Here is a 67,025-nt window from a genome sequence, read left to right on the forward strand (position 1 = left end):
AACTGCTGGGATTACAGGTGTGAACCACCATGCCCGGCCACAATCTGTTTTAACAAGCCAGGTGATTTTAAAGAATGCTCAAACGTGATAACCATTGCTCTAAGAAAAGGGAATAGTCCCAGACACAGTGATTAGAAACGTCTGGGACAAACAGGCTTCCCCTCCCCTCACACCCCCTTGGAAACCAGTTGAGAACGGCTTCTACCTTTGACAGCACATCAGAATCCCCCAGGGGGCTGTCTCATCCTTACAAGGAGCCCACCCTGAATCCTCTCTCAGGGTGCACTGTCTATTCTGTTATTTAAAAAATAAAAAGGCTAGGCATGGTGGCTCATGCCCATAATCCCAGCATTTTGAGAGGCTGAGGCGAGTGGATCACCTGAGGTCGGGAGTTCGAGACCAGCCTGGCCAACATGGCAAAGCCCCATCTCCACTAAAAATACAAAAAAATTAGCCGAGCATGGTGGTGCATGCCTGTAATCCCAGTTACTTGGGAGGCTGAGACAGAAGAATAACTTAAACTGAGGAGGCGGAGGTTGCATTGACCCGAGATAGCGCCACTGCACTCCAGCCTGGGCGACAGAGCCAGACTCCATCTCAAAAAAAAAAAATCCCCTGGGGAGTTTTTAGAACTTCTGATGCCCAAGCCACACCCAGACCGATGGCCCCAGAATCCCTGGAGGTGGAGCCCAACATCACTGTTTTGTAAAGCTCTCCAGACGGTTCCAAAGAGCAGCCATGGTTGAGAAGCAATGACTTAGACGAACAAGAAAAGAAAGGATAGGAAAGGTGATACACTCAAAAGCAGCACTTTGGGGTCAGAGTGCAGATTCTGGCTTTACTATTTTCTTTTAAGCCATGGAGCTTTTATTTTCCTTTATTGGAAATAAGGATTATAAAACCCACCCTGGCAATTATTTGGGAGAATTTACGCTCCAGAAAGCAGTCATCAGTTGCTAATAAAACTACTTTTAATAAAGCAGTACAGGGTTGCAAGACCTTATCTGCAATTTTGAAATCCAAAAAATTCTGAATACCAAGTTTTCTCATGACTCATTGGTCTTTGTATAGTGTTTATCTCTCTCTCTCTCTCTCGAGACGGAGTCTCACTCTGTCGCCCAGGCTGCTGTGCAGTGGTGCAATCTCGGCTCACTGCAAGCTCTGCTTCCCGAGGTCACACCATTCTCCTGCCTCAGCCTCCCAAGGAGCTGGGACTACAAGTGCCCGCCACTACACCCAGCTAATTTTTTTGTGTTTTTAGTAGAGATGAGGTTTCACTGTGTTAGCCAGGATGGTCTCGATCTCCTGACCTCATGATCCGCCCGTCTCGGCCTCCCGAAGAGCTGGGATTACAGGCATGAGCCACCACGCCCAGATGTGTTTATCTGTCTTATGCTCATCAAAATCCACTAAAATGACTTCAGAGACCATTCATAAGTCATAGCCATAGTTTTAAATACACTGCACAAGTCAAAAGATACAAAATAGCAGATATGTAGGCTGAACACGTTTAAAGATCTAATGCATAAGAGGACTCTTGTTAATAATAGAGTATTATATTCAGGATTTTTGCTAAATTTGTACATTATAGCTGCTCTTGCCATGGGGGTTGGGGGGCAGGAAATGGGTAACTACGTGAGATGATGAATATGTTAATTTGTTCAGGTTTGACATCTAGTAGAATCAAGGGTGATTTTGGAAATATTATAACCACTGTTGGCAGCAATCAAAAAGGAGACAAGGAAACAGCCACAGAGACAGACTGCTACATCCCAGCTGAATATCAGCACTTAGTGGAAAATACTAAATAAATGTGATTAATTTTTTAAATGAAGTTAGGTTGTTCATCCTTTCCACCATCTTGTACAGCACAGGAACTCCAAAACAAATAGAAAGGTGAGAATGCCATAAGAGATGTTCAAATATGGGGCTGTAGGTTATTCCATGGAAGCCAAAACCCATCCCAGGAAGATTAACCTCTAGGAAGGATTCCAGGAGGTGGGGAATATCACCTGGCTTTTGAAGCTCAGCTAGAATTTGGCCATGCAAAGATGAGAAGGAGAGCATTACACATGTGAACAAACATTTTGTGAGTGACAACACAGTTTGACAGAAGCACAGGATGTTTGCAGAAGATTAGAGGGAGGTAAGCTACAAAAAAAAAGTGAGGCTGGGAACATAGCAGACTTGAATGCCAGGACAAAGAGCTTAGGCTTCATCCTATAGGTAGTGTCTGCTCCCCAGCACCCAGCACAGCGATCACTCATTGCTGGTGCTCAGTAACTAGTGAGTGAATGGTGGCATGTCCTTAAATAAGGCAGGATCTGGTTTGTAAAGAAATAAATCCATATCCCACTCGCAGTCCTCTCGTCACAGTCATCAGCAGTGATGCTTGTTGAATGGAGCTGGTTGTAGAACGAAGTGCTTGGGCCCTTGACATCACAGTTGATTTCTGGCACCTTCAATCCATCTTCATGAATATTCATGGAATGCCATGTCCCCAGGCAACCCCTCCAATTCTCCCATCACCGGTCCTCAGCCCTCTCTTTCCATGCCACTGATGCCAGAGCTCAAGGTCTCATCTTACTTTTTGTTGAAGCTCCTTAATGGTCTCAAAGTGTGAGCAGTAATTGGAGCATATGTCAGGGCACTGCCGTTTGCTCCACTGCTGGCTCTCAGCACCGCCCCTCCCCCTCCAGTTCTCATTCTCCTGCTCCAGCTGCTGCACCTTCTGCAAGCAGTTGGCCAGGCACTCACTTAGGAACTGCATGATCCCCTTCCCACTGCTGCTGAGGATGTCTTCACTGAACCAGCCACAGGTGCCCATGCTAGCAGGGATGTTCCTGGTCCCTGGCAGAGGACAGGCAGAGCAACTGCTGGCAGGGCCAGGCTGGACTGACCGTGAGCCACAGGTTCTAAGGAGATGGCTACTAAGTTGGTGACTCTCTTACAGGTGGGCCCCAGTCTTAGTGCTGGGATCTACAGACATTGGGTACAGAGTTTCCAGAGTGGCTGCTGGCCACAGTCTGCCTAGAGCAAGGAGCCTTCAAAGAGTTCTTGCCAAAGCTTGGAGAGCAGGGATTTCTGCTTTAACTAGAAGCCATGGTCCTAGAAAGTTGAGTTGCAGATTTGTGACAAGGGCCAAGTGCTCAGGTGCGAGAGTTTCCTTGCCCAGAGCTTTTATTCACCTGTCATAGGAGCTTTCCCCCAGTGAATCCTCATTTTTTCTGCCATCAGAACAACCCATCAGCATTTATTCAGTCCTCAGAAGTAGCTCCCCACTTTATGAAAGAAAGGGCTGACTTTGGACTTCTTGTTTACTGCCTTCTGTTGTGAAAAGAAATGTTAAATGTTTTCTCTTTAGAGATGCCCCATTGAAAAGTTAGGCTTTGTTCCCTGAGTGACTATCTGGCATCTCTCTAGGAGTGGCATTGGCTCTAAGATGAATCGTCCTCTCCACTGACCTTCAATACCCAAAAACGCCAGGTTCAGTGGCTCACTCCTGTAATCCCAGCAGTTTGGAAGGCCAAGGCGGGTGGATCACCTGAGGTCAGGGGTTCGAGATCAGCCTGGCCAACATGGTGAAACCCCATTTCTACTAAAAATACGAAAATTAGCCAGGCATGGTGGCATGTGCCTGTGGTCCTAGCTACTCAGGAGGCTGAGGCACGAAAATCACATGAACCCGGGAGGCAGAGGTTGCAATGAGCAAAGATCACGCCACTGCACTCCAGCCTGGGCTACAGGACAAAACTCTCTCTCCAAAAAAAAATATATGAAATACAAAAAGAATATTATTTTATGATTAATGATTTTCCTGGTTATAGCCTGGAAGAGGCATATTCTTTTTTTGATCACACTCTAAAAGGTTACCTAATATAGTGGTGAGGAAAGATTCATTCAGTGCAACTCAGAGTCCACACACGGCCCCATCTCCCAGATGCCAAACCTGACTCCTAGATCTTTCAGGAAGCTGTCGCCCTCTGGCCAGTCTTCCCTGAATGGCAGTTCTGCCCATGGGCCCTCACTCCCACCCCCAGAAGAGGGTGCTTTCCACTAGGGCAGTGAGCAGCAGGGGTGAGGCCCAGACTCTTGAATAGCCTCGGGGAAAGTGGTGTCTTTGAAAAGCACACCTATTTTTTCCAGTCCCACTCAGAGAGGATCCCTGATATCTGTGAGGGTTTCTCCAAAACATCAAACATGACAGAGGTTTTATGACTTGACCAGGGTCCTGCCTACATTTCCCTATAAACTCTTCCCCTATAAAGAGTTAATTAGATGCAAACGCTTTGATATGAGGAGAAAGTTCCTCTGAGAATCTCCATGCGTGGTACACTGAGTCCAGTTCCCAGGAGATCCTGGTGCTGGTGGGGGATAAATATCTCCCAAAGTCTATGCCCACAGCTTCATCCACCAAATAAGATACAGGCTAGGCAGGAGGGTAGCTCGTGACACATCTGGCTTGAAGTACCATCCAGAGATAGAAGATGATGGGCATCACTTCCAGCAGAGGGGGTACTCCTGGCCCTGGACTGTGGGGCTTGGTTTCATATAAAAAGCTTTAACAGGCATCTGGGGAGTCAGACAGGTCTTGGCAAGTGGGAGGGACACACAGGTGTGGGAATGGGGACCCAGGTGGACTGGAACAATATGCACTGGGGAAACGGAGACTCTGGAAGTCCCCAGGGGCTCCAGGGTCCAGGACTTCAGGCCCACAACTCCGGTGCAATCACTGCTGCTGAGGCTCTGGGCCACAGCTCAAGGTCTTTGATCTTACTGAGCCCAGTGCTCAGAGAAGGAGATTCTGAGTTTGGCAGTTGCTAGTGATGCTTTTTAAGAGAACTGTATTCCCAGGAAGAAGTTTCAGCTTCTCAGAGAAAATGTCTCCCTTCTTTGGGAAATGGAAGAAAGGGAAAGGGGAAATGCGTATTAGCCTGAAATAATAATAAACCTAGGGTGCTTGGAGAAAGCATAAAGAGCTTGGAGAGACCTATGAGGCTTGGCGTCAAAACCCTTGACTTCAATTCCCACCTGTTGGTTGCATCTGTGAGCACATCTTTCCACCTCTCTGGGTCTGATATGACTCTTCTGTAAAACTGGGAAAGCAGGGCCAGATCATCCGGAAGGCTCCTTCTAGTTCTGACAGTCTAAGATAACTCTGTCCGGTAGAACTTTCTGCAGTTCATGACTGTGTTGTCCTATTTACTACCACTTAGCCACGTGTGACGAGTGCAACTCAGGTGAACGTTTCAGTGTATGCAGCCATATGTCGTTAGGAGCTACCATACTGGACAGAACAAGTCTAGGATTATAGAACCAAAGATTTGATCTGTTCAGTGTGTTGTTTATCAAGCTGAGCACTTTCCAGAAAAGTTTTGCACCGGGGTTGAAATTAAAGATTGTTGGTTTGCACGCAGTTATGAGAAAATCCAATGAGTCAGAAAATCCAATTAGCCCCTCTTTCTTGGTATTTCAGCTCCTTGAAATTTGACCCACCCTTCAACCAGGAACCACAGCTTGCTGAGCAGTATGTTCATGTCCCTGCTGTCAAGCTAATGACCTTGTCTGCCAGGGATGCCTGCAGGATCATGTCTGGAGAGCCTGCAGGCAGCTTCGGGATCCAATCCATTTTTCATCATTTCTTGGCAAGGCCAGAGGGAGGATACTTAATAGAAACATCATCTCAGCTCATTAAGGAAGAACTGTGTGTTTGGAGGGTGAGGTTCAGAAAGGTGTTCAAGATTCCTGTCCCCAGTTCTCTCCTCTTTACCTGCCATGGCCAATCCATTGCCAAGTCAGATCCATCACAGTGTCTCTTAGATTGATTCCTTATTTTTCCATGATCCCTGACATTATCTTACCTGAGACCCTGTTAGCTTCTTCCACAGCCTATCCCCTCCTCTCAGCCATCCTGTCTGTGTTACTTGGTGAAACTTTCTAAGATGCCACTCCAGTCTCTTTGGGCTCAAATCCTGCAGCAGCCCTCCCACTGCCTTCAGGAGAGAGTCCAGAGTCCAGGCTGTTTGTGGGGTACCCAAGGCCCCCCTACCGTCTGATGTCTTTCTACCATTTCAGCTTCATCCCCATCAGCCTCTCACAGGAACCCACTGCTCCAGCCAGCAAGACCCCTCAAGGCCTTCCAAGAGTGACCCCTGCTCTCTTGAAGATCCCCACGCACTTACTTGCCTATCTGGTGCCCTGTAGACCTTCTATTCAACCTCTACGACCCATTTCAAATGCCACCAGCTACAAGAAGCCTTTCAGATCCTCTCAACTTAAGACTCTCTCCCAATCTTGACTAGTGTTTACTCTTTCTAGGTAGGAATTTGGCAGTTAGAATGGTCAAAATAACACTGCTGTGCAGCTAGACTTGGGTTTAAGTCTTTGTTCTTGCATGTAACCTTCAACAACTGACGTGACCACTCTATGCCTCCACTTCCATGTCTAAAATGGATACTATGCGTACCTTACAAGGTGGTCATAAAAACCGCATAAGTTAATTTATGTAATATGCTCCACACAGTACTTGGTGCATTATAAGTGCTCAAGAAGTAGTAACCATTACCATTATTATTATTATTACTGTTACTATTATATGGCTCTTATGAAGAAAGGAGTGGGGTCTTTTGCACACGGGTCTTAGCTCCTCCTGTAATTACAAGTGTTTGAATGGTGGTCATCACGTGCATTTTTTATACCCCCTGCACTCAGCTGTAGTTTGCAAATAGTGAGGACTGTGAATATGAATCTCTAGAGCCCAAAGGCCTCGATTTCAGTCCTGGGTCCGCCACTTACAAGCTGTGTGACTTTGGGCGATTTTCTTAACTTCTCTGGGCCTCGGTTTCCTCATTTACAAAATGGATGAAATAATGGTCTCTTTCTCATGGATTGTTGCAAGGATTAAATGAGGCATTACTGACATTGTGTCTGGGAGCTCTCCCCTGGACTAGCCAGCCCCTAATGCAGAACCTGCACCCAGTAGCTGCTTATTGAAGATATTTTGAAAGAATGAATGATCCCATTGTACCAGCTGTAATGAGATTTAGGGGTGGGTTTAATTACGGTATGATTCTCAATTACAGTAATTTGGCCTAGGTTTCTGGCATGATTATCTCCCTCCTCTCTGTTCTTTTATTGCTTGGCTCTAGAGTAATTGATTAGTTTTAACTGGTTTACGGCATGAGGCCTTTTTAGTGTACACCTCTCAAGCCTCTATGGAAGCAGAAGGAGCATAAAAATAAATACAGAATTTGCCCCTTCCTCTTGAGCCCAATTGAGTAGGATTGGCCTGTGGATGCAGCAGCGTAAGTGATAAAGAAAGACAGACATGTTTGCAAAGCCATTGAGTGCAGCTCTATTTGCCAGTTAACTAACAACACATGCTCTTTGAGGCAGCACAAACAACCAGAAACATCACCAAAGAGGACAGTTCACCCATTGAAAAAAGAGGCAGTTTTGAAGTGATGAGGGCTTGAGCACCCGCTGGAGTATCAGAGCTTGTTGCAGGTGATCCACGGTCCTGCTCAGGGTCTTCCTTGCTGGCCGGGGCTGGCCCAGCTCTTTTGGTGGCCACTGAATACCAGGCTGCCCAGCCCCAGGCCCTCCAGGATCCACCAGCACAAAGGGGCTTCAGTAGCGGCCCTGGGGGCAGGGTGAGCAAGGCACGCCGATGATGCGTGGCACACAGACGGTGCGGGGCACACATGGGGAGGGCGCACACGGGGTGCAGGAAGGAGTGGAGCACGGGTTACAGGGCAGCCTGCAGGAGAAAGTCACAGAGGGACAGGATTAGTAGAGAAGGCCCACTCGGCCACAGGTCCTGCCAAGTCTCCCCTCGGATGCCTCTCAACCCCATCTACCATGCTTCCTCTGCTCAGCCTCCCTGGTCCCAACCTCCACCATCTTTGCCTGAGTCACCTCATGGCCTCCTAACTGATCTCCCCAAGCCAGCTTGGGCCCTGCCTAACCACTGTCCACTTAGTAGCCACAGCAATCTTCTATAGTCACAAATCCAGTTATGTCCCTCCCCTGCCTAAAACCTTCAGTGGCTTTCATTTAAGCTCAGGATGAAAAGCAGCTTCCTCTGGAAGCCATCATTCTCAGCAAACTAACACAGGAACAGAAAACCAAACACTGCATGTTCCCACTCATAAGTGGGAGTTGAACAATGAGAACACACGGACACAGGGAGGGGAACATCACACACTGGGGCCTGTCGAGGAGTGACGGGAGTAGGGAGGGAGAACATTAAATCAAGTATCTAATGCACGCAGGGCTTAAAACCTAGATGACTGGTTGATAGTTACAACAAACCACCATGGCACATGTATACCTATGTAACAAATCTGCAAGTTCTGCACATGTATCCCAGAACTTAAAGTAAAATAAAATAAAATAAAGAAAAGCAACTTCCTTAATAGGACCTGCATGATCTTGCTCCCACCTCTTGCCCCAGCCTCACCTCCTAGCTCCGTTGCTCTCGGAGCTGCAGTACTCTGACCTTCTTCCAGCTCCTTGCAGGGACTGTGCTGCTAAGGCCACAGGCCTTATGCCCTGTGCCATACATCTCTGGAACCCTCTTCCCTCTCCACTCACCTACATTTCTTCTCTTGTTTAAGAGCTCAACTCAACTGTCACGTCCTCCTTGAAGCCTCCCCTGCCTCTCTGAGACAAGCCCCCATGGTACATGTAACTCCTTTCATCGTGATTAGTAATCATTCTATTATGGTCTGTCTCCCCTGCCAAGCAGTGAGGCCAGCAGCCAGAGACACATGCCCACCCTGCATGCCTGGCATAGAACAGGCACCTAATAAGAATATTTGGATCAGACAAAATAATAAATGAATGAAGAATGAATATATGGTGAAAGGAAAAAGGATGATCTCAGAGACTGACAGGCATGCGCTCAAAACCAGGACCAACACACTGGATGCTGGATGGAAACCCAGTAGCTCACAGAACCAACGGGAGGCCTGAGGATCACGTGCAACCTGAAATGTGTTCCATTTGCCTGGCAGTATATATTTTCTTTAATTTGTTGAAAATACTTAAGAATCAAGAGATTTTGACATTTTTAAAAATCCAGATTCTCAGTTTCCCTGGAACTATCGGAAGATCAGCGATACTGGACCTGCTTCTCACACAGTAGAAGTGGCCCTGAGGGCATGCCACTGCCTGGATTGGACAAGGCAAGAGCTTTCTGCCTTTCCACCATCTCCATATGACCCATGTCATTCATGCATGGTAATGGCCTGGTCCTTGCAAATGTTTGACACAACACTTGCCCTGAAGTTATAGATTCTGAATAACAGAGAAGCAAAGCCAAATGCGGAATAAGAAATAGCTACAACAGTTGTCAGCCCACTGGGTGTCCATGGCCCAGAGGTACCCTGCATTCAGACAGCCAGCAAGTCCTGCTGATTCTACGTGCACAGTGTCTACAGCTGATGCCTCTGCTACCCTAACTCAGGCCCTCCCCATTGCTTACCTAGGCTGTGGCCAGGGCCTCCTGGACAGCTTCCCTGCCTGGTTCCCCTCCCTCTACTCAGTTCTTCCTGCTGCTATCAGGGCCATCTTTCTGAAGAACAGCTTTGAGCTTGAGAGACATTTACTGAGCATCTACTATGTGCCACGTACAAGGAATAAAAATGTATTATAATGTCTCTGCATTCTAGATGTCTACCATCTAGTGGAGAAGACATGCAGTAAATTCTCTCATTTCCTCCTCAAAACAATAGTAAGGCCTTCCACTCGCCTATAAAATAAAACCCTCCCTTCCCAGCATGACCTGTGTCGTTCTCCATAAATGGGCACCGGCTGATCTTGCCTGTCCTGCTCCCCAGCAGGGCTCAATTACACAAGGCTTCCTATTGTCCTCCCGATATGCCAAAATCTCCCTTCGGAGAGCAATGGAGCTATCAGGTGAGGCTAGGGTAAGAGGCAGGAGCAGGATCATGCAGGTCCTATTAACAAAGCTGCTTTTCATCCTAAGCTCCTGACATGCCATGACCTCCAGCCACCTGTCTCCCTATCTCCCTAAACATATGGAAATAATGGGAGGGCAGATGCCCTGTCTTCCTCTGTCTTGGTGCCCTCCATAGCACCTGCCCCATAGTGGGTACTTAATGAGACAGAGTAGTCTCCGAGGGGTCTGGTTCAGGATGGCAGCATGAACACAACTGCCTGACTTCCTTCAGAGCATACCAGCTTCTTAATGGCTCCATAGTCAGGACAGGGTTCGAAGCTGATGGTCCCTCAAGGGTAGATCCAGTTGCTTCCTATAACCTCCCAGAATCCCTGCCCACATATCTGTGAGCCTCAGCTGGGCCTGCGTACTTGCTGTCCTCGCTCTCCAGCAGGCTCCGGTACGTGTTGATCTCACTCTCCAGCCGGGCCCGAACGTCCAGCAGCACCTGGTACTCCTGGTTCTGCCGCTCCAGGTCAGCCCGGATCTCAGCCAGCTGGGCCTCCACGTTGGTGATCATGTACTGCATCTGAGCTAGCTGGGAGCTGTAGCGGGCCTCGCTCTCTGTCAGTGTGTTTTCCAGCGAGTCCCTCTAAGGCAACGGAAGACATAACTATGAGGAAGGGAGCTGTTTACCATGGCCTGCTTCAGAAAGAACCAAGAAGAGCCAAATCTCCCATGATACTGGGAATGAGCCCTCCCTACATCAGTCACTTTGGAAACGGAAGCCCAGAAAGGTCAAATAACTTGTTCAAGGGTAAACAGCTGGTACATGATGGAACCATAGTTTCTACTCGTAAATCTAATTCTAAATCCCTCCTTCCTTCTGCAACCTTTGTCTGGCTTCAGGCGTTAGATCTGAGATCTCCCAAGTACCTCCCTGCTGGCATCATTTAAAACAGTGTTTTCAAACCTGGCTGCACATTAGCACCACATGGAAGCCCTCAAAAAAATACCCATGACCAGCCAGGTGCAGTGGCTCACGCCTGTAATCCCAGCACTTTGGGAGGCCAGAGTGGGTGGATCACCTGAGGTCAGGAGACCAGCCTGGCCAACATGGTGAAACCCCATCTCTACTAAAAATACAAACATTAGCAGGGCATGGTGGTGCATGCCTGTAATCCCAGCTACTTGGGAGGCTGAGGCAGGAGAATCACTTGAACCCAGCTGGGGCAGAGGTTGCAGTGAGCTTAGATCATGCCACTGCACTCCAGCCTGGGTAACAGAGTGGAACTCCATCTCAAAAAAAAAAAAAAAAAAAAAAACCATGATCAGGCCCCACCTCCAGAGACTCTGGTTCAGTTGGTCCAGAGAAGAACCTGAGCATCAGGATGGGTGATATTGAGATCCATAGGTTTGGAAGGGCAGGCTAAGCACAGAATAAGCCTTCTTGTGAAGTTGAGTTTGACAGTGTCCACCTAACCCATGTCTGATTTGAAACATCCCTCTTTGATCTCTGAGCTGGATCTCGGGAGAAACCTCCCTCCAGGAAAAGTCAACAGGATGAGCATCCACGGTGGCCAAAATCTGGGCCTCCTCTTCCTCTTTCCTGGGGACCTGCATCTATGCTCAGTGCTGCCTGGGATCCAGAGGGAGGGTGCCCACCCAGCAGCTCTCACCAGGCTGTGCTGGGCCTGCAGCTCAATCTCCAGCGTGTTGACCGTGCGTCTCAGGTCAATGATGTCTGACTGGTAGTTCTGAAGCTGCTCAGAGCTTGTAGCCACCTGCTGGTTAAGCTCCTCCATCTGTAGTGGGGGGAAGGAGAAGGCTGGAGTCCCTTCCTGGGGACATGGAGGAGGCCACCCCCACTGTGAGAGGCTCACCTGCATATTGAACCATTCCTCGACATCCCTGCGGTTGGCCTCCACCATGGTCTCATACTGACACCGCATCTCCTCCAGCACCCTAGTCAGGTCCACCGGGGGTGCGGCATCCACCTCGATGTTAAGACGGTCCCCAAGCTGGCATCGAAGGGACCCGACTTCCTGAAAAGGCACAAGAGCTCCAGGCAAGTGCGACAATCCTATGATCCCAGCTTACCTCCCCAGGGAGACATGAAAAGATACAACAAAAGTTGCTAAAGATTGAAACATTAGATGGCCCCCAAGGACTGCCGTCCACTCGGCAGCATCCCAGTGCTCTTCAAACTCCAGCTGAATACCCCTGTGATGGGAACCTTACTGCAACACAACACTTCCTACCACTTTGGCAGAATCCAAGAGCAGCACCCGGGTTTGTTTGATGCATTTGGGCTAAAATGGGAAACCAGTCCCCCTAGTATTCCCAGTCACCCTCCGCGCCTGTGTTCATCCTGGGAGGAGGGTAGCAGGAGCCTGGCTTGACTAGTTAAAGGCCCGAGTTAGGGCAGCTGTCTCCCAGGCTTGGCTGCCAAAGAGGGAAAGTTGTCACTGAGGCTGCCAGGGTGTGTGATAACTTCTCATTAGTGGCTTCTTGGTGCCATTCCCAGTTCTCTGATTTGAGCGAGATGAGTCAGGCACCCGAGGGTGCTTGGTAAGTATGTGGTGACTGATTGTTACTTTACACTTAAGCCTGAGGAAACCCAGCCAAGATTCAGAGACACTTGTCCATTCAAATCCCAAGTCAAGAGGTTGAGAGTCAACCAGGGAGGAGGGAAAAAAACACCATGGCTCAGGTGGGCTTGGCAGCACACAGGTGCCCAAAGCAGAGGGCTTCCCCTCTAAGAAACTTCAGGAGATAGGAAAAATCAGAAAGTAAAGGGTTTGCCTATGGCTTCAGCTTGAGCATTTTATATACAAACAGAAGAGAAGACAAAATAAGGATGGAGGCAAAAGGAGGAGACCACTGCAGCTCTACTCCGTCTCAGAAAAGATAGGACTGCTTCTGAGAGTTTAGCCGGGCAGAGATGGACAGGCCATTCGACGTGAGATCTGGAACATAACTCACCCTGGCACCACTGCACCACTCTACCTCTGCTGTGTGGCTCTCGAGAGAAAACAAATTCAGTCGCCACTAGTGAGTGCTTGGCAGTCACACTAGCCCAGGAAATGCAGAAGGGAAGGGGGCTACATTTCTGAGCATTGACCAAGTGGCAGGTGTTTCATACCCATGCCTTGGGGATTTCCATGATGGATATCCTATCCGTTAAATCCTCACAATAACCCTGCCTGAGAGTGTTGTCCCTGTTTCACAGATGAGGAGGCTCAGGAAGATTCCATAAATTGGGCAAAGTCACTGAAACAACATGTGGCAGGCTTGGGAATTTCAACCCACGCCTATCCAACCCCATACCCCACGTTCTTCCCCCTCTGCTTCCTGGGGCCACTTCAGCGGGACTTCCAGCCTTACCTCCTCATGGTTCTTTTTGAGGCACATCAGCTCCTCCTTCAGGGACTCCACCTGGGCCTCCAGGTCAGCCTTGCACAGAGTGAGATCATCCAGGATCCTGCGCAGGCCATTGATGTCGGCCTCCACTAGCTGCCGCATGGCCAGCTCCGCCTCATACCTGCACAAGGACAGGGTCAGCAACCGAGGGTGGAACTGAATGCAGAACTCAGGAAGGCCTTAAACTGCCGGCACTTTCCAACCCTCCGTGAAACTAATGGAAAGCTGCCCCAGAGCCTATGAGGACAGTACCTCCCCCGCTCCAATCCCCTGGCCAAACTCACTTTGCCCTGAAGTCATCAGCAGCCAGTTTGGCATTATCAATGTTCACGACCATCCTGGCGTTCTCTGCCTTGGTACACAGAATCTGTAGGCCAAGGCACATGGAAAGGGTTAGTTCAGGATGAGAAGAAGGAAAAAGAACCCAAATGAAGAGAAGACAGCAGCAAAGGTAGGATCCAGCAGCCCTGCAGCCATCCCTGCAGAAGTTCCTCTTCCCTGGAACTCTGGGAGATATTTAGTGAATTGCTAGTCCTAGGAGAACTTGAGATGTATTTTTTAAGAAACTGGAGCTTCATAAATTCAAATTCCCCATTTTGGATGCTCCGAGCAATGTGGAAGGAAAGAATCTCATGTCTGAAGTCACTCATGTGACAGTTCAAAGGGTCTTTGACATTTACTGAAAACTCCCCGTGGACCAGGGGCTGTTCCAAGCAGTTGACCTGCATCATCTCATCGAATCCTTTTGACAACCCCATTAGATAACGACCATTATTATCCCTGTTTTACAGATGAGAAAACTGAGGCCTGTGGAAGGGATGGGACCTCCCAAAGTCATGCAATGAGGCAATAGTAGAACCAAGACTAGATCCCAGATCTCTCCATATGAAAGCCTCTGGCTGAGTGCCCAAATTATAAAATAACCCTATGCCCTAGGGAGGTCTCTTTGTCTTGAACATAGCTTAATAAGCTAACAAGATTCCAAGCTGGAATGCCGACTAGTCCAGATCCCTTCCCAGAGAGCCTGTTCACCTCACCGCTGCCCTTACCTTCTGCTGGAGCTCCTCAATGGTCCTGAAATGAGACTGGTAGTCAGGAGTCATGGTGAGCACCTGGGAGTGAGAGGCCTCTTGGATCCTGCTCTCCAGCTCCGCATTCTCCTGCTCCAGCTGCCGCACCCTCGTCAGGTAGCTGGCCAGGCGCTCGTTCAGGAACTGCAAGGTTTCCTTCTCATTGCCATTGAAGGCCCCTTCGCGGTACCAGCTGCCGGGGCCCGTGGAGCTGGAGATGCCACTGGCTGCCCAGCGGGAACTGGCTAGATAGGTTTTGGAGAGGCAGCTGGCTGGCCGGAAGGTGGTGGGCATGCAGACAGAAGGCAGGCATGCCGTGGGCTGGCAGACATAGCCCAGGCACAGCTCAGGCCGGCAGTTCACGCTGCTAGAACAGATCGAGGCAGGCCGGGGGCAGCTCTTGAGAGAGGCTTGCAAGTTGTTGGTGACACAGCAGGCGGATGTCATGTTGGGGAGGCCCTTTCTCCTCAGCCACAGCTGCCTGGATGTCTACAGATCCCCATGCCGCCCGGGCCATTTTATGCCCTTGCAGTGAGGGGGCTCATGATAGAAATTCATCATTGGGTGGTGTTGATGTTTACACCCAGCCCAAGAGGAAGCTGCTAATTAATTTGTAATTTGGTTTCCAATAAGGAGTTCCTTTCCTCATAAAAGAGGCCAAACTTATCATTTGGCTAACGCAGAAGTCTGGGTTCCTGTCATTGATCACCATGAGAGAGCTTCAGGACACATCTTCAAAGGGTCACCTGCATGCCTGGGCCCTCATTAATAGGGAGGGCCCCCCAGGAGACCGCCACAACCCAGCCTGTGCCTCCATTGGCTTTGCCCACTGCACCCCCGCCCGCTTTAGCCCTGAGAAGCCTGCAGGTCTGTGCAGCAGTGGCTGCCTCTTTTAATGAAAGCATTCCCCATGGGAAGAGGCCTGGTTATTTAACAAGGAGATTTGTGGGTGGTAGAAACTGCCCCGATACTGGCAGCAGCATAAATCCAGCAGAAAGGAACAGGAACCTCAGAGTCTTCCTAACAGGCATCATCTTCCTGCCAGGGGGAAGAAAATAATATCAGTAGGGAGAGAATGAACTCAAGACACAGGCAGCATCACTTCTCAGCCTTTTGGCTAAGATCAAGTGTGGTATCTGTTCTTATCAGTTTAATATCTGATACATCCTCTACCCGAGAACAGCATATTAAATGGATTTTTGGAGCAGGGAGATGGAATAGGAGCTTGCGCTCTTCACTCTACACGTTGACCTGGTATTGCAGTACCTCCAGGAATGCTGCACCCCTTCAAAAGCAAAAAAAAAAAAAATCCAAACAGAAGCCTAAGAATCAGGTACATCTTTCCAGTTAGACCCTTCCTCTTGGAAAAGTCCGTATCATGAACATCTCCAGGTGGCAGCTGCTCTGTCTTGACCCCCTCTGGACCATCCACTCAATTATCACTGCACCTTATACACAGTTGTCAAGTGCTCAATAATTGTTTGTTGAACAAACCGAGACAGAATAGTTACAACAGGTTCTACTTTTACTTTCTCTTGTGGCGGATGGGGAAGGCTCACTTCAGGATCTCAGACCTTGGAAGCAGTATGAATCTGCTCCCTTGGGAAAGCACGTTCTGTAGCCCTGGAATGAGGTAAGCCAGGAGACAGGGAGCAGATGTGCCCAACTGTAGAAGCCTTGGGCATTCACTTCAGAAGGCAACGTGCTATAGCAGTGGTTTTTCAGTCCTGGCTGCAAAACCTGTGAGCTTCACATTTAGTATGTGTGTGCTATGTAGCCACTTTTTTATTCAGTAATCTTCCTGATATAATTTCGGGGTATAAGTACTTGCCTTATGTTTCACATATTCCCAGAAATGTCAGTACAAGAACGGGAAAGGGAAAATGCCACCCAGCCCATTCATTACATAAGAAAAGGAGAGCATAGAGACGCTGCCTCTGACTTGTTATGTGGCCTTGGGAAAGTCATTTTGTCTCTTCAGACCTCAGTTTCCTCATGCCAATTGAAAGGTCAGATTGAATACTCTCACAATTTGATTCTCTGTGACAACTATAAATTCCAGTACCTTGTCTGGATTACCTGTTTAGAGAAGATTATAGCACGAGATGGAAGGAAGTGTGATTGCAATACCAACTACAAGGCATGAGACTCATCAGGCCACCCTTCAGAATCGTAGCCAGCACTTGTGGAATGTATACGAATACCAGGTATGGTGCTGAGTACTTGGCATTAATTTGCCCATTTAATCCTCTCACCCAAAAACTATAATTATTATAATAAGGTGTTATCAGTGGTTCTCAAACTGTAGTTCATAGACCAGCAGCATCAACCCGACTCAGGAACATGTTAGAAATGCAAGTTTTCACCCTAGAAGAAAGCTTAGGCAATACCATTCAAGACATAAGCATGGGCAAAGACTTCATGAATAAAACACCAAAAGCAATTGCAACAAAAACCGAAGTTGGCAAATGGGATCTAATTAAACTAAAGAGCTTCTACACTACAAAAGAAACTACTATCAGAGTCAGCAGGCAACCTACAGAATTGGAGAAAATTTTTGCAATCTACCCATCTGACAAAGGTCTAATATCCAGAATCTACAAGGAGCTTAAACAAATTTACAAGAAAAGAGCAAACAACCCCATCAAAAAGTGGGCAAAGGATATGAACAGGCACTTCTCAAAAGAAGACATTTATGTTACCAACAAACATATGAAAGAAAGCTCATCATAACTGGTCATTAGAGAAATGCAAATCAAAACCACAATGAGATACCATATCATGCCAGTTACAATGGTGATCATTAAGAAGTCTGGTAACAACAGATGCTGGCAAGGCTGTGGAGAAATAGGAAAACTTTTACACTGTTGGTGGGAGTGTAAATTAGTTCAACCGCTGTGGAAGACAGCATGGTGATTCCTCAGTAATCTAAAACCAGAAATACCATTTGACCCAGCAATCCAATTACTGGGTATATACCCAAAGGATTATAAATCTTTCTACTATAAAGACACATGCACACACATGTTTATTGCAGCACTATTCATAATAGCAAAGACTTGGAACCAACCCAAATGCCCATCAATGATAGACTGGATAAAGAAAATGTGGCACATATACACCATGAAATACTACGCAGCCATGAAAAAGAATGAGCTCATGTCCTTTGCAGGGACATGGATAAAGCTGGAAACCATCATTCTTAGCACACTAACACAGGAACAGAAAACCAAACACCACATGTTCTCATTCATAAGTGGGAGTTGAACAATGAGAACACATGGATACAGGGAGGGGAACATCACACATCAGGGCCTGTCAGGGGATAGGGTGCAAGGGGAGGGAAAGCACTAGGACAAATACCTAATGCATGCGGGGCTTGAAACCTAGATGATGGGTTGATGGGTGCAGCAAACCACCATGGCACATGTATACCTATGCAATAAACCTGCACATTCTGCAAATGTATCCCAGAACTTAAAGTAAAATTTAAAAAAAAAAGAAAAGAAATGCAGTTTCTCAGGCTTATCCCAGACAGGCTGAATCAGAAACTCTGAGGCTGGGGCTAAGGTGCAGCAATCTGTGTTTAGCATGTCCTCCTGGTGGTTTGGAGACCCACTGAGATAGAGGAAGATACAGGCATACCTCAGAGATAGTGCAGGTTCAGTTCTAGACCACCAGAATAAAGCAAATGTCACCATAAAGTGAGTCACACAAACTTTTTGGTTTTTCTGTGCATATAAATGTTATATTTACACTATACTGTAGTCTATTAAGGGTATAATAGCATTATGTCTAAAAACAATGTATATAACTTAATTTAAAAATACTTTATTGCTAAAAATGCAAATGATCATCTGAGCCTTCAGCAAGTTGTAATCTTTTTGCTGGTGAAAGGTCTTGCCTCAATGTTGATGGCTGAGGACTGATCAGGGTGGTGATTGCTGGAAGTTAGGATGGCTGTGGCAATTTCTTAAAATGAGACGTCAGTGAAGTTTGCTGCATCAATTGACTCTTCCTTTCACAAAAGATTTCCCTGTAGTATGTGATGCTGTTTGATAGCATTTTAACAGTAGAACTTCTTTCAAAACTGGGGTCAGTTCTCTCAAATCCTGCCACTACCTTATTAACTAAATTGATGTAGTATTCCAAATCCTTTATTGCCATTTCAGTGATGTTCACAGCATCTTCACCAGGAGTAGTTTCCATCTCAAGAAACCACTTTCTTTATTCATGAAAAAGAAGCAACTCCTCATCCGTTCGTTTTGCCATAACATGGCAGCAATTCAGTCACATCTTCAGGCTCCAATTCTAATTTCAATTCTCTTGCTGTTTCCAACACATCTATAGTCACTTCCTCTGCTGAAGCCCCTCAACATCATCCCTAAGGGTTGAAATCAACTTCTTCTAAACTCCTGTTAATGTCAGTATTTTGACCTCCTCCCTTGAATCACAAATATTGACATTTAGAATACTGAATCCTCTTCAGAAGGTTTTCAATTTACTTTGCCCAGATCCATCAGAAGAATCACTCTCTATGGCAACTATAGCCTTATGAAATATATTTCTTAGGTAATAAGACTTGAAAGTCAAAATTACTTTTTGATCCATGGGCTGTAGAATGGATGTTGTGTTGGCAAGCACAAAAACATTAATCTGCTTGGACAGCTCCATCAGGGCTCTTGGGTGATCAAATGCATTGTCAATGAGCAGTAATATTTTGAAAGGAATCTTTTATTCTAAGCAGTAGGTCTCAACAGTGGGCTTAAAGTACTCAAGAAACCATGTTATAAACAGATGCACTGTTATCCAGGCTTTGTCATTCCATTTGTAGTGAACAGGCAGAATAGATTTAGCATCATTCTTAAGTGCCCTAGGGTATTCGGAATGATGAATGAGCATTGACTTCCCACTTGAAGTCATCAACTGCATTAGCTCCTAGCAAAAGAGTCAGCCTATCCTTTGAAGGCAGACTCCTCCTGTCTAGCTATGAAAGCTGCCTCCCCACTAAACTTCATCATTTCTAGCTTTTTATTTAAAAGGAGAGACCTGCACCTTTTCCTTTCACTTGAACTCTTAGAAGCCATGATAGGGTTATCAACTGGCCTAATTTCAATATTGCTGTGTCTCAGAAAATAAGTAGACCCAAAATAGGGAGAGAGATGGGGGAATGGCCGGTTGGTGGAGCCATCGGAACACAGGCAACATTTATCTATTAAGTTCCCCATCTTATCTGGGCATGGTTTGGGGTTTCCCAGAACAATTACAATAGTAACATCAAAGATTACTCATCACAGATCACCATAACACATATGATAATGGAAAAAGTTTGGCCAGCCACGGAGGCTCACACCTGTATTCCCAGCACTTTGGGAGGCTGAGGCAGGTGGATCACTTGAAGTCAGGAGTTTGAGACCAGCCTGGCCAACATGATGAAACCCCATCTCTACTAAAATTACAAAAATTAGCCAGGCATCGTGTGCCTGTAATCCCAGCTACTTGGGAAGTTGAGGCACAAGAATCGCTTGAACCCGGGAGGCAGAGGTTGCAACGAGCCGAGATCGCGCCATTGCACTCCAGCCTGGGCAGAAAGAGCGAGACTGTGTCTCAAAAAAAAGAAAAAAGGAAAAGAAAAAAATTTGTATTGTAAGAATTACCAAAATGTGACACAGAGACATATAAGCACATGCTGTTGGAAAAATTAGCACCAATAGACTTGCTGGAATCAGGATTGCCACAAAACTTTAATTTGTTTAAAAAAACACAATATCTGGGAAGTACAATAAATTGAAACTCAATAAATCGAAGTGTGCCTGCATATATTTTAACAGCTGTCACCAGAATTCATCTTGCAGGAAAAAAATAGCTGTCTTTACTTAGAAAACTACATTAAGAAGATCTTGGGTTAAAAGGTGGGACCCCAATGCCTTGATTTGGCTGGTAAGACATCACAGGGAGAAAGGAGAGAAGGATTTGAAGTTCACAGGACAATCCTGGAAGGAGGGAATGAGGAGGAGAGAGATAGGAGCCAAGAGCAGGGGCTCCAGGATGATGATGAGAGGTTGTCACTGTGAGGTGAGGTCCCAAATGCCCGCATGAGCAGAGTTTTCCGTTGTGAAGGAAGGACCGGGTTTCATATAACAGCGGAATGATAAAGATAGTAGCAGCAGCATCCAAAGTCACAGAAGACCACAGTTCCAGGCAATATGCCAGATCTGGGGTGTGTCGTGCAGATGGAGAAGTAGGGTCTGGGAAAGTTAGCCACAGAGAAAGTGGGGCACTGTCAGTTCTCAGACCCAGGTCTGGCTGATTCGAAGACTTTCCACAGTACCCCAACCTCTCTGGGGCCGAGCAAACTATCAGGAAAACAGGTTTAGGAAGAGAAGAGAAAGGGATGCAAAGAATCCAGGAGGAAGGGCCTGTTTGAACAAAAGCAGATAGGATGCATGTCACAGCCTGGCCCAGCACCGTCTCCCTCCATTCATTCCCCCGCAGAAAACCAGAGGCTCCTTCTTTGGGGAAAAAAAAAAAAAAAAAAAAACTCCAGAGAAAAGACTTACAGAAACTGAACTGAGGTGGTTGTACCATGCAAAAAGCCAGTTTGCCAACCTGCCCATCCACATAGCACCTTCTATCAGCTTTTTAGTGTCTCGTCATAAAATATAAACAAAAGGATGACCAGATACTTGAAGGAAGTTTCCGATATTAAAGACAAAGTAAAACAAGCAAACAAACAAAACAGTAAAAAAGGAAATTGAAGAAAACAGAAACAATGCAGAATCCAAAACTATATATATATTTTTTTTTAAATAACCTCAGAGTGACAGAGATGTATATCCATATAGCAGTTATAGCCTTGAAACAAGAACTAAATGTTATAAAACAGGAACAAACAGAGAAGAAAAAAAATAACTTTTTGGGAAAAAAATATAACAAATTTAAAATTTAGTTCAAAAATTTGAAATTGAAAGAGAGATAAATGGCAGAACTGAGAAAGTCAAAAGCATAATAGGGACCAGACCTGGTGGTGCTAGGGTCTATGTCAGAGCTGCCCTGAGCCCCCTGCACTCCCAACTGTGTTGCCAAAAGGTCCTCCACCAGACAAATGACCTCTCAACCCTGGCTGCATGTTCAAATCGCCCAGAGAGCTTTCAAAAATCCCAGTACCAAGTCATATCCCAGACCAGGTAGAGCAGAATTTCTGGGGCTCAGAGCAGATATCGGTATTTTTTAAAGCCCTCCAGGTCATTCCAATGTACAGGCAAGGTTGAGAACTTGTGGTTGAATGGAAACAGCGTTATAATTAAAAGCACAAGCAAATGAAGTAAATAATAATTAGAAGTAGGATTACACATGATTTAGTTGGCTACATCTTGGAGGAAGCTAGGATGGGTTTGGAAAGGATGTGTGCCACAGAGAACGCCATAAAGAACAGCGTGGCCTATACACAGCAGAGTTAACTGGAGCCCATGTGCTCCAGACAGCATCCACGTGCTGCTGGCCGCAAGGCTCCCCACTGACTTTGCTTAGAGTTGGAATTAGATAATGAAGCATGTAACTGCATATTCACTGTAGCTGGCTTGGTTTACTGGGAAGGACACGTCAGAAATGAAACCCTGGCCAGGGAAATGTGGATGGCCGGCCTCGCAGCGATCCAGCCATCCAGCTGGAAGAGAGAGTCAGTAGTGATGACCCATCTTCAAATGCCCTGCATGTGCTGGGCAAAACATTCTCGGTCTCACTTCACAGCATCAGTGTCATGTTCTCTATTTTACTGAGGCTCAGAAAGGGACAATGACCTGCTAAAACTCCCACATGTAGTTAGTGGTGGGTGGGGATTTGAACCCAGGTCCATCTGAATCCACATTCGGAGCCCATGTTTATTGCACTAATGTCAAGGTCCCCTTCAGCCCGTCTCCTGACACCACTGAGATAGAAAAGAAAAAAAGTGGCAAGTGAGCATCATCCTGTCCCATCTCAAGGCCCCCTCCCACACAGACCAGTCCTCCCCTGGTAGCTAACACACCTCCTGGCACAGGGGGATGCTTTGTAAGGGTTCGTTGAATTAAGTGAATGATCCTCAGGTGACTACCCCTTTCAGGTGCCTAAGCCTCACCAAAATTAGCCAAGGAATTCCAAAAAGACCAACATGGATGTGGTACCAGATGCCAGGAGCAAGGTGTGGCTGGGAGCAACCAAAGGCCCAGGCCCTCTTTGCAGGGGGCTAGAAAGGAGAGGATTCTGTGTTCAAATCAGAATGAACTATATCAGATGTCCTTAAGGGACGAGGGTCTCCGGCTTGCCTTGGTCAGCATCTTCCAGCCACCTGCTCTCCCCTTGGACATGGCTACAGCTCTCTTAACATCACTGAAGCTCCTTAGCAGGTACTCTCAGCATCTTATGAGGAGCACATGCCAACTGGGAACGCACATCTTCGTTTTTAGTTTAGAAACTTTGGTCTTGGCCCTTCTCCCTTTCCCACTGGGATTAATGGAACTTGCTATTTGCCTTGCCTGTCTGGGGACGACATTCTGGACACAGATGAGAGCCTTTGGGTCAAGCTGCTGGGAGCTCTCACACCCGTCTGAGGAGGGCTCGTTGTACACCTCGCCAGACGCCAAGAGCACAGGAGCACATGCATGAGCCTCCTAAGGACAAGAGCCTTAGCATTCAGGATGGAAGCCCTGAAGGCGAGTGCACTCTCCATCTGCTTATGACGGGCTGTGGGTTGTTAAGGGGGTTGCTGAACTTGGAGGGCTGCATGAAAGGGCTGCAATGGAAGGGGGCTGATGTAAATGCACCCCTAAAAGTACCCTGGGAGGGAGACACCCTGTTACCGGTCTTACAGGGACCACAGACAAAAGGCTGATAAAGTGGCCTAAAACCCTCCCCATTATGCTGATCTCAGTTTCCATCTCAGTTCTGTCCATCCCACTCTGGGATCCCCAGGTGACCACGTATACTAAGAGGGATTACAGAGAGGTCTGGAAACACCTGGCACCACACTGGAATTGTGGAGAAAGGTCTTCATTGGGGAAGCCAAGCAAAAGCTCTCACTGTAGGCCTCTACCCACCCCAAACAGGTGCACAGTGACCCTGTCATCCAAAGGATCATACTTGGTCACACCTCTCCCATGAGTCTGCCCAACAGTCACCCCCTGAACACAGCAGAGACAAAAGCCAACACCACCAGAATGGTGCAAGTTAGGCATCAGGGGCCTTAGCAAATGCACTTTATTGTTCTGCCAACAAAAGCCCTCTACTGCATTTCAGAATCCACTGTAACAGCACCCAGAAGGAAAAGCTGACCCAGGAGGCAGCCTGAGAACAGAGACACCATTGAAATGATGAGGAGTTGAGACCTTTGGGATCAGCCAGCCTTTGTGACAGGCTCTGAGAAACTAAGGCACGTATTTGCAGTGAGCCTTTTCAGGGCCAGACCCTGGGCCTGGGCTCTGCATGAAGAGAGGGGATTGGGCTACAAGGGTTAAGGTTGGGTAGAGGCCAAGTTCAAGCCCTAGAGACGATGGCTATGCCCTTCTGGGTCACCCACTCTCAGAACCGGCCCCCTGGGCAGGGCACACAAATGGGGCGGGGGCTGCAGGTTAGGCGGGCTGCACTAGGACCGCAGGAGGCCGCAGGAAGACAGGGAAGGCATGACTTGGAGGGTGAGTAGTCAGGTGCACATGAGTTACAGGGGAGCCTAGAAAAAAGAAAACAGTCAGATTACTATGATTTTCCAGTTGCTGTTTGCAGTAACTCAACGTAGATCCTAGACTATGCAAACTGGGAAGCACCTTAAAAATCACCTGATCCTGCCCCCTTGTTTTACCAAAAGGGAAACAGGCCCTGAGAGGAAAGGGGGCTTGCTGGAGTCACGTGATGAGTTTGCAGCAAGACCAGAACTAAGAGACCAGGACTCCAGACTCCGGATGCCAGGCACTTTCTAGGCACCGCGCTGTCTTCCCAGAACTTGGTAGGTTGCAGTGAGAAGACTAGAGCACATGCAGTGATACTCACTTGCTGTCCTCACTCTCCAGCAGGCCCCGGTATGTGTTGATCTCACACTCTAGCCGGGCCCGGACGTCCAGCAGCACCTGGTACTCCTGGTTCTGCCGCTCCAGGTCAGCCCGGATCTCGGCCAGCTGGGTCTCCACGTTGGTAATCATGCACTGCATCTGGGCCAGTTGGGAGCTATAGCGGGCCTCCGTCTCTGCCAGGGTGGATTCCAAAGCATCTCTCTGTGAAGGCAAGGGTTGTATAGGGAGGAAAAAGGCTAGAGGTCAGAGAAGGAGCAAGGAGGATTCAACTGGGTCTCAGTGAGGCCTCAGAATCCAAGAACAGAGGCTCGGAGAATCAGGGTTTGAGCTAGGATGAACCACAATCAGACATCTCACTTGAGATGAGCTAATTAGCACCTGTGGCTTCTTTGATCTAGAGAGTATCTCCCTGTTAGTGTCATCTCTGAGTAACTGATAATTACTCAGAAGATGTATCTGCTTACACAAATATGGGACCTACTGCCTGGACATGTCAGTTGCTACAGGTCTCTTGTCTTTTACCACTAGGGGATTCATGATTGGGGCTGGTCCCTCATTCCGTCTTTTCTGCATGGAGAACCCCTGGTGCTCAAGAACATGGACCCCTGGAGCCTGCCTGTGTGGTCAAAGCATGGAAGCTGGGGAGCTTGTGTTCTCCCCGGCTTAGTCCAGAGGCAGCTCCACCCTGCCTTGGGACTCACCATGCTGTGCTGGGCCTGCAGCTCAATCTCTAGGGTGTTGACTGTCCGTCTCAGCTCGATGATCTCTGCCTGGCAGGACTGCACCTGCTCTGCGCTGGAAACCACCTGCTGGTTCAGCTCCTCAGTCTGAAACATACATACACAGGACCTGGTCAGCAACGCTGGGGACTTGGCTTCAGAGAGCTACCGAGGCCAGTTAGAATCATGAGCCAAGAAGGACCTTCCCAATCCCCTAGTCCCACTCATTTATTTTATACTGGAGGACATTGTTGCTCAGAGGACAGCAACCTGCCCAAGTGGCACAACAAGGTCAAAACAGAGATGAGACTCAAAGTTAGGTTTCTTGATTCAGAGCCCCAGGGTCACCTCCGTGTGAGCCACCATGTACTCCTGTTGCACGGACTGTTTTTACCTACCTGGGTGTCAAACCAGTCTTCGGCATCCCGGCGGTTATTCTCCACGAGGGTTTCGTACTGGCACCTCATCTCATCCAGAACTCGGTTCAGGTCAACAGGTGGGGCAGCGTCCACCTCAACATTGAGCCGGTCACCAAGCTGGCAGCGCAGTGAGTTCACTTCCTATGGCACAGACCAGGGTCAGTACTAATTCCCAGAGGGCTGCCTCCCAAGCTCACCTCCTCCTCATGTTCACCTCCTCCCCATGTTCACCTCTCCCCCATGCTCACCTCCTCCCCTATGTTTACCTCCTCCCCATGCTCACCTGTTCCCCACGTTCATCTCTCCCCCATGCTCACCTCTCCCCCATGCTCACCTCCTCCCCATGCTCACCTCCTCCCCATGNCCCATGCTCACCTCTCCCCCATGCTCACCTCCTCCCCATGCTCACCTCCTCCCCATGCTCACCTGCTTCCCCATGCTCACCCATTCCCCATTCTCACCTGCTCCCCATGTTCACCTCCTCTCCATGTTCACCTCTCCTCCATGCTTACCTCCTCAACATGCCCACCTGCTCCCCATGCTCACCTCCCCCTCCCCATGCTCACCTCTTCCTCCCCATGCACACCTGCACCCTCATGTTCACCTCCCCCCTTTCTCACCTCCCCCCATGCTCACCTCCTCCCCATGTTCACCTCCTCCCCATGTTCACCTCCTCCCCCAGGCTCACCTGCTCCACCATGCTTATCTCCTCCCACATGCTCACCTCCTCATGGTTCTTTTTCAGGCAGAGCAGCTCCTCCTTCAGGGACTCCACCTGGGCCTCCAGGTCAGACTTGCACAGGGTCAGGTCATCCAGGATCCTGCGCAGGCCATTGATGTCCGACTCCACCAGCTGCCGCAGGGACACCTCTGTCTCATACCTGCAGGCATAGAACAGGGCACCTGCATCCGCGTTTCCTTTTTGCATCTAAATCAGGCCTGCCCTCAGACTGGCCAGGTGCTGTGAGTCTTGCTTTTATGCCTCGGGGACAGAGTACAGCCAAAACCCTGAGCCCAGGCATCACCTGTGTCCAGTTCTAGCGGCCCCCAACCACAGGACAAGCAGGACAACTCACTTGGTCCTGAAGTCATCTGCGGCCAATTTGGCATTGTCAATCTCCACCACCAGCCTGGCATTCTCAGCCTTGCTGCACAGGGTCTGGGGATGTAAAGAAGTTATTTCATTGCAAGAAAGGACATTTCATTTGTTGGAGCTCCCTAAGGCTGACAAGGGCTGCCTCTGGAGAGAGGAAGTCACCCATCCTCGACCTCTGCTAGTCCATGGGTATTGGAGGGTTGTGGGCAGCCTCTAGGGATCAACTATGGAAAGTCCAGAGTTTCTTCCAATACAGTGTGTCTGTGACCTGTGACCCAGGTTAGATAGCTGCATGAAAATGCAACAGGAGCCGGGCGCGGTGGCTCAAGCCTGTAATCCCAGCACTTTGGGAGGCCGAGGCAGGCGGATCCCAAGGTCAGGAGATCGAGACCATCCTGGCTAACACGGTGAAACCCTGTCTCTACTAAAAAATACAAAAAACTAGCCGGGCGACGTGGCAGGCGCCTGTAGTCCCAGCTACTTGGGAGGCTGAGGCAGGAGAATGGCGTAAACTCGGGAGGTGGAGCTTGCAGTGAGCTGAGATCCAGCCACTGCACTCCAGCCTGGGTGGCAGAGCGAGACTCCGTCTCAAACAAAAAAGAAAAAGAAAAAGAAAATGCAACAGGAAAGGCCTGGCATGATGAAATGAAGCTTCTTTCTATCTCCCTGTCTCCCAGGCCTACTCAGGGCCCAGGGAAGTTCATTGCCAACAATGTATTCCAGGATTCTGTGGTCATAAATGGTCCCTCACAGGAGCCAGCTGTAACTCTGGGCCAGGCAAGAAGCAGATATGGGCCCTTGGCAAGAAGGAAATTTCTCTGGCAGGCATTTTCATCCCTGAGTTACTTATGGGAAGCCTGAACTGCACTAAATACATCAAACCCAATCTCCTGACTTTAAATAAAAGAGGAAATGAAGACTCAGAGGGGTGGGCAATAGTACCAAAGGTCACAAAGTTCATTCATAGACCCGATGTTCAAGCTCTGGCTCCAGTAACTGCCATCTGGGTCACTTACCCAGCCTGAACCTCAGTGTTCTCATCTGTATAATGGGCTAATGATACCTCCCTCAAAAGGTTATTGGGAGGAGCAAATGAGGCCACAGAGGTGAACATGCTTGGTGACTTCCAACATGTCCTGTGGGAACAGAACTATCAATGAATACTGGTGACACCAAGTTCCTGGGAATCTAAAGCCACTCTGAACCTCTTACCTTCTTCTGGAGTTCCTCAATGGTCCGGAAGTAGGACTGGTAGTCGGGGCACATGTAGGGGACCTGCTGCTCACACCACTCGCGGATGCGGCTCTCCAGGCTGGCATTGTCCTGCTCCAGCTGACGCACCTTCTCCAGGTAGCTGGCCAAACGGTCGTTCAGGGATTGCATGGTCTCCTTCTCATTGCCAGTGAGGATGCCCTCCCCAAACCAGCCCCCACCCACGCTGTAGCTGGTAGTGAAGCCTCCGGCGGGGAGGCAGAGAGTAGGGAGGCAACTGGTAGCCCTGTAGCTGTTTCTGCCCAGACCCGCTGAGCAGGCAGAGAAACTTCTGGCCCCACGGGACAGACTCGGGAGCTTGCAAGAGCTGCTGGAGTACATTGCAGACACACGAGTGGAGCCCCCACTGGCCCCTCCTGGGCTCTTGAGAGACCCAGAAGAGAAGCCCGCCTTGAGGCATTTGGAAGCCATGGCCCCTGCAACTCAGATGCAATTAATAGGTCTCTGAGACCAGACACCCCAAAGCAGAGAAGCAGCTCCTTACCCCAGATTTATATCTCTGCCCCAGTGGGCGTTGGTTGGCCTTTACAAAGTGTTTTCTCCCCATTAAAGTTAACACCACTTTCTTTTAAAACCCCTCATTAACCTGTTATTTAGTTTCCTGTGAAAATTTACCAGCCTCATAAAATGGGAGCCCCGTTGCTGTCAAGACTCACCTCCACCACCCCACATCACTGGCAAGACCAAGTCCCCATCAGTTCTTCAAAAGGACCTGTTATCTGAGCCCAGACCTCAGCCTCCGCATTAAGCAGGCGTGGGAGTTCAGCCACTGTCTTGACTTTCTCCGGCTTTGACTTCTTTTATGGGCCCGAGGGAGTAGAGGAGGTCTCCGGGTGCTCCCAGGAGATGGAAGAGTAAACTTGGTTGTTGCAGGAAGGCAGGGGTCTTGCGGCCAGGGAGACACAGAACACTCTTGAATTGGCCCAGAAAATATGACTAGGGTGACCAATTTTCTTGGTTTCCTCAGGCATTTTCTGGCTTTAGTTCTGAAAGTTCCATATGCCAGGGAACCCTCAGTCCTGGGCAAAATGGGGTAGCTCGTCACCTTAGATACTGCAGAGCCCTGATGGACACTTCCCTACTCTTTCCCTTGCCAGGAAGTCTGCCCAGGTTATAGAGCCTAACTTCCAGCCACAATGCCTAGAGGTCAGTTAATTGGACACCTGCCCATGATGATATCTAGGAGGGTGTGTCTTCCCCAGTCCTGGTTGAGAAATGGAGAAGCTCTTCCTTCTGGCTGCCTGAATTGGAGCTCTTTTCACACAGCCCTATCAATAACCCGGCTGATGGTAGCAACTATCATTCACTGAGCATTTAGTACCCACCAGCCCCCACGCTAATCTGTCTCTATGCATTCTCTTATTCAGTTCTCACACAACCTCGTGAGATTGGCATCACCAATAGCCCATTAAATAGAGGAGGCTTGGACTGTTGCAGGAGCCTGTCCCAGATCACAGCTGAACAAGCATCTGTACAACTGTTCAAGGCATGCTATCTTCTTTAAGATCCCACACACACTGTGCAACACAGTTGTGGATAGAAAGGTGCTGACTCCTGCAGAAGCAGCCAATGGTCAAAGTGGAAAATGGCTTAACCAAGGTCCACACAGGCTTCCCAGTGAGGCTAAAGCCCAGGGCTTCCAGCTCCAAACCACAGGCCCACCCCACTGCCTCTAAGGGCCCAGTCCTGGTCAGGCCTTCCCTCTGGAGCCTGGGCCCTGCTCCAGCCCTGCTGTGCCCTCCCAGCTCTGAATGCCCAAGGCCGTGACTGTCAGTGGATTTCCTGGCCTCCAATTAACTGACATCTGATTGTCTTGTGTTTCAGCCCTATTTTCCCAGGAAGACTGTAAGCATGGGGGCAAGGATTGACCTTGTACATTTTTTTGAAATCTCTGTAGTGTTAAGCACAGTGCTGGGCTTCTAGATGTCTATGAATGAATTAATTAATTAAGTGATTTTCCCATGGTGAATTGTGTTAAGAAAGGAAAGAAAGAATGGAAGGAAACAAAAGAGAGTAGGGAGCGGGGAAAGGAAAACACAGTCAGTCTTACCATTCCTACTTTTTTTTTTCTTGAGACGGAGTCTCACTCTGTTGCCCAGGCTGGAGTGCAGTGGCACGATCTCGGCTCACTGCAAGCTCCACCTCCTGGGTTGACGCCATTCTCCTGCCTCAGCCTCCCGAGTAGCTGGGACTATAGGCGCCCGCCACCTCGCCCAGATAATTTTTTTTTTTTTTTTTTGTATTTTTAGTAGAGACGGGGTTTCACCGTGTTAGCCAGGGTGGTCTCAGTCTCCTGACCTTGTGAACTGTCTGCCTCGGCCTCCCAAAGTGCTGGGATTACAGGCGTGAGCCAGCGCACCCGCCCTACTATTCCTACTTTTATAAATGAGGAAACTGAGACTCAGAGATGGAAGGGGATCAGGCATCTCTGTATAGGTGAGCAGCACCTGTCCAGACTAATCAGCCCCTTTGGCCAAGAACAAAGTGTTTTCTGGGCCAAGAGCCATTCCGCCCAAGGGAGATGGATCCCACAAGCCAATTTAGTGCTAAAGGTGTGGCTAAAAAATTTTTGATAAGATTTTTAGATAACTTTATAAAACATACATGTAATATTTTTCAAGCTGTTTTAAGGTATTTTGTAAATTGGTCTGGTCTATTTCTGTTCCTTTTTAGCATTCTTTTCTTAAATGAAATAATTATCTAGAACCCCTTATCAGCAAGAACTAACATTGTTTAGCACATTCCTAGTGACTTTCCTGACAGGATCTTTGCACTCTGCTCAAATGTGGTCCAGGTTGTCCCAGATCATTCCATGGATACACTAAATATAGCCCTAAAATACTTTTTGCCCTCCTTCCTCCTTTTTCTGCCCATCAAATCCAAATCTGCCCTAAAACCTTTCCTGATCATCCCAGCCCTCAATGATTTCTCATCTTCCCCAAAACCTGAAACCCTGCCCACACCTGCTCCTGCTATCCCAGTGCAGCTGCTGGGAATGTGGGGGCAAGGTGTGTCCACAGCTGGGCGTGAGCTCCTTGGGAACTGTGCCTGTTATCCAGTCTTTGTTCCAGCCGCTTCTGCCACCCCTGCTGCTTCCTAGAGAGGCCTGAGCCTTAAGATTGGATTGGCTGTGTATGCCATGTTCCACTGTTATCTCTTCATTGATTAATTGATGTATATGTGTAAATGAGAAAGACAGTCAGATAGCATATCTGGAAAGTACAAAAAAGATCCGAAAAACCAGACCACCTTGAAATAAAACATCATATTCACTCTGGGGAAATTTTATTGAATGTTTTCTACTATTTCTCTATTGATATCAATGAAATAGGAGCCCAAAGACCTGAGAAGGCTCCTAAGTCAGCCACATGCTGTGTGACTTTAGACCAGTCGCCATCTACCGCCACAACACTGTTGAATTCTGGTTTGCACATTGGTCAGTGATTTCAATTGCAACTCAGTTAAGGGTGTGTGTGAGGTTGAGATAGGAGGTGTTTTCTAACTGATACAGATGCTCTGGACAATGTAATTAAAAGCCAGGCAAGGATGCATAAATAAAGAGCTCACAGCCACACAGGGCTGACTGTGTGCATCAGATGAGGCTATGAGTGTGCCCTGTAAACTGCAGAGTGATCATAAAAAGGGAAAGCACTGTACAATGCAAGATGCTGATGATGTGATTACTTGTCAGGTCACGCCCTGTGTGGTCCATCCACAGTGACAAGGCAGCTCAGCGGTTTCCCGGAGACTCGGTCCATTCCTGGACTCCTGCCTGTTTCTGCACAGAGGACCCCTGTCTGTTTCCGCACAGACTCCAGCCTCAGGCCAGAGGCAGGGGTGCAGACCTTAGGCCCCAGAGCATGAGTGGAGCAGTGAGGGGCAAGGGGCAGGGCAGATGAGAGAACCATGCTGACTACCTCCCCTGCCCAAAGCCAGGTGCATCCTCTGAGGCTGAGGCTTTGGGTTCACCGTCCAACTCCAAGGACACTGCTGGCAGCAGAGCCCCCACTGTAGCATCCTGACAGATACAAAGCAAAGAGCTTGGCCCTCGCAGTGGGGGTTCCTGTTTGACACTCTGAGGCCAGGGACTCTGCATTTGTAGTAAGAGCAACACTGACAGCTACCACTTTTTGGAAGCTACACACACACTGTCTCATTGGAGCTTCCCGGCCACCCCATCTCACAGATGAACCTGCTGAGACCAGATAGGTCTCATGACATAACCGGGCATGTACCACAGAGCGGCAGAGTCGAGCTCAGTGCAGGATGCTCTGATGCTACCTGTGCATGTCTTCTCCCGGGGTCTGATATGTGTTTGCTGCACCTCTGGCTTGCTCAGCAAGTGACTGAAGAGTCCCGTTTAGCAGCAAATAGCAGATGACATGAGGCAGAGTCAGGTCGTGGAGGTCTTGACCATGACCCAGAGGAGAGCCCAGAGGAAAGTGAGTGCAATAGAGGGGGAGGGGGGAAGAGAGAGAGAGAGACAGAGAGAGAGACAGAGAGAGAGACAGAGAGAGAGAGAAACTGCTGAGAAGAGCTCCAGAGTCAGGGTCAGAATAGCCGGGTGATAGGCAGGTCTCTGCCACTCACTGCTCTGTGGCCTGGGACAAGTCACTGCCCTCTCTGGGCCTGTTTTCTCAAGGGAAGACTGGAGCAGGGAGCAAAGGAACCAACCGTAAGGCCCTCAGACCTCTCCCAGGCCATGCTTCTCTGATCAGAGGGATGTCCAGGTCTGGCAAAGTCAGGCCCCACCACAGACCTGCCTGACTCGGGTCTGCCAGTGGAATCCAGGGCTTTGACCTCTGCTCCACAGTGAAGTCCGGCTGTCCTCTCCCCGCACTCCATGTCTGAGCCCCCACCCCACCCCACTATCCCCGACACCCTTCAGTTCAGCCCTGTGTGCCTTGTTGGTACATGGATTCACCTGCCCTCCACCTTCACCTCCCTGCTCTCCCTGACTGCCTGCCCCGGCGTGGCTGACTCAGGCTGACTGCCTAGAGTTTGGCCCTCTCTGCTTGTTCCTGGGACCTCCTCTCCTGAACCATCCCCAGTATCAGGGAGCAGGATGACAGGAGCTGGACAAGAGAGGGGAAGCTGAAAGTAAAAGAGAGATAGCCACCGAATCCAGGTCGGGCTACGAAGGACTGGCTCGGGAGCCTTTGGGTCTTCTGGGGTAGGCACCATGAGTAGATGTCTATTCACTGGTAGGGCCAAGCTGAGAGCTATGGCCAGCACCTATCCAGACTAGGTCAGTGTCTGTTCTCATTGGCCAGGTCCTTAGGCTTCTTTGTTATTAAATACTTGAAATAACCCTGCCACCGCCTTCCACTCAGAGCCCGAGAAGATAGACCTAAATGCAAACCCCACAACTATAATGCAGCCCCTGATCAAACACCCCCATGAACCATACGAGCACATGAGCATCAACAGAGTCAGCCAGGGTTGAGTTTGCTATGCCAGGAGAACATACTTTATTGGGTAAATTTCCAGGAAACCTGGTTTTGCATGGCGTAAAAGCACAGTTAAGTCCAGAAACACAATACGGGGAGTATTTTTAGTAGAAAAACCTGCTAAGCGTAGGGGGACCCCTCTAGGGAAGGGCAGGGTCTTTAAGCAGCCAGAAGCCACAGGGGTGTCCTCCTTCCTGTGGTCGGGGCCCTGCCCTGGTGGACGAAGTGGACTGTCACAGCGGGCGGGACTGCACGTGCTCCCTGGAGGAGATGACTTTCCCATCTCTGATCTCCTCGGTGATCATGCGGATCTGAGTGCCAACCTGGGGAGCCGAGGTGCAGGGCACAGCAGGGGCACAGGGCACCGGGGGGACAGAAGGAACTCTAATAGCAGACTTGCATGCCATGGCACAAGGTGGGGAAGGAAGCCTGAGGAAACAAAATCATGCATGGTGCATTTGGCATCCGAGTACTGGGCTGAGATTCGTGTTAAACAGATCTAGAGGATCAAGCGAGACAGGTGGCCTCAGACCATCTCAGTGCCCTGAATTTCCCAAGGGTGAGAAGACCCAGCTGCAGGAATTAAGAGCAGAAACTGCCGATCAGAAAAGATGGTGGAAAACACGGGGCGTGTGTTGGATTGGAGTCTCCCACTGCGTATGACCAACGCCTGGGAGTAGATGGAGAATCTCAAGGGGCTTTGGTTTAGTCCCCTTCATCTGGGTGACAACCACTTCTGGGTTTGACGCCCTCCACATGACACTGAGGTTCAGTCAAGCCCTCCCCCAGCCCACTCACTTGCAGTCCTCTCCCTCCAGCAGGCGGCGGTAGGTAGCGATCTCGCCCTCCAGCCGGGCCTTGACGTCCAGTAGCACCTGGTACTCCTGGTTCTGCCGCTCCAGGTCGCAGCGGATCTCAGACAGCTGGGCCTCCACGTTGCTGATCAGGCACTGCATCTGGGCCAGCTGGGAGCTGTAGCGGGCCTCAGTTTCCGCCAGGGTGGATTCCAAGGAATTCCTCTGCAATGGGAAAGAGGAAGAGCTGCCCATGGGGAGGAATCCCGTACCCCTGAAACCCACAGTCCTGGGCATCTGCCTGTTGCCTGTGATCACACCCCAAGAGAGCCTGCAAGCTGAGGCTGATGCATCAGGGACCTGCAGCAGGCCGTGGCCAGCCACTCAGGCAGGGGCCACTCACCATGCTGTGCTGGGCCTGCAGCTCAATCTCCAGGGTGTTGACCGTGCGTCTCAGCTCGATGATCTCCGTCTGGCAGCACTGCAGCTGCTCCGAGCTGGACACCACCTGCTGGTTCAGCTCCTCGGTCTGAAACACATGCGAGGGCCCAGAGCATGGTCAAACCAAGCTACTTCCAAAGGTAACCCCAGCCCAGGAGCCTGTGGTCCCAGGGCACCCCGGCCCCACCTGGGTGTTGAACCAGGCCTCCACATCTCTGCGGTTATTCTCCACCAGTGCCTCGTACTGGCATCTCATATCCTCCAGGATCTTGTTGAGATCCACTGGGGGAGCAGCATCCACCTCCACATTTAGTCGATCCCCAAGTTGACAACGCAGCACACTGACTTCCTGCAGGGAGGAGGTAAGACAGCATGAGGTTGCGAAAAGGATGCTGGATTGCAGGTTTCACTGACCTAAATTCAAACCCTCTTCCCTCAGTCACCAGCCGTATAGCATTAGACAGGATACTTAAATCTCTCTGATCCGTGGTCTCCCTGTCCGTATTTACTTCCCTCCTTCTGTGGGATATTTGTGAGATGATACACACCCTAGGCAAATTAAATCGCTGTTATCAGGCACTAGAGCCCAAATAGAAATTTAGTACTATGGGCAAAAGTGTAGACCCTCTATGACCTTAGGCAAGCAACTTAACCTCTTTGTGCCTAAGTTTTCTCATCTGTAAACTGGAGCTTGTAACAGTTTATAATTCTTGGGATTATTGTAAGGATGAAATGAAATGAGAATGAAATGCAAGGGTTTTGTATAGTTCCTGCCACACAGTAAGCCCGAGGCCCAGCAGTGGCTCCCTAAGCTGGATGGGAAACAATGGGAGGTCACGTGGCACCAGCCTCACCTCCTCGTGGTTCTTCTTGAGGCACATCAGCTCCTCCTTCAGGGACTCCACCTGAGCCTCCAGGTCAGCCTTGCACAGCGTCAGCTCATCCAGGATCCTATGCAGGCCGTTGATGTCGGCCTCCACCAGCTGCCGCAGGGACAGCTGTGTCTCGTACCTGCACACACAGAACCCTGCCAAGTCTGTAGCAAAGGAAACCACACACCAGCAGGGCCCCCTGCCCTACTGTCCAGCTGCAGTGACTGACGGTTCAGGAGCATGATGGTCCTTTTCCCTGAGGTCCAGGGCTCATGCCGTATTTTCCCATCCAACCTTATTCTCGCTTCACTAGCTCCCAAAGGCAGGGGATAGAGGCAAGGAAGTGGCATGGCAAACCTTCCCTGATCTGGCCCACTCACTTGGTCCGGAAGTCGTCAGTGGCCAGCTTGGCATTATCAATCTGCAGGACCAGCCTGGCATTCTCAGACTTAGTCAGCAGGATCTGAGGAATGAGAGGTTTCCCATGAGCTACAGGAGGCCCAGCAGTGTGGGGGCAGGTAGGGGGATAGCTCAGCACACAGACACCACGCTACTATGTACCACCAGCACCTTCAGCATTTCCAGCCCTGAGCCACACCCCAGGTGTTAGGGGAGCATCCACCCCACAGGGGCATCCCAAGGATGTCAGTGGCCATCGGTCCTGGCACCTGTAGCCTTCAGAGTGGCACAGTGAGATACACCAGGGTGAGGCAGACCTGAGTTCAGATTCTGCATCTAACACTCAGGCTGTGTGATCTTGAGCAAGTTGCTGAACCCCTCAAAATTCAACTTCCACATCTGTTAGATGGGGTCCAGTAATACCAATCTCTCCAAGATGAAGAATAAATAAGTCAGGGAATAGGAAAGTATCAGGCACAGTGCTGTATCCAGTAGGGGCTTGGTACATCTTCCTTCCCTTCCTACAGCAAGGGAACAGGGGTGAGGAATGGCTGGCAACAAGGTACAAGCAAGAGACCAACAGAGAAGCCTGAGTCTCCCAGTAAACCAAAGCCCTAGAGAGAAAATTTGCCCTACCAGGAGAATTCCCTAAAAGCTACTGTCCCATCTGGAAAGGCCCTGGAATGAGACAGACACCTCCTAAGAGTTGGGCTGCTCAGCTGGAGACGGGCCAGGTCTCCCTCACCTTCTGCTGGAAATCTTCGATGGTCTTGAAGTAGGACTGGTAGTCTGGGCAGATGTATGGGATCTGAGACTCGAACCACTCCCGGATGCGGCTCTCCAGCTCCGCATTCTCCCGCTCCAGCTGACGCACCTTCTCCAGGTAGTTGGCCAGGCGGTCATTCAGGAACTGCATGGTCTCCTTCTCGCTGCCATTGAAGGAGCCTTCGCAGAACCAGCCCCCGCTCCCCACAAAGCCAGAGGAGTGGCACCCAGAAGACAGGTAGGAGCCAGGCAAGCAACTCCCAAGGCCAGAGAGGCCCGACCTAGCAGAAGAGATGTACCCCGCGGCACCGGCGAGACTGGGGACCCTGCAGGAGCCCACAGAGCGGATGGAGGACACCCGAGAGATGCCGCCTGCTGTGCCACAGAGGCCCTTGACAGACCCAGTGGAGAAGGTCGGGGTGCAGGTCTGGGTGGCCATGGTGCTAGCAGAGGAAGGTTGCAGCTTAGCAAGGAGCTCGGGTTCTGGACTCTCAAGGCCTCTGTGGAACATTTATATACACTCTCCATGGGGTGTTGGCATGGTACACATCTCTTGCTCTTGGGAAAGCCTATTCCTATCCCAGAAAGCTAATCTCATTAGAGTGTCATTTTTGCTACCCATCCAGAACGCCATGCCTTGTAAAAAAAAAAATCAAATTGTTGAATTTGATTTGCTAAGTCAGGACTCTCCACTGTTGTCATTTCCTAGCAGAATATGAGTTTTATTGCCTCTTCAAAGAGTCTCTGCACCAGATCCCATAAATTGGGAGTGGCTGCATGAATGACATTTGGTTCCTGCTCTCTCCATCTCCCTTCCCCTGGGGAGCCTCGTCTGTCCCTTGTCACCCCCATCCACTGCCGCCAGCCCTCATAGCTGCTCACCCCTGCCTGGGCTGCTGGGATGGTAAAAGGGAGCAAAGGAACTAAAATTCAGGGAGCACCTGTGATGTGCCAGGCTCATTGTTACTTCATTACACCTCGTAACAATCCTAAGAGGTGGCTGATTTTATCTTCATTTTTACCAATGTGGAAACTGGGGCTCTGAATGGTTTAATAGCTTGCTCAGGGTGAACAGGAAGTGACTGGCAGAGCGTGGGTCTGAAACCAGGTCTCTCTGACACCAAATCCTACTTCCTTGCCCCACTGCTTCCCCACACAACTGGGGTCAAGTCTGGGTACCCAGAATTTAGGGACAGGAGACCTAGTTCAAATCCTGGCTCTGCTACTAATTTGCCCTGTGCTACAGGGGACCACTTCCTCCCTGGGAACCTCAGTGTTTTCATCGGAACAGTAGAGATCGTCATTCTGTCCCACCTGCTTCACACAGATATAAGGAGGATCGAACAAGAAGTGAAAGTGTTTTGCAATCCACTGGGTCCTGCAGAAGTGTTGATTGGTTAGGTTAGGTTAGGTTAGGTTAGGTTAGGTTAGGTTAGGTTAGGTTGACAGTCTTTGATGATGGTTTATGGCTGTGACCAGCAAAGGTTCATAAGTGTGAGCACTCACATGGCACTGCTGAGAATGGTCTGTCTGCCCACCGGGCACAGCAGGGCAGCATGCCTCATAGCCAGTCCCTCAGTCAATGAACACATCATCACAGACTCCGGCATTATGGAATCTGCGTGCTTGGATCACTGGGCAGAGCTGGAGGGCAGTGTCCTCTGTGGCCATCAGCTTTTTGAACCTCATGGGTAAAATCAGTACTCTAGAACAACCTTCTCTGACCCTCCTGGTCCCTTAACAGGTCACAGAAATGGCCAATGGCAGATTCTTTGGCCAAAGGAGGAATACAAAGAAAAAAGCTAAATACTGCCAGATAGTTAAGCAAGCCAAGAGAGAAGAACCTGAGAATTAGGGACCAAAGATAAACCTGGGTCTTCCGCCTTGAAACGTGGACTTTCCCAAGGCTTGGGCAACCTGCTTACTCTGCCCCCACACACGCTTGGTTTGCAAAGCTGGCGTTTATGGAAGCATTTATGTGCTTCTAAGGTTGTAATTTGCCAGCCTCTTAAAATATTTTATAAGCTTCTCTCTGAAATTATCCAGGGAGGATTGGCTGTGGTGAACACGCCTCTCCCAGCAAGGTGGACACCTTGACAAGTTGTCCAGGAGCAGCTGGCAGTGGGCCCCTGTGCAGCCCCTCTGGGAGCAAGAGCAGAGCATCAGCCCTCCAGAGCGCCCGCTGCCCCAGCCATGGCTTCCCCACAGCCACCCAATCTCCCCAGTTCTCCTGGCAGGGCCTAGGACTGGATTGCCATGGGGTTTCCCTAACTCAGCCCTTTGCACCATGTCATTCTTTATTGTTTGGGGCTCTCCTGTGCATTGTAAAATGTTTGACAGTGTCCCTTGACTCTACCGCCAGATGCTGGTAGCCACCCCCGCCCCAGTGTTGACAACCAAAACTGTCTGCAGACATTGCCAAACGTCCCCCAGGTTGGGGGTCAGCGGACACCACCACCCCCAGATGAGAACCACTGGACTCTCAGGACCAAGACTGGGGCTCTGACCCAACCTCCCCTAAGCACCCCCCACTTCATTTTCTGGGACGACTAGTGTGGAGTCTGGCTGTCTCTGTTGGGCCCACTCAAGCAAGTCCTCAATACACCCATGCCTCTGTTTACCTTGTTTGTGACACAGTGTGCTTGTCCTGCAAAATGGGCCCGAGGGGAGCCCTCACCAAGCCCTTTGCACAGTTCTTCTCTGTTCGGGATCTCTGGCTGGTAGGCATCTGAAGTTAATATTCTCATTTTCTTTTTTGTTTTAACCCCTGTACTGTGTGATCCATATCTGAAGCTGATTCTAGGTTTCTCTCAGGACAACTGAATAAGCAAGGAGTCTACTGATCTGAATGTCCAGATGTCCCCATCATTCTCACCTGAGCATCAAGAGGGCCACTGTGGACCAGAGAGGTGCCTCTAGGGTTGTGGGGAGAGGAATGTACCTTCCCTGGAGCAGGGGACCAGCTCGTCAAAGGAGAAAGTCTTCCAGCTGCCCTCAGTGTCCTGCCTTTTTCCTTATTGTTGACTGCACAGCCAACCCCCTCCGCACACAAGAGAAGGGCCCTGAGCCTGGACTCAGTGAGAACTAAGTTCAAGCTGCTCCATCCCTCTAAGCCTCAGCTTTCACAATAGGTCTGTGGAGGTCATAACACCACAATCACGGGATTGTGAGAACTACATCCAAAGGGGCTTGATAAACAGGAAGTCATTTCACAGATTTAAGAGACTGAAACTGCTCTTAGTACCCATATAGTCAGAACCCCAGTCCAGTGCTGTTTCCGGGGCACAAACCACTTGCCCTGGTTTAATGGAATACTAATTCAGAGGCCTAACCCAGCTGTCTGAGAAAAGACAGCTGCTCAAAGAGCATGGTCTGGGATTGTGTCCAAAGCTGCAGCAGTCCCCTCAGCTAGGAGTCTCCATCTGGCCTCTGACCCTTACTCTAGAAGCTTCCAAAAACTCTCATCTTACCTGCAGGCTGCAGTGCTGACAGGACGCCCTGTCCACCATGATCCCAGCTTGGGGGCAGGGGAAGAAGGGGAATGCTGCCATAGGAATGGAAAGCGTCCTGGTCTTTCCCCAAGCCCATCTTGAAAGGCCACCAAGTTCAACATCAACCCCTGAGTTTCTGGCCCCTTCTTTGACAGAAAGAAGTCTGCACCCTGAAATGAACTTCAATCTGAAAACCAAGGTTCTCCATGGGCAAAGACCTGAAATATCAAGCCCAAGTCTCCTTCTGCCCAGCTCTGAACAGTCCCTTCTGTGCACAAGGCATTACTGTCACAGTGTGCCCAAGGAGGGAGTGAGTTCTTCAAGCAGAGTATCTCCTTTATGCTTCTCTGGGCTTTGGTCAGAACATGCTGGTCACCACCACCCAAAGGCCCCAAAGATAGTGAAGGAAACAAACCAGACAGCAGCCTCTGAGGTAGCCAGGCCAACCAGAAATGGGTACCGACAAGAATAAGATCTCTGCAGAAGGCCGATGGTTGTCTGTTAGAGCAGCCTGCTGGTTTCAGCTCCATCTTTCTGGTTTTCTCCTACTGCCTCTTCCACCCTTAAGGTCCATACACCAAGATCCTACAGAATTTCCCACCAGAAGAGGCACCTAAGAAGTGTTCATTCCATGTTTTAACCTCTTCAGATCCACCCAGCACCCAGTGGTCACCCAGGACCCTGGGAGACCCACAACTCATCCTCATTTCCTCCACACAACTGAATTTTCCTTGGAACAAAGAATACATTCAAGTGACAAAGCACCTGGGAGTCCTGTCCCCTCCCCTGAGATGCAGGGTTCTATATAATCTGTGTCAAATAACCCCATCAACAGCTCGTGCCAAATACACTGTCAGCTTAGGTTAGATTCTAGTGCCGACATGCAACAACAGGTACACAAAGTTGAAGAAAGCCTTACAGAAGGGGGAAACCCTACATTAAGACCTTTCTAGCCAGCAATGTAATTTTTCCAAAAACTCCAGGAAAAGTCTTGTTTATTCAGTTTTGATAGTAGAAAACTAAGGGCCGTTCACAGACCTGATAAAGAGAGCGTTGCCAGATTTAGCAAATTTTTTAAATGTGGTATTAGGAGCACACTTAGAGAGTTTGTGTGTGTGTGGTGTTGTTGTTGTTGTTGTTGTTGTTGTTTACCTTCAATTCTGATCTAACTGGGTATCCTGTGTCTGAAACCTTCAGTAAGGAAACATCGCTGGTTGAGAGGCTTGGCCAAACAAATGCAGCTGTTCCTTCCCTCCTTCCCTTGTGGTCTGTCACCATGGCTGGCTGTTTTCAGGGTCAGGCATAGAGGGCTTCCCTTGGAGAACCGTGCCTTCCTGTCCTGTCACACCCTGCTCTCAGTGGCTGTCATTCTTGCCCTCCCAAGTCCAAACAGTACTTGGAGGTGCGGAGGCTGAATTATCCTGCCTCCCATCCTGGCCACCTCAGTGACATTCCACCCTCATGGCAGCTGCCTTCAGCAGGATGACTCAGACCTTCCTGGACAAGATTTGGCAAGTCTCTCTCTACTCCATTTCCCACCCCAAAGCCTGTGCCCCAAATGTCTGCCTGCCCACTGCTATCACCCAGCCTCACCACGCTCAAGATGATCTGAACATGCACTCAGTGGTGAAGGAGGTCCCCTCCACTGCCTGGCTGCCCCTCCACAGCGTTGGTCCTGTTCCTGAGCGGTGGCTCCTCCTGAGACACTAGGGCCCTACAAGAAGCATGGGTCCAGCTTCCCAACCTACTGTTCCTGGCCTGGTCCTAAGCCCCCATCAGGCCTTGACCTTCATCAGGCCTTCAAAGTCCTACTTGACAAGGCCCAGAGTTACTCTAGAAATCTCTTCTCCCGCAAAATACAGAAGTATTTTCTCTCCCCCTGGGGTGTGGTTTTTGCACTTGCCCAGGATTTCAAGGTTCTGCTCCAAGCTGCTTTTGCCATGGTAGATACCCAGAGAGCCACCCTCACCCCAGCCTTAAGCCGTACCTCTCTGGTCCTCTTGTGGCCAAGCTCAGCCTTCCACATCTCAGGGCCCACCGCCTTCTCCCCTCGGGCCAGCTCTCCCTGCACAGCTGCGCTGGCTGCCAGCTCCCATCTGGAAGAGTCCACAGTCTCCTGCTCAGACCCACTGAGTCCCTAACTCCCCCACCCCACTTTTATGGTTGGAACATTTCGGAGCGTCCTTTCTCTCCCTGGTGTGCTTGGAGAAGCTGTGATTGTGGGAGATGCACGGCCAGGCCCACTGGGAGAAAAGAGCTGGTACCTCAGTGTCTAGCGTCCCCTTGATTCAAGTATCACTTAGCTGAACCATAAAGTGAATTTTCCAAACACCCTGTTTGATTGGACTTGTAGTCTGCATTTACAGGGACCAGCATGCAATTGATTTGACTCTCTTCCTAACAAAAGCGTGTCTACAAACCAGACTGTGGGCTCCGGACTGTAATTTACCATGCCTGACACTGTGGATTTTACTTGCAAACTGGTCTGAGATCCTTGGATGAAAGAAGCCACAGTCATTATGACTGTTCATAAAAAGGGATACCAGTTCTTGGCCAAGTCCCCCAAATACCCACCCCCAACAGGTACCTGTGCAAGTCTCAGCAACACCTGCCACCTGCTTATTTTCTCTCAAACTCTGCAAGAGGATGGAGGATGTGAAGTGTGTCCAGCTCTTTTGGAGCCCCCAGAGGAGCTGCTCAAAGGGACATAAACCACATATTCTGCTCCGCTCCAGCCACCAATAGTCCCAGGGGCACCATCCAAAAGAGGGCAGGTCCCTGGGCAGCCCCTCAGATGCCCTGACCCAGGCAGGGAGGAAGGAAGGGCCGGCCCCCACAGCTGACTAAGAAAAGCTGGAAGTGGCCAGGCACAGTGGCTCACGTCTGTAATCCCAGCAGTCTGAGAGGCTGAGGCAGGTGGATCACCTGAAGTCAGGAGTTTGAGACCAGTCTGGCCAACATGGTGAAACCCTGTCTCTAGTAAAAATACAAAAATTAGCTGAGCATGGTGGCGCACGTCTGTAATCCCAGCTACTTGGGAGGCTGAGGCAGGAGAATTGCTTGAATCCAGGAGGCAGAGGTTGCAGTGAGCAGAGATCATGCCACTGCACTCCAGCCTGGGTGACAGAGCAAAACTCCGTCAAAAAAAAAAAAAAAAAAAAACGCTGGAAAAGTCCATCACACCCATCGCCCTGTACCACCTGCTATGACTTCGCTTCCTAATCCTCCCCTAGGGCTTCCTTTGGCTGGGACTCAGGATCTACTATGGATCCTCAAAGCTATCACCCAACACAGAGGGGGAATAGGCACCAAGGGGGTCTCAGGCCTAGAACATGCCTGCAGCCACAGCCTGCTTGTCAAGGGCCTAGCTGGGGCCCCATGTTGAGACCAGGCCCGGCCAGGACTGGGTCTAGGGTCCAGCCCCTCCACCCTGTGTCCCAGCACATGGCCATCGAGGCACTGACCTGCTTTCTGGGGTGAGCCTGCCCCCTGCAGGGCCCGGGCAGGACAGCCACCGCATTGAGGAGGGCAGCAACCTGGCTCATTCCCCAGGGTGGAGCCTGGAAGAGAGGGAGGTGCCTGCTGCTCAGAGTGAGGAGGAAGTGGCTGAAATGCCAGGAGTCACAGAACAACGCCATATCTCTCCACCTGTGTGGGCCACCCTCTGCCCTCCTCCCTCCAGTGCCTGACCAGGCTCTGAGGCGCCAAGACACCCCAGGAATATCGCAGGCTTGATTCCTTCATCCCCTAGGCTTTGGGATCTGGGAGAGAGCCTCGCTTCTCCCCCCAGATTCCTGGAGCTGAATGCTTGACCCTTGGCAAAGGACTAGCCCCAGTCTTGGAAAGCACATTGGAACCACAGGTCCCAGCTCTCCCGCTGGGCAGGTCTTTGACCCTGTCCAGACCTCAGTCTTTCCATGTGTAAAATGGGCACAGCTGTGCCAATTCATGGGATTGCTGTAAAGATGAAATGAAAGAAAGGATGGGAATAAAGGATATGCTACTGTGTCCCCCTTTCCATTATCTCTTTCATTCCAGCATCTGTTGTGCTGACATGGCCTCATTCACAAACAATCACTGGCATGGAGATTAGTCAGGTGCCATTGCAAAGGGGCTGTTTCCTCATAGCCACAGCACTGGGAAGCATCAGTGTGAGACTGGCATGGGCGTGGCATGTAGGTCAACCCTGGGAAGGTCAACCCAGCAGGCCTGATAAATCTGCCCTCGTTTGAATGGCCGCCCCACACCTGATAAAGAGTTGAGTCCCAGGGAGAATGAAGTGGATTCACCACCCACCACCTCTCCCACCCTTCTGACCATAGAGCCAAGATGACCACCTTCTATTCCCAACTCGGGAAGGCTCCTGCGGTAGCTTTGGCAGAAACACCTGCTCTTGGCCTGCCCTCTGAGCTTCCCCGGGATTCCTGATGGGGCCACAGAGGTCCCCAGATGGGGCCCAGCTTCTCAGTGTCCTCCCTGGGGTCTGGGTGAAAGGCTCTCAGGCCAGAGTCCCCACTGGGCCTAGAGTGCAGCTCATGTCACTGCTCCCATGGGCAACTACCCTCACCCCCACCATGTTCTGCAAAACTAGCTCAGAGAATGAGAGGGCTGCCCCTAAATAGCCTTGCCCAGGGTCTGAGGAAGAGAGGCTGCTCCAGGCCCTGTAAGCCCTGGGATCTGGACCCCATGGTGCCTTGGAGCAGCCAGGGTAGTTCAGCATTGAGACCCCAGGCCCCTCTCTCAGTCTAGGGTAGGGGCTCCTGTGCCCTCTGTACAATGCTTACTAACAACTTTCATTTCCCATGGCTTGTATCTATTTATTCCCTCATTTCTCCATTCAGCCCTTATAACATTCTAGGTATGAGGATGAGACTGACAATGAAATCAGCCCTACCCAGAAGGAACGCATAGCTTAGAAAAGAGAACCAGAAAGATCATGACCAGAGGTATCTTGTTTACTGAGCACTTACTGTGCACTAGTGACTGTTCTGAGCACTTGGACTTTAATTAACCTATGAGGAACGAAGACTTAGCAGATGAGGAAGTGAGACCAGGAAGGTTGAGTAACTTGCCCAGGATTACAAATGCAAATCAGGTCCCTGTGGCTCTAGGCTCCATGAACATTGCACTCCAGTCATTGCTGACAGCACAGGGTCTTGCTGGGATCGGTGGGGAAGACCAGAGAAGACCTAGAGCAAACGATGAAACCTGAGCAGAGTTGTGAAGACTGTGACAGTTCATTGGTGTGGGTGTTTCCTCCCACCTTCCTGTTAACCCATGGACTCCTTGAAGACAGAGGCTTCCTTTCATCTGCCTCTCTTTCTCCGGGACCCCATACAGTGCCTGGTATACAGCTGTCACTCAATAGATAGCTGCTGACCAAATAGGTTACAAAAAACGTTAAAAGGTGCCGGGAGCAAGGGCACGTCCTATTTCTCTTTGACACCTTAGCTCCTGGCGCCGTTCCAGGCACGTGAACTTGAGCGGAGCCCCACCTTGGTCTGTCGTGCGAGTGGCAGGGTCTGGGGTGGGATTTGGAATGGTGGAGGGTGGACACGTTTCTGCTGGTTTAGCAAGCTGTGCCAGGCATGTCTGAGCAACCGCTGTGTGAATAAGACAACTGCGTGCAGCCCATACCCAGGCTTGAGGTGGGGGAAGAGAAGGAAGACAAGGAAGGGGGAGAATAAACCACACAGGGAGCAGCAGAGGGGAGGGGAGGGAATATGAGGACGGTGCCAGAGGAAGGGGGCAGATGGCCAGGGTGCCGGAGCTCCATCTACCCTCTGCCTTAAGCCCCATGACAAAAATCAAATGGCACTGGAGGGGCATTTCCCCAGTTTGTTCATTCATCTCTGCCTTTCATCAGCACTGACGGAGCCCACCTGCACTCTGTTGGATGACAGACCCCCCCCTTTGAGGAAGGCGCAGCCCTGCCCCTTAGAGCACACTGTCAGTGCTAGGACAGATGGGCGCACACATGTGAACACCCAACTGTGCCCCACCTCAGCCAGGTGCCGCAGAGGAGGGGGTGTCCCTCTCGTCTGAATTTTGAATAAAAGTTGGTAGTCTCCAATAAAACCAAGACAGGATTGTGGAGAGAAAGGAGAGAGGAAGGCTGGGTCAGATGGAGGTCTCTCGTTGAACAAAACCCCCAGGGTACCCAGCCACCTGCCTGCTTCCTCGAGGGCAGTTTGGGGTGGCAGGAATTTGAGGTGGGTAAGGGAGGCTAGTGTAGGAGCCAGAGCTGGGGAGAGGCCAGAAGAAGCTGCACCACCAGGACCGGGAGGCGGGCGAGGAGTCTAGGCTTTCCCCAGTGACCAGCAGGGAGCGGTTGGGGTGTCTCTAAGCTGAGAAGACGACTCAGTTTCCAGTAATCGCCCCCGCTGGAGTGTGGAGCATGGAGGCAAGGAGGCCAGCAAGGAGGCTGTGCCCACATACCCATAGTTAGGACGAGAAAGGACGTTATGACTAATACAGTGTCCGTGGGAAGCCTTGTGAAGGGGGTGAGGGAGAGAGACAAGGCCAGGATCCAGGCTCCTGGCTCAGCTTTTCAGGTTCTCCAGGATAAAGGGCAAGGAAGGACCAGATCTAGGAGGATGATGGGCGCTCTTTTGCATGGGTGGATTGAAGGAGGTGATGTCCGGCTCACAGTTGGCAATGGGAGTCTGAGACTGGGAGGGACCTCAGCGGAGATTCAAGTTTGGGCGTTATCAGAACATATGGGCAACTGTAACCATGGGCATGTCCTGGATGACCCACAGGGACAGTGAAGAGGAAAAAGAGAAGAACACCCACACCAGAATCCAGGGGGCGAGTCAACGTGTAAGGAGTGAGCAGAGCAAGAGGAGGCTGCAAATCAGAGCAGGGGCAACCAGAGGGTCAGGGGTAGATCGGGGAGTGCAGAGAGAAGGGGCCAGGTTAGTGCAGCGGCCGGCCAGGGAGCTGGTCCCAGGAGTGGCTGGGAGTAGCGGGACCTAGCGGTGGGCCAGGGAGGACATTAGGAGTGGATGCCTCAGGCCAACAGGGAGCCATTTGCCTGAGAAGAAACACGCTCTGCAGGAAGCAGGGAGGCAGCAGGTGGGGCCTGGGCCTCCTTCTCCCCAGATCACCCCTTCACTGGCCCCTTGCAGCCTGCCCCAGAGGCCTCTGTACTTGACGCCCACATTTCCCCCACCCTTGACTCCACTATCAGCGCATCGCTGCCGTTCTCACTGAACATCCTCATCTGCCAGGCTGTTGAACTGGCTCACGTGCCCCTGCGCTGCCTCTGGTGTGTTCCATCTGTCTATGTCTGCTGGACACCATCGTCTGTGAGCTGCCTGTGTCCTCTGTTTGCTGTTGTTGTGCCTGTGTGCTCTGTTTGCTGTTGTTGTGCCTGTGTCCTCTGTTTGCTGTTGTTGTGCCTGTGTGCTCAGGTGGCCTATGGGCCTGTGTCTGTCCTTCCTAGATAGAAAGCTCCCTAGGCCGGTCCTTGTCTGGATTAGCTGCTCCACCCAGCTGTGTCCCCCTCACCCCCTAAACCAGGGCCCTAGTAGGGGCCACCTCAGAAACCAGGCCAGAATCAAAAATACGTTTGCAGAAAGGCAGGAAACTTTATTGAATTATTGTTTCTTTGGGGTAGAGAAGTTGAGAAACCAAAGAGTATCCAGGTCACAGAGGAGAGAGATCCAATGGGAAGAGAAGGGCACAGAGGGCCCATCCTCAGGAGACAGTCGGGATGTGGGGTCCTGAAAGCAGAGGGATTGAGGCTTGGGTGCAGCAGCCCCTCCCCTCTCCTGCAGGGAACTGCCAGCTCTCTCCTCCTCTGGGTGCCGAAGACAGAGGGAGGGGACGCCAGGCAGATTTAAGGCCTACGGACGTCAGAAGTGCGGCGGCCAGAGGCATTAGAGGTGGTGGTAACAGAGACACTGGAAGTTGTGGTAACAGAGGTGCTTCGGGGGCTGACGCTTCCTGGGAAACGGGAGACAAAACACGCTCAGGCTGGAGGAGACCCACCTCAGGCCAGGGCAGGACCCCCCAGGAGGGCTCGCAAACTCCTCATTAGTCAGGTGGTTCATGGATGGGGACTCTATCGTCCCCAAAGATGGCTCTTGCCAAGACAGCCCAATAGCTCTATGGGGCAGAGCCATCAATTTCAAAAGGAAAATCAATGAGCAAATGACCACTTCCACCCCAGCTCTCCACTCCCCTACACTGGAGAGCCCAGCACTGGCTCCCTCCCTCCCCGCCAGCTCCCACCCCCATTGGGGCAGTGAACAGGAGCCTAACTCCGCCTCCCCCCACTCCATGGGGCTGTTCCCTTACCTGCTGAGGAAGGGACACCAGTCATCCTGGGAGAGAGGAGAGAGGTGGCCATGAGCAGAGGGTAACTGAGGGCAGGTGCCTATCTGTTCCTCTGGGGGAGTGCCTCGGCTTGTCACTTGGAGCCCCTGGGCTAGACTCTAGTGCCTCCTAGCTGTGCTCCCAGCTCAAGAGGCAGCAGCATCAGGTGCCTGTCTGTCTTGCCTGTCTATCTGTCTGTCCGAGAGGTCTCAAGGGGAGATATTATTAGCCACAAGATTCAGGGTGTTCGTCCTCCCTCTGAATCGCCCAAACCCACAACCCTCCACCTGAGCCCTGAGCCCACAAGGTGGCTTGATCTCTGCTAAGGGTCTAAAGGCTGCTAAAGCACCATAGTAATAGCTTTGTTCAGCTGAGCTGAATCCAAGCTCGTATTTTTCCATTATCAGATGTTCCCTCCACAGTCTCTATTCCCTCCAGTCGAACTCGGAGGCCAGAATTCGAAAGTTTAAAGGTGTTAACCTTGCAGCCTACCAAGGAAATGTCCCGTAAACTCAGTAAGGGGTCTCCTCTCTGACATGAGGGGGTGGATCTCTAAGGCGCTGCCTGCTCTGACACCCAAGGGTCCTGCAGTCACTATCCTAAGAAAGAGGCTGGAGAGGACCTACTTGGCGTCCTGGTCCTCGAGCAGGCTGCGGTAGGTGGCGATCTCCTGCTCCAGCCGCGTCTTGATGTCCAGCAGCATCTTGTACTCCTGGTTCTGGCACTCCATCTCGCTGCGGAGCTCGCTCAGCTGGGCCTCAATGCTGCTGATGAGCCCCTGGATCTGCTGCAGCTGCAGGGCGTAGCGGCACTCCGTCTCTGCCACCGTGTTCTCCAGCCCGGCTTTCTGGTGGAGCGACAGAGAAGAAGTTACAGGGGGAGCCAGGCCAGAGAGAAACCTAGAGGTGGTGGCCACTGGGCAGGAGGCCGCAGGCATACCATGCTCAGCTGGGACTGCAACTCAATCTCCAGGCCCTGGAGCGTGCGCCTGAGCTCCGTGATCTCTGTCTTGCTGGTCTGAATCATGGCAGTGTTGGTAGACACCTCCTTGTTCAGCTCTGCACTCTGAAATGCAAGCAGGAAGAAGGTGATAGGGAAGCTCAGCTCAAGCAGCCTGACCAAGAGGCTGTGTCCGCCCGGCTCCCCGGCTATATGGGATAAGGCTATGTGGGGTGGGAAGGCCGGGTACCTTGGCGTGGAACCATTCCTCAGCATCCCGGCGGTTCCTCTCTGCCATGGCCTCGTACTGCGCCCGCATCTCCGCCAGCACGCGGGTCAGGTCAATGCCCGGGGTGGCGTCCATCTCCACATTGACCTGGCCGACCACCTGGTTGCTGAATTCCTTCATCTCCTGTGGGGATGGGAAAGGAAGATGTGTGAGGCTCCACATCCTCCCTCTCCTTGGCTCTGAGTGCTGGCAGAGTGTTCTGGAAAGTGTTTCCAGGTCCTACAGTGGAGGACTGTGTCCAGCTGCAGGGGAGGGCTCCTCCTTCTGACTGGAGGTGGCTCAGCCCAGGGCAGCCTGCAATCCCCGCTCACCTCCTCGTGGTTCTTCTTCATGTAGGCCAGCTCCTCATTCAGGCTCTCGATCTGCATCTCCAGGTCAGTCTTAGACAGGGTGAGCTCATCCAGCACCCGGCGCAGGCCGTTGATGTCAGCCTCCACGCTCTGGCGCAGGGTCAGCTCGTTCTCATACCTAAAATAGTAAAAAAAAAAAAAAAAAAGATGTTTTTTGGAAAAGCACGACATAAATGATACGAGACACTCCCCCCACCCCTGCACTGGACTCCAATACTTCTAGACGTTCACTCCTGGGATGTTCCAATGTCATTGGTCAGATGGGCTTTTGTCTAAACTAAGAGACTCCTGGGAAAGGAGAAGGAGGGGAAAAAAAAACTCACTTGAGCCTGAAGTCATCCGCAGCCAGCCTGGCATTGTCAATCTCCAGGATGACCCGGTTGTTTTCAATAGTGGCGGTCAGGATCTACAAAATGCAGAAGAAAGTTACCTCTACGGCATGGGTGTCCAGTCTGTTGGCTTCCCTGGGCCACATTGGAAGAAGAAGAATTGTCTTGGGCCATACTTAAAATACGCTAACATTAACAATAGCTGATGGGCTAAAAAGAAATTGGCAGAAAAACCTCATAATGTTTTAAGAAAGCTTACAAATTTGTGTTAGGCCTCAGTCAAAGCCATCCTGGGCCACATGCAGCCCACCAGCCACAGGTTAGACAAGCTTACTCTGGGGGGGTCCATGTGCTTGAGGAGGTGGCCTGGGAAAACATGGGCAGGACCTGGTTCCCATGGGGCTCTGCCTCTAAACTGTCCTGTGAGCTGGGACAAAGCATCTCCTTCTGGGCCTCCATTGCTCTTCTGTAAAGTGAGGGGTGGGGCTGTATCCCCTTCAGTCGTTTCTATCACTTTAATATTCCATGTCTGAGCACCCTGGGGAAGACGCAGGGAGTGCATTTCTGAAGAATGACCTGCTGAGAACATCTTTGGTTCGTCATGTCTCAGCAGCCTCAGACTAGCACCCTCCCTAGGCCACTGTCTTGCGATCCCTCCCCTGAAAGTCAGGAGGGACTCGGTTTGGTGCCACATATCTCACAATCACTTTGCTGGAGCTGACCTCCCAGCTGAGTGGTGGGGAAATCCAGCAAATATTCCCATCCGTTTGAATTTCTTGTCTAAACGTTTATATTCCAAAGCACTGAAAGCCTACTCCCTATGGCCAGGACTTAGCCCAGGCTGGTCGATTTCTGCTCCAATAGGCTGATATCACAGCACAACAGACAGGGCTTGACAAAGGGCACCCAGGCTCAGCATAGACTGAGCCTCTGCCTCTCTCTCCCCCACCTTGGCCATCGCCAGTTGAGAATACCAGTTTGAATGGGACCCCTACAAAGTAAACAGTTATTCCCAGGGCAATGAATGAACATGTCTCTCTTTCTCTATTGATTTCCCGCATTCTTAGTGGCTTTTAAACCTGTCATGTTTCCAGATAACTCAGTAGGTTAGGATTATAGAGATCGACTCATGAATAACATAACTGTCTGGAAAGCAGTAGAAAAACTGACATGAGTAATAACAATCATGAAAATGAATAATGAGAGAAAACGCATTTGGGGAGTTGTGGCATGAGAAAGTCCATCAGAGTTAGAGACTCTCGGTAGTAAAAGAGTAGGCTTTTCCCCTGCAAGAAGGATGTGAATTCTATCCACACCTGGTCCCCCACAACACTGTGTTTCTTGGCCTTGGACGCTCTGCCCTGCATGGAGGACCCCTCCTCAGCTTCCAAGGGCTCACCTTGTCCCGCAGCTCTTCAATGGTCTTGTGGTAGGGGCTGTAGTCCCGCTCAGGGCTAGCTGGGCTCTGCTTCAGGTGCCAGTCACGGATCTTCACCTCCAGGTCGGCGTTGGCCTCCTCCAGGGCGCGCACCTTCTCCAGGTAGGAAGCCAGGCGGTCGTTGAGGTTCTGCATGGTGATCTTCTCATTGCCAGTGAGGAGGCCACCATCACAAGCACCAAAATCAACAAAGCCACCAGCAAAACCCCCACCAAAGCCACCTCCAAGGCCACCTCCGTAGCCACCTCCAAAGCCACTACCAGCCCCTCCACCAAAGCCACAGGTCACGCCACCTCCGTAGCCTCCAGCTGATCCCCCAGAGACAAACCGAGTTGAACAGCTAGAGACACCGCGGCCTCCTCCCAGCTGGCAAGAGCCACCCCCAAAACCGCCTCCATAGCTGGCGGAGGAGCTCTGCAGGCGGAGGCTCATGGTGAGAGCAGGATTGAGAGCAGGTGCAGACAGAAGCTTGCTTGGCCTGGGCTGAGGACTGTGGCTCTTCCCCGGAGTGGACACCTTTTATACACCTCCACGGGGGCTGGATATCGTCTCTCCTCCCTTCCCCACCCTCTGACTTGGTGCCAACCACACTTCTGTTTCCCACAAGCTTAGTTATCTCTGCTCTCTCCAGGGTGGGTTGTGCCTTTTGGGGATGGCTTTTTTTTAATCCTTAACAAAAGGAATGATTCAGAGGGGACAGCATTCTGCCTGAGACTGCCCTTTTGACAAGTGAATTCTGTTTCACCTCCACTTAAGGAGTTCACTCTGCAGGCTCTGAGCCCCACCCAGTATTAGAACGGGACCTGAGATGCAGAGGCCTGCCAGGAGCTTCTGCAAGGAAAGTGGTGGCTGCAGAGTGGCTCTGTGCTTTCCAAGATCACGGTAGCCCTCGACCTTCCTTTTTTCTATACCTAAAACTTCTGACTGGGATGTCCTGGGTTCTTCTTAGCACTTCATCTACTCCAGGGGCCCCAGCAACTCTGATGACAAACTTGGCTTGGTCCAATAGAATCAACTGCCTTCAAAGTATTTAGACTGATAAAGAAATACCTCCCAGGCCATCAGAAAAAGTCACAGTGACAGAGGGATCTTAGGGGCCATCAGACACAGCTGTGGAAACTCAGGCGGGGAAAGAGGAAGTGGCCCTGTGCATTATCATAGCGAATGTTCTCAGAGCCCTCACCATAGGCAGGAACCAGGTGAAGTTACTTTATACTCGTCATCTCATTTAACCTTCACAGCAGCCCCAGGAGGAGGGTCCTACTATTGCCCCCATTTACACATGAGGAAAATGAACCTTAAGGGCAGAATCAGGACTGAAATCCAAGTCTGGTTCTGTCTGACACTAAGGCACATTTTTTTTAGGTACATTTTTCATACAGTAAAATGTATAGATCACGTGTCCAGCTTGATGTCATGCATGGGTATGCACTACCTGTGTAAACACCACCCAGGACATTCCCAGCGTTCCATAAATGTCCTTGTGCCTTTTCCCAGTCAATTACCTGACTCCACACCCCTGATGTAACCACTCTTCCAGCTTCTGTCCCCATAGACAAGTTCAGAGGTCCTCAGCTAGAGGCTGCTTTGCTCCCCAGAGGACGTTTGACAATGTCTAGGAACATTTTGGTTGTCACAACTTGGGGGTACTACTGATAGCTAAAGACCAGGGATGCTGCTAAACATATTATAAGGTGCAAGACAGTCCCCACAGCAAAGAATTATCAGACCCAAAATATCAATAGTGTTGAGGTTGAGATGCCCTGGGTCGGTCTGGCCCTCGGGTTGAATCACTCCATGACACTAACTGCTTTAGGGCACAGCCATGTCCAGGAAGATGGCCCTGTAATAACGTGAGCAGGGTCCTTTCTAGTACTACGCCAGTCATATGAGGTCTGTCCCAACCTGTGAGTGTTTGATCAAGAGGCCACATAAGAGGATGTGACACAGGACCTGGGACCAGGGTCTCTGCTTAGGATCCTGAGATGTGGCTGAGAAACTCAGGGACGATGTAAGAATCCTGCCAGAGGCAGCTTCCCTGTTCAGGCTGGGAGGAAAGGACCTCAGATGGCATCTGCGAGGGCTAGAAGGCCCTCCATTCCAGGCTGACAGTGGAGGACTCTGAACTCAGACTCCCAGGCCCCACTCACCAAGGGGCCAGGGTTGCTGCAGATGGCATCTTGGGATCAGCTTTCTGGCCCACAGCAGCCACAACGGTCTGGATGATACCAGGCCAGGGGCTGGGTGGGGTGGCACAGGCATGAGGTTCTCCTGGAACCCCCTTCACTGATTCAGCAAGACCAGAAAGGAGAAATCTGAGTCAGGGCTTTCTGGGCCTTTGTTTTCTGGGGGAGAGAAGTGGGCCTGTGCTTCCCACAGGAGCATCAGCAGGGACAGAGCCAGGGCACGTTGCCAGTGTTCTAACAGCCTGGCAAGGCCGGGGATTCGGGCTGACCCCTGACCCTGCCCAGCCCTCCTGCCCAAGCTGATGGCTCAGCTCTCTCTCTGAAAAGGGGTGATTCAGCCCAAAGCAGGAGCTCTTGCTCTCTCGGTAGAGGATCAAAACTGACAAGAGGGTGATTAATGGAACCTGCCAGGCCTGGGGTAACAATGCCCCAAACCTCCCAGGGCTGACAAGCAGGTTCAGGCCAACGCCTCTTAGAGTAACAATGCCACAGATCCTCCAAAGCCCCAGCAACACAAACACGGAGTGGCCCATGACATTCTTCCCTTTGTGGGGTCAGGGCACAGCCCCTCCCTGCTTAGCGGGGACTAGTAATGCCCTGACACAGGACTGCCTTCCTCCAACCCGCAGTGAATCCCAGCTGATGGCCTGATGGAGCGGCCTGCCTGCTGTCTGTTCCTGGTCTGAGCTCCAAAGCTTGGGGGCCCGTGGGAGTGCTCATTCAGCACAAAACTGTTGTAGGAACTTTCTCATCCAACCCCCTCATGTCACCTGTGTGGAAACTGAGGCCCAGAATGCCAAGGCCCAGAATGCTGAGGTTCAGGAATAAGGGGGTAAAAATGCATGAATTTCCAGCCGCACCACCAGCCCATCGTGGGCCTTACATTGAAATGATTTCTAAGTTTCCTTCAGCAAGTCGCCTTTCTGAGTCTCTGACTCTCAAAGATTTGTCCACAGTCATTAGATTGTTTATCTGCACAGGTGAGGCTTCAACCCTGTCACTCAGATTCTAATCTGGAATTCCTTGCTTGGATCAGGCACCTCTCTCCTTGGACTTCAAGGGACCCAGAATCCAGGACGACTGACCAACCTCAAAAAGGGTCTCAAGTCTCCTCCACAGGGAAGAGGCCTCTCTTGAAAGGCAACCCCTCCCCAGAGAGTCACCCCTGGCCCTCCCACTCCTCAGAGATGCCTGCTTGGCACAGCACCACTCAGAAGTCTTTCAAGGCTACAGCTCAATGCCTTAGGCTCTTGCATTTCTACAGCACCCAACTTTTTAAAATCCTTTTTACACCACCACTGGTTTCTCAGATACCCAGTGAGCTCAGCAAGGGCTTTGGACAAGGTAGACCTGAGTTTCAATCCTCCATCCGCCACCGACTCGCTGTGTAATCTTGGGAAAGTCACTCAACCTCTCAAGGCCTCAGTAGTCACCACTGAAAAATGGGTACTGGATGAGTTAATATTCCAGGTTCCTCAAAGACCTGAGACACGGGAGGTGCTGGGCAGGCGGGAGGTTGCTACTGCCTCCCTTTTACAAATGAGGAAATGCAAGGTTAGCATTGCTCAGTGACCTGTCAGGATTCCTCTGAGCCTCCACCCGGCAGGGACACATTACTTTGCCTCCCTTCTCTTTCTGGTCCCTACAGCCAGCATGGCGCCCACAGCAAGCAGGCAAATGGGAGGAGGTGAATTTCCTAGTTTATTTCTCCCACTCCATATCAGGTTCCCTGAGGATGGGACCTTTGCTGAATATACCTGCAAATCCTGCTCGTGGCACAGGAAAGCTCAGGATAAATGTCTGAGATGCCATTTCAGGGATATTTTGTCCCCTGGCTTTAGGTGAGGATTGGCAAAGGTGAGTGGTATCCAGTGGGGTCACCCCAGCTCCAATTCAGGAGAACCACAGGTAGTAATAGAAAAAAAAATTGCAGGAGAAAAGCTGTCTGCTCCTTATTTCCCCTGTGCTGCCAGCTGCCCATGGAGGGACAGGTGGCCAGGTGGTCACCAGGTGGGCACATGCCCAGCATACTGATGAATGTCTAAGGCGGGAAAAAGCAAAGGAGAAGCAAGTTCACGCATTAAACGAATATTTATTTAGCACTCGCACTGAGAATTCAGCAGTGAAGACACCGAACACAGTCCCTGCTGTCACAGGCTCCCTTCTGAGGTCCCAGGACACAGATCATCTCATAGAGACCCTCAGGATCATCTTGTCCAGCCAGACTCCCAGTTGAAAAATGGGGAAACTGAAACCCAGAGAGAGGCAGGGGCCAGCCGCAGTCCTCAGGGAGATAGCGGCAAGCAAGTCTTATGCCTGGTCTAGGAAGCCCAGCCTGAGCAGAGGACACACCCAAGGCCCTAATCTCTGGTCGGAAAGCAGCCATCTCTCTGTGGGAAGAAGGGAGGGGCATCGCCCACTGCCTGCTTCTCTGATTGGCTGGAAACCAAGCCTGACCTCAGCCCAGGGCAGTCAGAAGGTGCACCCTTTCTGCCCAGAGACTACTTAAAGGCTCAGCAGGGCATGAGCCATCCCTGGATGCGGGTGTCTCACTCCAGGGTCAGGCTGGGGATGAGACTTGGCAAGTTCCAAGGATTTCTCTGACAGCCCCTCCAGGCATCCCAGGAAAGCAGAAATAGGTACTTCAGGGAGATAGGAGATTTTCCTCCTACCCGCAAGCCAGAGTCTGGCCCAGAGAGAAGGCACGCTGGACGCAGCCCATAGGCGAAGTCACCTTGCCTCTCTGCACCTTTCACAGAGGTTGTTAGTTTTGGAAACTAAAGGCTGAGAAAACCCTTTGCCAGCTGCTTGGAAGGCCTGAGACCTCTTGACAGAGGCCTGAAGGCCAGTGAGGCAGAAGCAGCAACCAGGCCACCAGCTTCCACTGCCAGGGACCGAAGAGAGGTGGGAAGGAGACTGACTGTTCCCAGGACGTGGGGGATCTGGCAGCTAATGGTTTGGGTGTCAGGGTGAACTTAAACCACAGCATGAGAGACTATGTTTAGACGTGAGGACAATCTTTCTGACGTTAATGACTGTATGGCATTTGGCATGCTGCCCGCAGAGGTTAAGAAATGGGTTTCTGTCGGGTGCAGCAGTTCACTCCTATAATCCCAGCTACTCGGGAGGCTGAGGTAGGAGGATCACTTGAGGCCAGGAGCTGAGACCAGCCTGGGCAACAGAGCGAGACTTGGCCTCTTAAAAAAAAAAAAGACAGGTTTTAGATTTTTAGTTAGCATACCTCTTAAGAAGAGTGTTACAGCTTCTGCCACCTCATGACTTAAAGGGCAAAGCCAGGGTCTGGAATCAGAGCGACCAGTCCCAGACCCAGATTCACCATTTCCTGGCTTGTGACCTCATTCAGGTTACTAAACTTCTCCAGGCCTCAGTTTCCTCTTCTGAAACTGACGCTGAAGACTGATACTAACTTAAAGAGCTGTTTTAAGAGTTAATGAGACGCCATCCCGGAATGCCCAACCCAGGGCCTGACATATCATAGACACTCGCTAAATTCCGTTTCCTTCCTCCAGCCCCAGGGAAGTCTCGCCTGTGTGTGTTCTCAGGAGGCACATTCTTAATTAAATCTCCCCTGGAAAGAGCGGGCACCACTTTATCTCCAACCAGGGTTTGTGGGGAAGGGGCTTTGCACAACAAGACACATGGGGACCCTCTCAGAGGGCTTGACCCTTCCCCCAAAATATCAGATTCTCCAAAGAACAGAAGCACCTCCAATCTGCTCTTCCCAGTGAGACCAAGAAACCGGTTCTCCCTCCCCACCCCCAATCCTCACCCCAGGGCCTGAGCCAGCCCAGCCTCTGCACGCAGAGTTCTCTGCTTCCTCATTTTCGCCCTCTGTTTGGGATAATAAATCCAAGAGCTCAGAGAAAACAGCCTGAGACCAGAGGCCACAAACAATGTGTGCATGGACACTACTGCTCTAGCAGGACTGCGGTGGAGTTGCCGGGGATGGGGAGCCGGAGCAGGATTTGGATTAAGGAGGGTAAGAGGGGTTGATGTTGCTTTCAACTTAATCTTGGGAAAATCTAGGAGGGCTTCCTGGAACTGGTGTCTTTCCTTCTGGGCAATATAAGTGCCTTTTGGGAGGAGGCATCAGCTTCAGTGGGGATGGGGGACAGCCTGCAGGGGGATCAAGTTGGGAACTGGCTTGTCCACTCTGGAGGTCAGTTATGCCTGGCTAGAAAGGAGGGGAGATTGGAGCAGCACATGTGGTGAGGGTCAGAAGCAAGGAGCAGGGTCCTGGCAGCAGGCTGTGAGAGGACCTGGGGTCCTAGAACCAGCCCTGGTCTTGGAATCCTATGGATATAGGCCCAGACCCAGCCCTGCTGCTTATCATCCATCCACAAGGCCCGGGGCAAGTCATTCTTCTCTCTACCTCCGGTGACCTCATCTCTAAGGTGGAAATAATAAATCCCGACCACCTACAATGGTGAGGATTAAATAAGCCCCCTGGGTGAGTGTGTGTGGCATCATGCCAGTCATGGGGTGGTGAACCAAGGCAATCAATGCAATCAGTCACTTGGTAAATATTCATAATTATAAGATGTGTCGAGTTCTGTGCTGGGTACACCAAACTGTTCTTAGGGAACCTTCCCACCCTCACTTCCCTGGTCACCCCATGGTGACCCAGAAGAGAAAAACACCTGAGTAGCACTATGTTTGCCCCAGCCACCAGTGCCCTGGGTACCCAAAAGAATTGTGGCCATGCAGGGAAGAGGCCAAAGTAGGGGGAGATGTCACCACGTGGACCCTGGGTCTCCTCAGAGGTCAGAGGCCAACCAGGACCCCATCAACAAAAAAATGGACATACTACCAAGAGATATTTGCAAAAGGAAAAGTAATTCTTTATTGCATGAACAGACACCGTACAAATGAGCTTGTTACACAACGCAGCTGCTTCTGCACCTCCTTGCTCTAAAGAAGGCGGGGAGAGGTAGAGGGGGAACAGAGTGCATGCAAAGCCCTGAAATAAAAGACTGAGGGACCCTTTTCAGCTCTCTGAAGGCGGGGACTGGAGTTTGCACGTTCAGGCCCTCTGGCCAGTCCTCCACTTGGCCTGATGAGAGTGGGGAGTGGCAAGGGATGTTTCTCCTGCAATGGGCACTTAGATTTCTCTCTTGCGGGAAGAAACCACCTTTCCATCCACTGACTCCTCTACGTTGATGCGGAAATTGCTGCTGCTACCGCCACCTCCGGAAGAGGCTAGAGAGAGAAGGAGCAGGCTTTAGAGTGGGGGAACCTCCCCTCTCTCCCAAGGTGGCCAGGACCTTGGCGAGGCTCTGGGAAAACTAGGCAGCAGCCCTGAGAATGGCCACTGGCTAATCCCTCAAGAGCTGCCAGAGATCTGGTGTTGAATTGCTCATCACAGAGACGGGCAGTGGCAATGGCAGGTATGCCCGGCAGGGACAACAATGTCAGGGCTTTTCAAGCTGCACGTGAAGGGGGATGAATTGTGGGCATCTTAGCGGAAGTGTATGAAGATGGGGCCTGGGGAGAGACAGGCCCTGAATGAAGCCTACTCAACCTGGAAGTTTCTCAATAAATCACCAGCCCCAATCTCACCTGGGGCTGACAGAAGGTCCCACCGGGGAAGAGGCATCTAATGGAATGGGAATGTTCCCACCTAATGGGATGTTTGGGCTCTTTCTCCTTCCTCCCTATTCCAAAGGGAGTGGTGGCTTCAACATCTCCCCTCCCCACCCCACACCAGAAGAGTGAAGCCTTCCTACCTTCCCTGATGCCAATGTCAGCCATCCTGAAAGAAAGAAGGAAGCTGATTTAAGCAAAGGGCACAAGCTCGGGTGTCTCTAAGGGAAGCTCATGTAGATGCTATGCAGTCCTCTTCAGACCCTACACCACCGCCACCCACACACCTGACCCCTCTAGGGGTGGGACATCCTGCTAACGCATCCAGGCCTGCTACCCCCAAGTAGACAGAATCTTTTGTTTTGTTTTGTTTTGTTTTGTTTGTTTTTCAGGGGTTTTTTGGTTTTTGGTTTTTTTTGAGACGGAGTCTTGCTCTGTTGCCCAGGCTGGAGTGCAATGGCACGATCTCGGCTCACTAAAACCTCTGCCTCCCGTGTTCAAGTGATTCTTGTGCCTCAGCCTCCCCAGTAGCTGGGATTACAGGCACCCGCCACCACACCTGGCTAATTTTTGTATTTTTAGTAGAGATTGGGTTTCACCATATTGGCTATGCTGGTCTCTAACTCCTGACCTCAAGTGATCCACCCACCTCGGACCCCCAACAGCGCTGGGATTACAGGTGTGAGCCACCGAGCCCTGTCGAGATTGTGAACTACAAGAATACCCATCTATTTCATGCAGAGAATGGAATAAGCACTAGATCTTAACTACCACTAGCCCAGCCTCTATCATTTACAGAAGAAACATGGATCCAGAGAGAGGAAGTGACCTGCCCCAGGTAACAGCCAAGGACCAGAGTGCAGAGTCCAGATCCTCCCTCCTTGCTCAGTTCTCTTTTCACAGTCCCTCAAGGCTGCTTAGGGACACCCTGCCATTCCCTTAGGATGACCCTGCTCCGCAGCCACAAGCAGCCCTCATCACTCCTCCCCCGGTACCCAGGCGCCTACTTGGCATCCTGGCCCTCCAGCAGGCTGCGGTAGGTGGCAATCTCCTGCTCCAGCCGCGTCTTTATGTCAAGCAGCATCTTGTACTCCTGGTTCTGAGCCTCCATCTCGCATCGGAGCTCACTCAGCTGGGCCTCCAGGCCACCGATGAGCCCCTGGATCTGCTGCAGCTGCGTGGCATAGCGGCACTCTGTCTCAGCCAGCGAGTTCTCCAGCCCAGCTTTCTGGAGGAGTGACAGATGCATAGACACATCAGACTAGAAAGGAAGCCACTGAGGGCAAGCGGGGAGGGGGCACTGAATGGAGTTCAGGGAACCACCTCTTGAGGGGGCTTGAGAACTCCAAGGCTTAACTAGCCAAGAAGGGTGGGAGCTTCTACCACCCAAGAGGCTGGGATGGGGCGAGGGTGGCCGTACCATGCTGAGCTGGGACTGAAGCTCTATCTCCAGCTCCTGCATCGTGCGTCTCAGGTCTGTGATCTCCGTCTTGCTGGTCTGGATCATTTCTGTGTTGGAGGCCACCTCTTTGTTCAGCTCCTCAGTCTGTAGATCATGCACAAGAGAAGTGAGCCCCAGGGCCTCCTCGGAGACTCAGGGAGCTGGGGCAGGCAGGGCAGGGCAGGAGATTAGGCCCACCTTGCTGAAGAACCAGGCCTCAGCATCCCGGCGGTTCTTCTCCGCCATGGCCTCGTACTGCTCCCTCATCTCTGCCAGCACGCGGGTCAGGTCCACGCCCGGTGCTGCGTCCATCTCCACATTGACCTGGCCGGCCAGCTGGCTGCCGAACTCCTTCATCTCCTGCAGGGTGGGAGGGGCCCATTTAGAGACGGAGAGCAGAAGAGAAACCTGAGTCTGGGGTCCCACATGCCAATCCTGGCTCTGCCCCTAACACACCCCAACCGATGTTCCCCATTGCACATGAAGAGGTTTGGTCACATGGACCCCTCAGCTCTGAGGAGCTCTCTGCTGCTCTAGGTCCTACCAAAGGGAGGACCCCGAGACTGTAGGGCCCTGATGTGAGCTCACAAAGCCAATCAGGAAGTCAGTCATTCGTACTGGCCACCTGGCCTGGCTGTGGGTCTGGGCTACCACAGGTCAGTGCCCCTTCCTCTCCATGAGGACACCTGGTTTTGGGGTTTGGGGGTGTTTCTGAACCACTAAGCCCCAGGCCAACGATGAGGAAGTACCAGCAGCCCCACTCTGCCTCCCACCAACTTAATCTCGCGAAAATCTGGGAGGGCTTCCTGGAGCCGCTGTCTTTCCCTCTGGGCGATTTAAGTGCGTTTTGGGAAGAAGTTCCCCACCTCTCTCGGGTTCAAGGGTGATGGGGGCCAGCTCTCACCTCCTCGTGGTTCTTCTTCAGGTAGGCCAGCTCCTCATTCAGGCCCTCGATCTGCATCTCCAGGTCAGTCTTGGCCAGGGTCAGCTCATCCAGGACTCGGCGCAGGCCGTTGATGTCAGCCTCGACGCTCTGGCGCAGGGCCAGCTCATTCTCATACCTGAGGAGAGAGAGGGAGGCCAAAGGAGGAAGTGGGAGGGGTCTTGGCTGCCTGAGTCAGACCCAGGAGAAGGCCAAGTAAAGTGGGCAACGCAGGAAGAGGAGAGGGAGGGGGGAGCGCACTTGAGCCTGAAGTCGTCTGCAGCCAGCCTGGCGTTGTCGATCTCCAGGATGACCCGGGAGTTGTCGATGGTGGTGGCCATGATCTGCAGGAGACAGAGTTGGTGCCTAGAGGACTCCTCTCTCTCCCTTGCTGCTCTCCACTCTGCACCCAAGGCCAGCCCCTCACTGACAATCACCCCTCTGACACCACCAACAAAAATCTGTAGGGCCTCTGGGGTGGGCAGAGTCTAGCCTCATCTTGAGTGTCCACTTCTGGTTTTGTCCCATACCAGCCTCCTTGAGACACCTGAGGAGTTGCCCTCCTTGTCTCCAGGGCACAAAAGACCAAGGAGGCAGTACTGCCCGTGGGAATTGGTTGCCCAGAAGAGTGGTGGAGTGGGGTGTGGTCAGCTCTGACAATAGCCCTCTCAGAGACACTCCACCAGCCCCCCTGTGGACAGCTCATGGTCACTGCCTCCTGCACATCTTGGACACAGCCATGGATCTACAGAACATTCCAGCTAGTAGCAACCTGGAGGGCAGCTAAAGAAGGCATTTTACAAATGAGGAACCCAGTCTCAGGGAGTAAAAAGGTGAGTGAGTGGGTGACAGAATGTGTAATGAGTTCTCAGGTCTCCTAAGACCCAACAGTACTTTTGGCACAAAAGACCTCTTTATAGGAAAAGACAAGAGGTTCTAGCATCTGGGACTCATGAGGCTACACTCCAATCCCATTCTTGCCAAAGAGGTAAAGGAATACTTTATGCAGAGGCCTGCAGGGTGCATGAGGTAGGGAAGGCGAGTTGCTCTTTTTTTTAAGTATTGTTTTTTTCCATTAGATACAGGTTCTCACTCTGTCACCTAGGCCGGAGTACAGTGGCACAGTCATTAGCTCACTGCAGCCTCTAACTCCTGAACACGAGCAATCCTATCACCTTGGCCCCCCAAAGCACTGGGATTACAGGTGTGAGCTACTGCCCCTGGCTCTTTATAATTGCCCCCACCTGTGCCCCTGTTGGTCCTAACCAGATTCCCAAGACCCCTCCCTTCCTCCCCCAGCACCACCAAGTTGAGAAGATGTGCACTAGCCTCTGCACCTGGACAGCAGGTGCATTCCAAATTTGCTGAGGTTACACACCAAACAGTCGTTGCCTGGGCAGGAAAGGATTTCCTCGAGTCAGCAGTAACACTGACACTAGAGCCACATACAGGGTACCAGCCACCTGCTCCCCTCTCTTTAACATCTGAGGACTCACCTTGTCCCGGAGCTCTTCAGTGGTCTTGAAGTATTGGCTGTAGTCGCGTTCCGGGCTGGTCGGGGCCTGCTTCTGGTACCAGTCACGGATCTTCACCTCCAGGTCAGCATTGGCCTCTTCTAGGGCACGTACCTTGTCCAGGTAGGAGGCCAGGCGGTCATTGAGGTTCTGCATGGTAATTTTCTCATTGCCAGAGAGGAGACCACCATCGCCACCACCAAAGCCACCACCAAAACCCCCACCAATGCTCCCTCCAAAGCCTCCACCAAAAGCACTACCAGCCCCTCCACCAAAGCCACAGACCCTCATGCCACCCCCGTAGCCCCCTCCTGACCCTGAAGACACAAACCTAGCAGAAGAAGCTGAGATATTTCGGCTTCCACCTCCCCCATAGAGACCACTCCCACCAAAGCCACCTCCCCCAGCCAGAAGGGAACCCCCTCGGGTAGAGCCACCCCCAAAATTGGAGGAAGAAGTTTGCAGAAATGTGGTGGTCATCGTCAGGTAGCTGGAGCCCGTGAGTTCTCAGCAAACCCAAGAGACGCTGGCAGGAGGTACCAGGCCAGGCTGCACTCTGGGGCTCCTTATATTCCCCTCAGAGGGTGCTGTGGGACCTCGTCTCCTCCCCCAAAGCAAAGCCAACTCCTTCTGCCTTCCTGACAAACACAGCTGCCTGCACACCTTGAGTGGCTCATGTGAAGTTTTTCTCTTCTATTTTTTTTAATGCAACAAAAGAGATGATTCAGAATTAATAGTGTTTTCCCCCGGGGCACGGTTTTAACACTTGGATTACAGGTTCATCTCTCCATGCCAGAAGAGAGCAGCAGGGAGTGAACTCTCATCACAGCACGGCTACCAAAGCCTCTAGCTGAACTGAGAGCAGCTCAAGCCACTGTGTCCTCAGCTGGACTTCTCCACTGCCCTGAGCCCTGAGCCTCTGCCCAAGGGGACAGCTCTGTGTTCTCGGTTTGGGAGTCCACTTCCTGATCATTACACTGTGTTATCCAACTCAAAACCCTGTGAGTGAGTGAGAGACTGCAGGGCTCAGGGGGAGTGGAGGCCTCTGGGGATGGGAATGCAGGGCCCCTGGGGGCAGTTGGAGGACAGGAGCCAGGGACCTTGAGTAGTGTTCCAGCTGAGGTGACCAGAGGAGCCAGCATCCATCCCTTCCCTGGTGCTGCAGATGGACTCCCCTCCTCCCACCTCTACTCCCCTCCTGCCAGCCTCCAGCCTGTGTCCCTGGCACCCTCACAAAAGCCCAGCAGGCTCGGGGCTGACAGAGGGATGACTGATGATCCCGACACCTGCCAACTGCATAGCGCTGAACCTTTGCTCGCTTCTGGGATGTGTTGGGGCAGACCTCCGCTGATAAGGCTGGGGCAAGTTCCAAGCAGCATGTTGCTGCTTAACAGGGCCAGATTAGCCCCCATTTGTCCTGTCAAGAGCTGGCTGGGGAGGGGCCGCTGCAGAAGGCTCTATGTGCCTGAGTGCTGTGGAAGGGAAGAGATGGGAGATTGGCGGGCAGGCTGGAAGACACTGGAGATCTTGAAGACTGAGGCATCACTTCACAAAGATGGGGAGTTGAACACTCAGGAGAGCCCTTTTCTCTGCCACCGGCTCAGGGACACCTTTCCAGGGACACCTGATACCTGTGGGCAGTGCCTCTTGGAGGTGTGGCCCGGCCCTCTGGACCTGGCCCCAGGGCTTACAGAAACTCAGGAAGAGGATTCCTAGCCCAGGTTGCAGCATGGTGAAGTGGACAGGGCTCCAGAGTCCCTCAGGCCTGGGGTTTAAATCCTGGCTCTATCAATTACCACGGTAAGACTGTGAGGCCCCGGTTCAAATCCTGACTCTACCAATTACCATGGTAAGACTGTGGACATTTACCTTTTTAAGTCTGCATTTCCCTGTGGCAGGGGCACTCTCAACTCTCACTTCCAGGGAAGCCGTGCGGCCCAAGAGTCACCATCCTGCCTCCTCCTGGATCCCCACCCAGGTGCCAGACATGCAGGGGCCAGGGTGCGTGACCAGCACCTGGGCCTGAGTGCCCTCACCAGGAGGGGCTTTGTCACTGGGCATCAGAACATGCCCTGTGAGCCTCAGCATGTTCTTCGGCTCAGCGGCATCGCTCTGCCATAGCCAGCGCCTGTGGGGCAACGCAGGGTGTTCTTAGGTTCTTCTTTTGCTGTAATAGCATAATCCTTTACTTCTACCCTGCACTCTGTGATTCACAAAGGACTTTTGCTTCCATCGCCTCTTCTCATCCTCCCAACAGAGGGTGACCCCCACCCAAGATTCAGAAAGAACGAAATTGAAACTTGGAGAAGTGAAGCAACTTGTGCCAGGTGGCACCAGCGGTAAGGGGCAAAGCCAGGACTCAAACAGGTCCTCACACCCTCAACCAAACAGGGCACGGGAAAAAGAGTCCTTCCTGCAGACCCCAAATTCCTGCATCTGAGCTGGGCTGGCAAGGGGAACTGCCAGCCAGCAAGGCTGGGGGTGGGTTCCTTCTCGCCCAGCTCCACAGTGAGCCTGGCCTCCAGTGCTGGGCACACACAGTGTGGTATTGTCTCATGGTGGGAGGGTATTGTCTTTTCCTCCGAAAGAAAAATAATCAAACTCAGATCATCCAGAGCTCATTAAAAGCCTCTGCAGACATTGTGGCCCCAGCAATTAACGCAAGAACAATTACTCGCCCATCAGCCCGGGGTGAGGAAGGGCTGGGCCCCAGCCAGATCCCCTTCTGCACCTGACTCTCCTCCAGCAGCCCCCCGAGGTGGCTTTCCCTACACTCGCAGGCCCGGGCCAGGGGCGGCAGCTCACGCACAAACCCCTGGTTTCAGTCCAAGCCGCTACGGTGGGCTCCAGATCTGGGTGGAGCCCGGGGCCTCCTCATTAGCCCAGGTGGGATGGCCTTGCGAGGATAAAGCTCTGTCTGGCCCCAGCCCAGGCTGTAGCCCCGGGCCCTGCCCCAGGCAGCCTGCCCAGGATGCTGTGCCAGTTTCTGATCTTTGCCCACTGCAGCCAGATGGGGCCGTCTGTGGAGTCAGCCTTTTCTCCTTGGAATGAGGCAGTGCAGCCCGGTGGAAAGAGAATCAACGTCTCTGAGCCTGGTTCCTGATTTAAACTGGGGCTGTTAACAGACTCCGCCAGCCTCAGGGCCATAGTGAGCATTTGAGGCCACAAAGAGAAGGAAGTCTTCATCAACCTTAGAACCCTCCCACACCTCCCCTGTTCCCCAGGGAAATGCCACGGACCGAGGGCGTGACCTGGAGCCCAGAGACATACCTTTAAACCGCTCTTTTCCGGTTTACCAGGTGGGTGGCTTTGGGTAATGACCCTCCTCTCCCTGATCCTCAGTCTACCAATCAGGAAAATGGGAATAACTCCAGCCCAGCCTGACTCTCAGAAGGAGCAAGATGACTCACAGGAAATGCTCAACAGACTGAAGTGGCCACAATGACCAGGAGGTAGAGGCGCTCCCCCCAACTCCCCCACTCCCCTCTCTCTCCTATCCCAGGTCTCCAGTCCAGCCCCACCCCGCACAGTGCACA

General features: G+C 51.2%; 5 protein-coding genes and 1 non-coding gene across 11 annotated transcripts; 1 reads left to right on the forward strand and 5 right to left on the reverse strand.

Moving 5' to 3' along the window:
- Positions 1 to 7,036: 7,036 nt before the first annotated feature.
- On the reverse strand, positions 7,037 to 15,339 carry KRT32 (keratin 32). The gene is made up of 7 exons (XM_025361837.1): positions 14,377 to 15,339; positions 13,612 to 13,694; positions 13,292 to 13,448; positions 11,788 to 11,949; positions 11,584 to 11,709; positions 10,336 to 10,556; positions 7,037 to 7,759 (listed from the first exon to the last, which is right to left on the reverse strand). The coding sequence occupies exons 1-7, from the start codon at positions 14,842 to 14,844 to the stop codon at positions 7,630 to 7,632; spliced, it is 1,347 nt and encodes a 448-aa protein (XP_025217622.1). The 5' UTR covers positions 14,845 to 15,339; the 3' UTR covers positions 7,037 to 7,629.
- A 155-nt stretch (positions 15,340 to 15,494) lies between these two features.
- LOC112610519 lies at positions 15,495 to 15,685 on the forward strand. Its single transcript, XR_003116405.1, has one exon. It is a non-coding gene; the product is annotated as a U2 spliceosomal RNA (small nuclear RNA).
- A 7,907-nt stretch (positions 15,686 to 23,592) lies between these two features.
- Positions 23,593 to 28,397, reverse strand: KRT35 (keratin 35). Of its 2 annotated transcripts, none has more exons than XM_025361832.1 (8): positions 27,884 to 28,397; positions 26,652 to 26,734; positions 26,300 to 26,456; positions 25,555 to 25,716; positions 25,139 to 25,264; positions 24,418 to 24,638; positions 23,951 to 24,100; positions 23,593 to 23,845 (listed from the first exon to the last, which is right to left on the reverse strand). In XM_025361832.1, the coding sequence occupies exons 1-7, from the start codon at positions 28,352 to 28,354 to the stop codon at positions 23,953 to 23,955; spliced, it is 1,368 nt and encodes a 455-aa protein (XP_025217617.1). In that variant the 5' UTR covers positions 28,355 to 28,397; the 3' UTR covers positions 23,593 to 23,845; positions 23,951 to 23,952. The 2 variants fall into 2 exon arrangements, with proteins under 2 accessions (XP_025217617.1, XP_025217618.1); XM_025361833.1 differs by having other exon boundaries at positions 23,593 to 23,839; positions 23,947 to 24,100.
- A 4,988-nt stretch (positions 28,398 to 33,385) lies between these two features.
- On the reverse strand, positions 33,386 to 39,764 carry KRT36 (keratin 36). Of its 2 annotated transcripts, XM_025362751.1 has the most exons (8): positions 39,540 to 39,764; positions 36,645 to 36,945; positions 35,881 to 35,963; positions 35,483 to 35,639; positions 34,816 to 34,977; positions 34,591 to 34,716; positions 34,192 to 34,412; positions 33,386 to 33,822 (listed from the first exon to the last, which is right to left on the reverse strand). In XM_025362751.1, the coding sequence occupies exons 1-8, from the start codon at positions 39,545 to 39,547 to the stop codon at positions 33,627 to 33,629; spliced, it is 1,254 nt and encodes a 417-aa protein (XP_025218536.1). In that variant the 5' UTR covers positions 39,548 to 39,764; the 3' UTR covers positions 33,386 to 33,626. The 2 variants fall into 2 exon arrangements, with proteins under 2 accessions (XP_025218536.1, XP_025218535.1); XM_025362750.1 differs by lacking the exon at positions 39,540 to 39,764 and having other exon boundaries at positions 36,645 to 37,103.
- Positions 39,765 to 47,726: 7,962 nt separating this feature from the next.
- Positions 47,727 to 52,549, reverse strand: KRT13 (keratin 13). 4 transcript variants are annotated; one of them, XM_025363185.1, is made up of 9 exons: positions 52,189 to 52,546; positions 51,784 to 52,074; positions 50,379 to 50,461; positions 50,017 to 50,173; positions 49,667 to 49,828; positions 49,417 to 49,542; positions 49,104 to 49,324; positions 48,460 to 48,485; positions 47,727 to 48,105 (listed from the first exon to the last, which is right to left on the reverse strand). In XM_025363185.1, exons 1-9 carry the CDS (start codon positions 52,252 to 52,254, stop codon positions 47,999 to 48,001), a joined length of 1,239 nt encoding a protein of 412 aa, XP_025218970.1. In that variant the 5' UTR covers positions 52,255 to 52,546; the 3' UTR covers positions 47,727 to 47,998. The 4 variants fall into 4 exon arrangements, with proteins under 4 accessions (XP_025218970.1, XP_025218967.1, XP_025218968.1 ...); XM_025363182.1 differs by having other exon boundaries at positions 51,784 to 52,549; XM_025363183.1 differs by lacking the exon at positions 48,460 to 48,485 and having other exon boundaries at positions 47,727 to 48,101; positions 51,784 to 52,549.
- A 6,297-nt stretch (positions 52,550 to 58,846) lies between these two features.
- Positions 58,847 to 64,160, reverse strand: KRT15 (keratin 15). Its single transcript, XM_025363178.1, has 8 exons — positions 63,472 to 64,160; positions 62,237 to 62,319; positions 61,958 to 62,114; positions 61,252 to 61,413; positions 61,033 to 61,158; positions 60,620 to 60,840; positions 59,756 to 59,781; positions 58,847 to 59,228 (listed from the first exon to the last, which is right to left on the reverse strand). Exons 1-8 carry the CDS (start codon positions 63,967 to 63,969, stop codon positions 59,131 to 59,133), a joined length of 1,371 nt encoding a protein of 456 aa, XP_025218963.1. The 5' UTR covers positions 63,970 to 64,160; the 3' UTR covers positions 58,847 to 59,130.
- Between the last annotated feature and the right edge of the window lie 2,865 nt (positions 64,161 to 67,025).

Source organism: Theropithecus gelada, chromosome 16 (assembly GCF_003255815.1).
Source record: "Theropithecus gelada isolate Dixy chromosome 16, Tgel_1.0, whole genome shotgun sequence".
NCBI classification, from domain to species: domain Eukaryota; kingdom Metazoa; phylum Chordata; class Mammalia; order Primates; family Cercopithecidae; genus Theropithecus; species Theropithecus gelada.

What these genes read in the sequence shown, in the direction of transcription:
- KRT32 (XM_025361837.1), bottom strand. Translation starts at nt 14,844, where the DNA reads ATGACATCCGCCTGCTGTGTCACCAACAACTTGCAAGCCTCTCTCAAG. An exon ending in TCAAAAAGAACCATGAGGAG is followed by an intron (nt 11,950 to 13,291) that starts GTAAGGCTGGAA and finishes GTGCCTTTTCAG; the next exon opens with GAAGTCGGGTCCCTTCGATG. An exon ending in TGCAGGCCCAGCACAGCCTG is followed by an intron (nt 10,557 to 11,583) that starts GTGAGAGCTGCT and finishes CCGTTGCCTTAG; the next exon opens with AGGGACTCGCTGGAAAACAC.
- KRT35 (XM_025361832.1), bottom strand. Translation starts at nt 28,354, where the DNA reads ATGGCTTCCAAATGCCTCAAGGCGGGCTTCTCTTCTGGGTCTCTCAAG. An exon ending in GCAGATGACTTCAGGACCAA is followed by an intron (nt 26,457 to 26,651) that starts GTGAGTTGTCCT and finishes CTATGCCTGCAG; the next exon opens with GTATGAGACAGAGGTGTCCC. An exon ending in CTGGAGAGTGAGGACAGCAA is followed by an intron (nt 24,101 to 24,417) that starts GTGAGTATCACT and finishes TCTTTTTTCTAG; the next exon opens with GCTCCCCTGTAACTCATGTG.
- KRT36 (XM_025362750.1), bottom strand. Translation starts at nt 37,103, where the DNA reads ATGGCCACCCAGACCTGCACCCCGACCTTCTCCACTGGGTCTGTCAAG. An exon ending in TCGAAGATTTCCAGCAGAAG is followed by an intron (nt 35,964 to 36,644) that starts GTGAGGGAGACC and finishes CTCATTCCTCAG; the next exon opens with ATCCTGCTGACTAAGTCTGA. An exon ending in TCAAGAAGAACCACGAGGAG is followed by an intron (nt 34,978 to 35,482) that starts GTGAGGCTGGTG and finishes TCCTCCCTGCAG; the next exon opens with GAAGTCAGTGTGCTGCGTTG.
- KRT13 (XM_025363182.1), bottom strand. Translation starts at nt 52,254, where the DNA reads ATGAGCCTCCGCCTGCAGAGCTCCTCCGCCAGCTATGGAGGCGGTTTT. An exon ending in TGAAGAAGAACCACGAGGAG is followed by an intron (nt 49,829 to 50,016) that starts GTGAGCGGGGAT and finishes CCATCCCCACAG; the next exon opens with GAGATGAAGGAATTCAGCAA. An exon ending in CTCGAGGACCAGGACGCCAA is followed by an intron (nt 48,486 to 49,103) that starts GTAGGTCCTCTC and finishes CCTCTCTCCCAG; the next exon opens with GATGACTGGTGTCCCTTCCT.
- KRT15 (XM_025363178.1), bottom strand. Translation starts at nt 63,969, where the DNA reads ATGACCACCACATTTCTGCAAACTTCTTCCTCCAATTTTGGGGGTGGC. An exon ending in TTCAGTCCCAGCTCAGCATG is followed by an intron (nt 60,841 to 61,032) that starts GTACGGCCACCC and finishes TCACTCCTCCAG; the next exon opens with AAAGCTGGGCTGGAGAACTC. An exon ending in CTGGAGGGCCAGGATGCCAA is followed by an intron (nt 59,782 to 60,619) that starts GTAGGCGCCTGG and finishes TCTTTCTTTCAG; the next exon opens with GATGGCTGACATTGGCATCA.